Source organism: Caretta caretta, chromosome 11, assembly GCF_965140235.1.
Source record: "Caretta caretta isolate rCarCar2 chromosome 11, rCarCar1.hap1, whole genome shotgun sequence".
Classification (NCBI taxonomy): Eukaryota; Metazoa; Chordata; order Testudines; family Cheloniidae; genus Caretta; species Caretta caretta.
The window spans coordinates 54029377-54101465 of NC_134216.1; the positions used below are offsets into that span (position 1 = coordinate 54029377).

Below are 72089 nucleotides of genomic sequence, written 5' to 3' on the forward strand. Positions count from 1 at the left end.
AGCAGATTATCTGCATAATTCTGTTGGCTTCAATGGAGCTATGTGCATTTACACCAGCGAAGGATCTGGCCCTGTCTATCTTAGGCAGCGATGAGATATGTTTCACAATGTGAAATAGTTCCCTGGCAAATAAGCAGCCTGGAGATTCCAAGTTGTGTCATAATAATAATACAGGAGTAATTTCTGAGAGTTAATTACAGGAGGGCTCGGCTGTGGCAAGGAAGAGGTGATAAAGACCTTTCAGGACATGCATACTTGTCAACAGAAATGTCGACATTAATAACGGGAGCCTCCAATAAATTTCATTTTGAACTTAAAAATGTAGCCAGCTTTCATCTCCCAGACCCACCGCCTAAAGAAAATGGCAAGGCAAAGTGTATACAACTCTCACTTTTAACAACCTAATAAATTACTACAACATATCTTCCTTCCCCATTATGTCAGCTTTTAACTCAATCTTTAGAATGCCCTCCATTATCAATTTGTCATAAGAAGAATAAAGGCCTAAATACTGAACCCACAGCTGCATTTTCTACTCCATCACTGAGCTGTAAGAGACAATACTGGTACTGTACAGATTTTGTTCTCAGATTAATGCTGTTTGTTTTTGATGCAGAAAACTTGTATGAGATGACTTCACTTCTCATTCAACAACATCCTAGACCCCATCTGTTCAGATTGCGTGCTTGAAAAATGCTACTTAATACTAATGGTAGAAAGCACTTTGAAGGTAAAGCTGGAGAAAATTAATTCTTTTATTTATACCTCCCACTGGAGACTCAAGAATAAGGGTACCATTATTTTGAAATATCTTGGAAGACAAGATCTTTTCATAGGTGTATGAAAGAACTAAAGCTAGGAAGCTAGACCCGATTCTATATATAAATACTGTAAGATCTCTTCTGTGTCTCCTGGCAGATCCGGAGTGTCACATACCATGTTCTTGTTATAAGACCCTTGAAGCGCAGCTGAGTGGCAGCAGCATTCGGAAGACTATTGAGATGACACAGAAGAGATGCAGCAGAGATAGCAAGACGACTTATTGTTTAAAAAAGGAAATATTTCAAGTGTGAAATGGTGAATGCGGTTTGAAGAAAGGAAGCAGTAATTGGAAGAGAAGGTGTAATATCCTGAATGTTTATGATAGGCTCACTGAGCACACAAATATGCACTCAGCCTTAATGGACGGACAAAATCCATCAAAATTTCTGCCCCTCCCAACGCATCCTCCTTTCTAGGTGCTTCCCCTAACTCTTTTCTCTCCCCAGTCCAGCACAGAACGGCCCTCCCCAGACCACTGCTTTTTCCAGAGCTGGATTTAAGGTTCTGGGAGCCCCCCTTATCCCACTGACGTTATTCTTCCATCCCACATCCCCTCTGTCTGTTCTCCTTCTCTAACTCTTTCCCCATTTGGGGTGGACGGGCATCAGACTTTCCCTGCACTGTTGCCCTCATGCTATCATAAAGAGTAGGAGGGAGAAAGCCGGGTGGGCTGGGCCTTTCCCCAGAGTGAGCCGGAAGACTGCATACTCCTCTTTGCTCTGCCAGCTGTGCCTAAGAACAGTTAGTATATGCAGACAAGGTTAGGCCCAAGGCCCCATTTAATTGTCCTGCACATATGCCACAGTTCCACACACAGAACTGCACGAATCGCAGGTTCCAAAAGCTAGATATGCCCTTCTTCTGTCCAGCTTGCCTCTCACCTCAGCCAGAATTAAATCAAAGCTTCCATGGTATTGCAGGCACCTTGCCTTGCCTGGCTGGGGTCTGGGCTTCGGGGAAGGTGCTGCTTGGGTGAGGGTTTTCACAAATTATGATTATTTTCTCAGGTACTTATCTGAATACAAGTAGCTACCATGAACTCTTTCCTACTAATGGGGATTTACCAAGTAATCTCAAAGGAATTACATCATGATTTAACAATTAACAGCCCTGAACCTGCAGTGAGAACCCCAGACTGCATCCTGTGCAAAGTCCCTGTGGGGCTCCAAAGTGGGTGCAGAGATTCATCTACCCATGATTCCCATTGCAGGATCAGGGCCTGTGATACATCACTTATCCTATTTACAGAATTTCCTATAGCAAAAGATACACGACTGCCAAAATGCACCATTGTGAAAAGCAATAAAAGCCAGAGATACCCACTTTGTGCACCAGAGAAGAGTGAGAAATCACAGACTTTTGAACATAGAGGGACAACAGGTCATGCATTCAGGGCAAAGGGAAAAAACTAATTGCAGTTCTAATATTTTTTTTTCTTACTGCTGCAGACTTTCTGAAAGAGTATCAGAAATACTGTTTTTCTTATTCCAATTAAATGAGACTAATGTTCTATTCCAGTAATTTCTACCAGGGTGCACCTTTGGTTTCCTGTAACCTATATATTCATAAAAATGGGTCCACATAAACCACCATGAATAGGAATCATTTTCAGGATTTACATGTGCATGCCATTTTCAAAAGTTTCCTGCAGCAGGGCAGGTGTGCTGGCTGCAAGCAATTAGAAAACAAAATCTGACACACAGTATGGTGGAGAAAAGGAAACAAACATGTTGTAAAGAGAGGCAGTCTCCATATAACAGTCTATAGAAGAGAACCATAGATATGCATGTGTGATGCTGAAGAGGGTACAGTAACTCCTCACTTAAAGTCATCCCGGTTAACGTTGTTACGTTGCTGATCAATTAGGGAATGTGCTCATTTAAAGCTGTGCAATGCTTGTTTGTCAGCTGCCTGCTTTGTCCACTGCTTGCAGGAAGAGCACCCCGTTGCAGCTAGCTGGTGGGGGCTTAGAACCAGGGTGGACTGGTAGCCCCCTAGCAGCTCCCCATTCCCCTACGTTCCCTGTGCGGCAGCCACCCAGCAGACTAACAACTGCTGGCAGTTCAGCGGTCCCTCCCCCTACTGCCATGTGCTGCTCCTGCCCTCTGCCTTGGAGCTGCTCTCCAGAGCCTCCTGCTTGCTGTGCCGGAAGGTGGGGAGAAGAAGAGGGCTAATGTCAGGGTGTCCCCCTCCCCCCTGCTCCTGCACCCCATTTACCCCATCTTCTATAGAGCAGAGGGGACAGGACAGGGCTCAGGATGGAGGGAGCTTCCTGGCCGCAGCTGCATCTCAGCTTGCTGATCTACTTAAAAAGGCAGTGTACTTAAGAGTGGGGTCAGCGTTCTTAAAGGGGCAATGCGCATCTCTTTCTCACACACATGGTTGTCTCTGTCTGCCATACTGTCTCCCCTCTCTCTATTCATGCTGCCTTGTAGAGTATGAGGTTACATAAACAACGAGTTAACCCTTGAGGGATCAGCCAATTGCTAGTTCATCATTTAGCAGTAAGGCATCCCCCTGGAAATTTTATCCCTCCCTCTGACTTCACCACCTCAACCAAGCTGCACAATCATCATCGCTGTGTACCATTATTAAATTGTTTGTTTAAAACTTATACTGTGGTATATATATAATATAGTCTTTTGTCTGGTGAAAAAAAATTTCACTGGATCCTAGCCCTCCTCCCCCATTTACATTAATTCTAATGGGGAAATTGGATTTGCTTAACATCATTTTGCTTAAAGTCACACTTTTCAGGAACATAACTACAACGTTAAGCGAGGAGTTACTGTATATGTTTGCTTGGTATCTTAGAAACACCATGAAGAAAACTATCTATCCCTGTGATAATTTTCTCTGCGATACTGCCAAAGCCCATGTCAGTTTAGATCATCAACTGCACAAGTGCTGGGCATGCATGTTAAAGTTACAGATGCCCTATGCAGCTCTAGGTTCTTTCAGAACGTTTCTAAGTTGTGCTCATGAATCCTCAGTCCTTCCTCATTCCTGCTTTTATAACCATTCGAACACTCCACTTCCAGACCCTATGGAAAAAGTCTGTCAAACTGGAAATAACTGACTAATAATTATTTCAAGGACAATACGGGAAAATCAAGTGGCTTGAGATTTCCATTTAATCCACATTCCCATTTCTGTCTGATTTTCATGAGAGTAAATGGAGACTGTGGCTTTTCATTTGCATGCTAGGGCTATTTTAAATTCATTATTGTTGTTTTTGGAAATTGGAATCATGATCTCAAAGTGCCTTTAATTTTTTTTGAGGTAGGAGGAGACTTGGTTAAGTACTTTTTGTGTTTGACAAAAGTCAGTATAGGGCCTTATCACCATCTGATCCTTTCTTCTTTGTGGAAGGGAATTAAATAAATTTTGGCCCAAATCTGTCAAAGAGAAGGGGCTGACTTTCCCTCCAACATCACAGAGGCTCCTGTGTGTGAAGTCCATGAGGCTAGGTTTGTGTGAATCTGTATCTGTTGAGATTTTCCTCACGTAAATGAATTCTGACTCCATCCATACTAACTTTTGCAGGTCCCTGAATTGTGCCTGCAAACATACTTAGAGGGATGCGAGGGTTTAGGGCTTGGTACAGGAAGATCTGATTCTTTGAAACTTCTGAAATTCTGGAATTTTAATCTGACAGGCCTGGGGCCTCATCTCAACTATGCCTCAAAGGGCTGTCCAGCATATGGGGACAGCCTACATACAGCTGTCAAGCTCCACCCCAGACTGCCCTCTATGCTGGAGAAATTCTCAGCTGTCCATATCCAGACAGTTTCTAGCTCCTCTGCACTGCCTGCCCACATATTATCTTTTCTATAGAACTCTACTCCAAAGATCCTGGAAGCAGCCGGGAGCATCCTCGTAGCATGGCCCCAATCAAACCTGACAGCCATAGATCTGGGCTCTCATAATCATATTTTGTGAAAACCCTCAACTGCAGTTGCAGACCAACTGCAGATGCTGCATCTAATATCTTTTTGAGCTAGGACTCATAATCCACAAGTATTTGAATTTGAAATATTCTTCTCTGTGTGGGCTTCCCTTTCAAGCTGCAGATCTGTATCCCTAAACCACCAGCTGAGCCAAGATATTCCTCAATATTTTTATATGTAAAATACACTTTTCTTTTTTGCCCTCCCAAGTAGATTCCCACATCCTGCAGCCCTGCTGGACAAAATCATCTCTTTTGGGAAAAGAGGAAAAGCAGTCTCTTTTTGTAGGAATCATCAATCTTTTACACCAATTTAACTGAATATTTCAAAGATGGTTCAGATAGCTCTCCACCTGGGTGGGAATTTGCTGATGATGTCAAGCTGTCTCTGTTCCCCTCAAGCTGAAGCAATTAGATACCTTCAGTGGAGAGAGGCAAGATGGGACGGATGAGAGCCTAATGGGTGAAAAGTAGTGATGAAACAGCTTCAAAAGGATTGAATAAACATCCTAAAGTTTGGAAGCTCTTTGGTCTGGAGAAGGGGCTAGAAATCTAACAAGAAAATCCCTTTCTCAGTTTTCTGCAATATCATGACATAGCCATTTCCTGGTCAAAACCAGGAAGTGCAGAAAAATAGGTGAAGATTTTTTTTGAAAAAAATTGTGAGCTACTTCTTTCAAACTTTCAAAAGGTTTGGGTTCAAATTTTGCATGAAGGTTCAGGTCAATTCTTACTTGGTTTATTCATCCCCAAGTGAAAAGTTGTTGTAAAAAGATACAGATGCTTTGAGATCCTTGAATGAAAGGTGCTCTTGAAATGCAAAAGTATTTAATTATTATTACTATTTTTAATATGAGCCCTTAGAAAGCTGAAATGATAGACACATGACATTATAGCTTTAGGACTCAGTGCTCCTTTAGATGCATTAATATGGCTCAGAGTAGAATTTGACCCATAGTTCACAGAAATTTCCCATCCCGATATACATTACAAATGTTGTAAATTTATCATAAATATCAAAATTTGAGGCTTTTCCTAGGGGACGTAGCCTGGAAGCTCTAGAAACTTTGTCTTGATCCCTTGAAAAATATTATGGTGTAAGTTACATTAATACAAAGAAAATGGACGTTTATCTTCCCTTTTTAAATTTAGTTATCAGTTGAAGTATAACCCTAAATTTTGTTGATTGATCTTCCTAAGCATCTCACTTTTTTATTTGAATTGTTTCTATACAAGCAGTTTTAGGAGGTGCTTCTTTGTTTCTCTGAAAAGCAGGTTTTTGATGGAAAGATTGCAGGGAGAATGGCTGTCTGAATTTGAGAACTCGCTCTAGGCTGTTGCACATAAATTCTGAAACTAAATATTGGTGCATTTCAGCTCCAGAAGCAGCAGACCATAGACAAACACCATTAAAAGTTCTGTCATGTGAAAGTGCCTGACACTAACTGCAAGCCCACACCAAACAAAGAAGCCTTTTCTCAAAACAAGATAGCTGAGGAACGTTACTAAGACATCTTGATGGAAGAGGTTATTTTTGTTTCTTTAAATCTTCAGTTTGTTCTAGCTGGCAATGGTAATTTGAAGCTAATTGTTTCTATCTCTTAGCCAAAACAGAGTCCCCTGCAGTTTATTGATAACGCCTATCTTATGCCCATGCCTTAATCAATTTAGAGACTTTACTTCCCATCAGAATTAGTTGTTCATGCTTGACAAACATTCTCTTATCTCTATTTTCCTGGGGAAAACAATCATGTCCACAAAACTTCCAGCCTTTATATTCACAAATAAAGTTGAACAATTAATTTGCTTTTTTGGCATAAATGGGAGCAGACAAGACTTCTTTTTCTTTCAATTCCCCACCCTCAAAACTCCCCATTGTGGCATTTTGGATTTTGAGTCTGAATGTTCAGCTTAATTAATTGATTCTCAAGAATAATCTACTCTTGTTTGGAAAAAAAAAAAACCCTGGAAAAACTTCTGAAAAAATGTCTGTGTGCTTAATAATCATAGTGAGTTCTGGAACAGTAGCAAGTGCCCTGAGTGGAGACTGACTCTCATCATGGAACAGTGGCATTGACCTTTGGAAACCGTTACCATATTCAGTGACTGAGGCTTGGATTCGCTCTTCCCACACATCCTGTGTAGCCATTATGTCAACACAACTGGATTGTAAGAATCAGAATGGTAGGTAGTGTTTTACCTCCACCTTGCACTACTGGTAAAGGGCTGCACAAGATCAGGGCAACAGAGAATCAAGGCCAGTTTCTCTAACCAGCATGCTGTGTGTCACATACGTACTACAGGCACAAGAGCAATGTTTGCAATATGTCCTTAACAATTGCTTCTTCTAATAACTGTCTTTTGGTTAAGGTGCTGGACTGTGGCTTGGGAGATCTGGGTTAAATTCCTGGGTCTGCTATAGATTTCATGTACGGCCTTTGGCCAGGGCACTTAATGTATCTGGGCCTCCACTGCCCAGCTGTAAAAAGATGATAATAATGGTTTTATCTGTCTGTTTAGATGGTACAGTCTTTGGACAGTGTCTATCTGTGACTATGTGTTTTATGCAATCTAGCACAATAGGGCTTCAATCTTTGCTGGAGCCTTTTGGGCTACTATAATATTATTAATAATAAAATAAATTGACTAGTCAGATGACTTACATAGGTTTAAGTCAGTAAAATTGTTGGGGTTACTAGCTTCCACATCAGGGATCGGATTTATGGGCTGGCTTTAGGAAATGAACGTGACCATTCTGAAGCTAATATTTGATTAGTCTACTGTATAATGAAGTTATACTTTTTCCCCCTACGTAGATTATTATCGAAATAGGAAAAAATATCAAGTGTTGGAGTGGTGTGCATTGTTCAAATGACTTCACTGTACATTATTCAGTGTGTAATATGTGCATACAGTGAAGTTGTGAGTACTTATGCCAATGCAGAAGTGACCAAACTCAGCCTTCATGTAAGTATTGTCAAAGTTTGACTCAGACTCACAATTTATCAGACCACTCTATTTTATTAGCAAAGCTGCTCTGCTAATACATTTAGAAGTGAGCCCCCCGAGTGGGGCTTGTGTCTCTTAATTTATACAGCTTGCTGGAGAACAAGTTACAGAGAAGTTACAGACAAAAGAAGAAAAAGATTTTAGTCACCACCCTTCGAGATCCCTGAGACCAGTCACGTATCTTCAATTACCTGCCACCCTTAACAATCTCCTTTAACAGCTTCCAGTTAACTTAACTAATTGCCCTTCACACCTTCCATTCTGATGCCTGCTTCTTAGACGTGCTGGCTCTATCTTAATTGCTTCTCCATTCAGAAGCTAACTGTCCCTATGTGTGCTCCCTCAGATACTTTGTAACATGTTTTGGCATGCCCTCTCATATACAATGTATCCAGCATGTCCCCTTATACAACGTTATACTTATACAATGTTATACTTCCACAGTATGCATGAGTACCATTGACTGCATTTAGAATTTACTCCATTGTTGAATTTTGACCATCTGTTTAAAAATGATGGACTTAACTGAAAGTACCGTTTGGCACATGCAACCTTAATGACCTTAACATAGGCCTGATCTGGCACCAATTGAAGACAATGGGAATCGCTCCACTGATGTTGTTGGGTGGTGGATCAGGACCTAAGAGAAGAGTTTGGCCTACCACCGTTTATAGCCTCTCATATACTGCAAGCATGTAAGATTATTCAGGATTTTCTCTCCCTGTGTGATAGCCAAGTTTTAAATCTATTTTGTAACTTCTTTTCTTTCAACTAAATAGTCTGTTGGCAGAGTTATGACATGTTTTAAGGGTCAAATTCTAATAAAGGCCTGTTAAAATTCAGTTGTGACACAGTCATCCTTTAGTGCAGCAACAGATGAGGCTGTGACAAAGATAATGATTTTGTTTACTTTTGCTTCTGGACAAATGTTACCCTGTGTTATTTCAGTCCCACTGCATGGTGTGAGTCATGCCCTACATTCAGTTGAACTGGTGGAGCCCCATGTGACATGTAATGTTGTACTGCTGTATATCAGCTGAAAATGGGAAATATTTTTTGCTTAACAAAATCAGTAGCTGCTTATGGTGCTGAGAACAAGACTCCTGTTAGATCCAGTACCTTTAACACTGATTAACAAGCTAAGGAAAATCAAGAGAGAAGGGACTGATGGTTTATTACTCCACCTCCTTACAGAAGGATGGTCTATTAAAAACCTCAACCACTGAGTGAAGACTTGGGAACTAGTTTTATATGGGTGAGAGCTCAAGGCCCCCAACACCATGATAATTCCCCATAAAATGGCTGATCTTGCTACTTCTGAAGTCCATTGTTATTTGTAGATTGTTCAAAATGTCTTTTTGGCGAAACGATAGCCATCATGCATACTGGTGAAAGGATACTGCAGGATAATAGAGATCCAACAATAACAGGTCATGCAGAAGGCTACTGTAGTGTTATAAGATCCAACAGTAGCTGATAATGTGGCTTGCAATTTGAAAGACCCTTCATAACTCTATTCCAGTATGCTTCATTTTTCTACAGTTGGCTCTAAACTCGAAATTATCTCTGGTTCCACAACCCTCCCTCCTTCCCCTGCCCAGCCAAAATGGTCCATCCTTCATTTTTTCCCCTGGAGAGCCTTGCCATCTCAGTCCAAATCTGTGCCTCAATAATGATTGTCATCTAACTGACCTAGCTTAACCTAAAACCTAAAAGCTTTTGATACAGTCTCCCACAGTATTCTTGCCAGCAAGTTAAAGAAGTATGGACTATAAGGTTGATAGAAAGCTGGCTAGATTGTCGGGCTCAACAGGTAGTGATCAATGCTCCATGTCTAGTTGGCAGCCGGTATCAAGAGGAGTGCCCCAAGGGTTTTGTGGCTGGTTTTGTTCAACATCTTCATTAATGATCTGGAGGATGGTAAGGACTGCACTCTCAGCAAGTTTGCAGATGACATTAAACTTGGAGGTGTGGTAGATATGCTGGAGGGTAGGGATAGGATACAGAGGGACCTAGACAAATTAGAGGATTGGGCCAAAAGAAATCTGATGAGGTTCAACAAGGACAAGTGCAGAGTCCTGCACTTAGAAAGGAAGAATCCCATGCACTGCTACAGACTAGTGACTGACTGGCTAGGCAGCAGTTCTGCAGAAAAGGACCTAGGGGTTATGGTGGACGAGAAGCTGGACATGAGTCAATAGTGTGCCCTTGTTGCCAAGAAGGCTAATGGCATTTTGGGCTGTATAAGTAGGAGCATTGCCAGCAGATTGAGGGACATGATCATTCCCTTCTATTCGGCATCGGTGAGGCCTCACCTGGTGTACTGTGTCCAGTTTTGGGCTCCACACTACAAGAAGAATGTGGAAAAATTGAAAAGAGTCAAGTGGAGGGCAACAAAAATGATTAGGGGGCTGGAGCACATGCCTTATGAGGAGAGTCTGAGGGAACTGGGATTATTTAGTCTGCAGAAGAGAAGAATGAGGGGGGATTTGATAGCTGCTTTCAACTACCTAAAAGGGGGTTCCAAAGAGGATGGATCTAGACTGTTCTAAGTGGTAGAACAAGGAGTAATGGTCTCAAGTTGCAGTGGGGGAGGTTTAGGTTGGATATTAGGAAAAACTTTTTCACTAGGAGGGTGGTGAAGCACTGGAATGGGTTACCTAGGGAGGTGGTGGAATCTCCTTCCTGAGAGGTTTTTAAGGTCAGGCTTGACAAAGCCCTGGCTGGGATGATTTAGTTGGGGATTAGGTCCTGCTCTGAGCAGGGGGCTGGATTAGATACCTCCTGAGGTCCCTTCCAACTCTGATATTCTATGATTCTATGAGTGCACACACACAGCTACAGGTACACATAGTTTCAAGGTGCACTGTTGGCCCAAGAGGTTAGTAAGATGGTCTTGTGGTCAATGCTCTAATCGGGAACTCAGGAGCTGTGGGTTCAGTTCCTGGTTCTGCCACATATTTCCTGGGTGACCTTGGTCAAGTCGCTTAATCTCTTTGCAGCTCAGTTCCTCATGTGTAAAATGGATTAATAATGCTTCCTTTCTCCCACTTGTCAACTCTCTTGTCTATTTAGACTGTAAACTGTTTGAGACAGAGACTGTCTCAAACTATGTGTATGTAAATCATCTGCACAATGGGCCTGTAATATTGGTTCAGGTATTTAGGTGTTTATATAAACACAAACAACAAGAAAAACAGCGTGCAAGAATTCTGACATTCAGATGCAAACTAGTTACCACTTGTTATACAGGAAGTCTATTCACAAACAAGATTGCAAAGAGTAGTTTTCAAGGATGTGCTGGCTGATGTTTCACAAAGTAACGTGTCTCAGAAGGGGAAGGGAAAAGTCATACTGAGCACTGATGGAAGTTGTATATTACGTTTCTTTCAAATTGCAGACAGTGGCTCTATTTATGCCAGGCTCCTGGGTGCCTTGTGTTTAGGAATGCTAGAGAAAGAAGAAATTAATCTCAAGTATAACATCCGTATTACTGCCTCCAAATCTGATTTCATTCCTGAAAGTCTCTAAGGAGTTTTGCACCATTTTAATAAAAATAAAGGGAATATGCTGGAAGAAATATATATGTACATACTGTATACAGAGTGAAGCAGCCAGCTTATCGGTAGGAAAGCCAGACAATTTGCAAATATAAGGGGATTTGCAGGTAATAAAAATGCATTCAAAGGCATAATTTTAAATCACTTCACACTCCCTCTTCCAATCCCATCACCTTCACACCATTACCAAGAGATTTCAAAATGCTTGCATCTCAACTTGTTTTCTAAGGTACACTCGCTTTGTGACACTGAATATTTCACCACATGCATGTGAACCTTCAGTTGAAAAAACAAGTAAGTGCAATCACCATGTAATAACTCACCATGCAGAACATCGCACTGACATAAACTGACCTAGGTTGGTTCCTCCTGTCAGTCACAGGAGATGGTTAGTTCTAGATCACTCCATTTCTGGTTCTGGCTTCAAGGTTGGCCAGCATAGTGGCATTTTCAGGGCTGGATTATCACAAAGAATACACCAATAGGCCCTTCAATTTCTCATGCCCACCCCCCTATATATTTAGGGCATGGTTATCAGAGGTGCTGAGCCCTCACAACTCCATTCAACTGGCGCTTCAGATGATCGGCACCCTCTGAGTCCCAATGTATCACCTCAGGATCAGCGATGAAAGGGATGCAAAGCTCCCACTGAGTTACAACCCTTTCGAGTCCCAAAGCTTCTTGATTGGCTTTGCAGCTGTCTCCCCTAAGAAGGTCACCATGGCTGCAGCTGATATTTACATGTTAGCCAGGCAGCAGCTTCCTTTGGAAGCCCAGTGGCCTTCACTGAAGCTCATTCACTAGCTATTCACAATGCCAGCCTTGCTGCTTCTCCTTCTATAGCCACCTCTCCCCCTCCATTGTACCATGCTCCTCCTTCATGCCACAATACATCTGTTCCCCACAGCTCACAAAGGCTCCCCCATTTATCATTGATTTCTCCTTCAGCCCCAATCCCTGAATTTACAAAAGCATGGGACTGAAGAGTAGCATTTTTCCCATTCTTCTTATGCTAACAAACTCAAAACAAGCCAGGATCCCTTAAAATCATGCCCCTCCCCACAGCCTTGGTCTGTTATGGCCTTTTGTAACTTTTCTAGAGTGTACTTACTGTTCCTTCGCACTGTCACGCTAACCAGAAAAAAAAAAAAAGGTTTGTGCAGAAGCTAGAAATAAATAGAATTAATTATGCTCAGCCTCAGGGATAAGAGTCAGTAGCTTTATGCAAAACGTATGAAACGTGTGAAACATGGAGGGGTGTCTAGATTTGGGGTTTAAAGAGGGAAGGACCAGCTGCATTGTCTCTGCTCTGGAACTTGGTTCCCCGCTTTGCTCCTGATTGCTTACATACTGTAGTGTCCGCTGGCAGAAGTATTTGGAACAGAAGACGACTGGGGGTTAGGGGGACAGTTGAGGGGTTTTGTGATAATGACTGATTTCTGCAGAGGAATTTTTAGTAGGGGAAGACAGTCTGTTTTGACGTTGATTATAGTTGTTATTAAGAATGCTAATGTATTATAAAGCCATCTAGAGGATGATGGGGTACTTATAAAAATAAACTGGACATATCTTTCAAACAATTTGTGTGCTCTCTCTGTGTGAAAGGATTTTATCTTTTCCAGAAAGATTTCAAAACCCTGTTGCTGCTCAGCTGTCCAGTAGAGATGTATTGGATCTTCGAGGAACACATTCTTTCTATAACTGTCCCTGTCTGTGTGTGTATATTCAAACAAGGTAGATTTCTTGCCATATCTAATTTTCTCTCTCTTTTACCCCATCACACTTTCATTAAGTGACAGTTTGATTTATTATTATTTTTGTTAATGACAGTTTTTATAGTTCATCACTAGATCAAAGGCAGCGGCATCCAACAATTTACCTTTCAACTTAATCTCAATTCACAAGTGATTTTTCTTATAGAAAAGGCAAACTTCTTGGAGCAGTAGTCTATTGTTATGGCATATGGACCCATTAGTATTGTAAATTTATCTCTGTATATGGCATATAAGATGCTTTGCCATCCATTAAGATCAGGTATAACAGCCACCTTTGGGGAAGGTGTTAGAATGGGGGCAGGGAAGGGGTGGGAATAGGTGGGGCAGGGGCGGGGCCTCATGGAAGGGGTGGAGTGGGGGCGGGGGTGGGGCAGCGGGGGGGTGTCACTGATGTGACCCTCAGGCCAATGCATTAGTCCTCATGTGGCCCTCGTGGTCATTTGAGTTGAGACCCCTGATGTAGCTGGAGTTGACGTAGCTTAGGTCAACCTACCCTGGTGTCTTCACTGCACTGCGTCGATGGAAGATGCTCTCCAGTCGACTTCCCTTACTCTTCTCGGAGAGGTGGAGTACCGGGCTCAACTGGAGAGTGCTCTGCCATCGATTTAGCGGATCTTCACTAGACCCGCTAAATGGACACCCGCTACATCGATTGCAGCCTTGTCAATCTCCCTGTGGTGAAGACTCGCCCTCAGTCTTATCATGCTCCCATTGAAGTCCATGGGAGCTTTGCCAAATGGACATCAACAGGACTCAGCCATAATGTGGACTTTCTTGGCCTGAAGCAGTGATACTCAGACCTCAGTGGTTCAGGAGCCAAATTAGTGATCCACATTACCCAAAAGAGCCACAGTAGTGTGAATTCATTGTTTCATTTACTATAGCACTATATATTCATATTTAAACAGTATGATGGGAAATATTTAGTTTATATATATCCTTACAGCAAAATGGCTGACCAAGTATTATTTTAATCAACTACAATTGGTTAATAACATAATAAAAGCATCCGGACTGGTTAGTAATTTAGACTGGTTAATAATTAAATCCCAGTGTTCTAATATCATGTACTGCAAAGCGCTGTTGGATACACATTAAAGAGCCACTTGTGGCGTGCCATCCTCAGACTCATTGGTCTAAAGAGTGATTTAGTGCAATGGTAAGTCTTCCCCAAACTGTCAAATTAGTTCAAAAACTCAGGAGTTTTACTCAGTTGTACTAGCAAAGAAATCCCTATGTGAGTAAACCTGTTCACTTTCCATCAATTGCTTTGGAAATCATGCCACTATTTGTTAGCTTTTTTTGACCTTGGTTGGGCAGTAAATATGAGATTTAATGTCCCAGATTGCCAGAAGCAAAATGACTCAGAGGTGATGTGTATTGCTTCCTAATTGGAGTTGCTAAGCACTTTGTCCTTCTATCCACAGTCAGTCAACCAGTGGAATGGCACTGATGTCTGCTCCAGAGAAAACCATTTGTTTATGTGGCAGATCAGGTGCTGTAACATGGAGTTCAGGAATGAAAAAGGGGAAGTTCAAAGCTTTTAGAATGAGACAACATTCATGGACACCTGTTTGCTATCTTTCCAGCTTGGTGCAAGTGCTGGGCAATGGCATATGCAGTAGGAGATTTCAAAGGCACTAATTGCAGTTTGCATAAAAGTCAATGGGAATTAGGTGCCTAACTACAATTGGTGACTATTCTAGAGAATACCATGCTTTTGCTAAGGTTAGTATACACTGTATTGGCTGGCAGAGCATGCAAGTCCCAGTGTCAAATGGCTATATGAATAACAGCAGGACAAATTATTATTTTCAGAGTGTTATGCATGCTGGGAAACAAACACACACATAGGATACCAGAAAGCAATGGAGATAATAGAGACCGAAGGTAACTGGCAAACCTCAGTACAAATGAGCCTCTAGAAGAGATCAAGGTGGGTGGACTAACTTTTTCACTGAAAAAGTTTTTAAGCAAAAACTCTTGGGTCAAATCATTATCTGTTTGACACCCTACGCAACCGCAGTTACTTTTGGGGAGCACCACGAGGGCAGAACTTGGGCCCTCACTTATACTTGAAGGTTAGTTGTGTGATTGCCAGCTCCTGATACTGTTGCCATGAATTGTATAAAGATGGCTAAGATACATATTGTAGCAGCTATCCTTACTTGGGTTACTCAGGTTCAACCTGGGCTTTGCTTATACATGGAAAAAGATGTTGCATTGACATATGAAACTGCTCTGTTTATGTTTGCATGGGGTCTATAAAACAGGCACCCAATGGAACAAGCTAATTGCTCAGCCATATTTAGAAATTCTCTTTTGTGCCTGTAGATCCCATTGGGAAAAATAGGTCAGTCTTAGGGCATGTCTACACTTACTGGGGATTGACGCTGCTGCGATCGATGCACTGGGGGTCAATTTAGCGGGTCTAGTGAAGACCCGTTAAAATCGACTGCAGATCACTCTCCCGTCGACTCCGCCTCTCCACTGGAATGAGAAGTGTAAGGTAAGTCAATGGGAGAGCATCTCCCATCAATGCAGCGCAGTGTAGACGTCACAGTAAGTTGACCAAAGCTATATCGACTCCAGCTATGTCAACAACATAGCTGGAGTTGAATAACTTAGGCCAGCTTACCCCCGTAGTGTAGACAAGGCCTTGGTGACACCAATTTCAAGTTTGAACGACCTTACTAGTCCCATAAGAAATGTGGGGCTTAACAAGAGGAGCAAAACCAAACAACATCCTCTTTATACTGTTTGTATGACTTCCAAACATTTACTTGAGACTAGTTCTTTAAGGTCAGTTTGCAGATAGAATTACAATAGGATTTCTAAGCCATATTACCATGCACTGCCTGTCTTTTATGATTGGGTTTACATCTGTAAAGAAGTCCTCCCCAAAATTCTGAACTCTCTCTTCACAATCTATTTCAATTCGGAGAAATTTCTGAGTCACCAGACTGAATCAGAAGAAAATTTGATTTCTATTGTCCTACAGCCTGTTCAATATTCCACTTTTCTCAAAACAAAACAAACAAACAAAAAAACGAAACTCCAAAATCTACCAAAAAAAAAAAAAAAGCCAGGAAGAACTAAGATCCAACAAAATCCCCACCAGAGATTTTCTGTGTAGGATATGCTCCACAGAATGACCAGAGTAATGCAAAACCCTCCAAATTCTTTGCCACTATGCCCTGGGGGAAAATTCCTTGTGGACTTCAAAGCTGGGGATCGATTAAAATCTGTGTGATCAAGAAATATATATTTTAGTACCTCACAATGCCATTTGTGTCCAATTAAATGGAGGACACATGTAACCCTTCTGCCAGGCCAAGTTGATAGCAGCAAGGGCTGGGTTCAGTACACAGGGGTTCCCTCTCAGCAAAGCAAATGCAAAACTGGCTCGAGCCCCCACCCAGTGACCTGGGAAAATCTTACACACCCTCTGGGCGCCTCAAAGAGGCAATACTTCCCCTCTCGCAAGCACAGAGTCTTGGTGTAGCAGAGAATCTTTAATAACATGAGGTAAAGGACATCAGCATTAAATTGGGGAAACACCACAACTAGTGTTCATTAACCAAACCATGAGCAAAGACCCACCCCAGCAAATTGGGCCACATCCTTTCCCTCGGGTTCTTGAGTCCCAGAACCCAAACGTCTCTTGAGTCCAGCAATCCACAAATCACCCAAAGTCCAAAAAGTCCAGCCCCAGAGTTCAAAAGTTAATCTGCAGAGTGTTACTCCCCAGTCTGGCTAAAAATGTGCTCCGCCAGCCTATCCACGAACAGCACCACTGCACTCTAGATCTTCCGGCTCCCTACTGCTTGACACAATGCTCAGTGATTTCAGCTCATAGTAGTGGGAGCCTTCGTGCTGGTGCACCATAAGGCCAAAGTGAATTCAGCACAGTACCTGTAGCAAGACTCTTAATAGACCCAAAATTAGCTCTGACATTCCACAGTGGAGAGAGACAGGTGCAACTGGTGTTTCAGGCCCTCACAAAGGGGCCCACACCACCAGGTACTAATACCTGTCTCAAGCCTCTCTCAATTCACAGAGTTTTGGAACCCATGTCCCTTGCCTAGCGAGTGCTACTTAGTTGATGGTGAGTCCCTCCATCATAACAAAAGGCCAAGTATAGTTCCAAGCACAGTTCACATAATCAGGGTAATAACAATTTATTCTTCCTGCCCCAATAACAGAGACACTGGGGATCCCACAACAGTCAAAGTGACCATTTTGGGCAGCTATGGCCTCATTCTAGGCGGGGTGGGTGTGCCTATGCAAATGATATTGGCCCCTGAAGTTCTTTTCCACAACTTGCCACACCTCACCACCAGATGTCAGGGCGGAGCTCCTCCTGACTCTGCTTACACACAAATGGATTGAAGTGCATACGGATAGCCTCTACACTTAATGTGAGGGTAATACTCACATAGGCTTTTTGTATTACTGGCTTGAAATTTATATAAACCCACATTTTTGTCTGTTTGTGCTAATAGATGTTTCTGTCCCACAGTAAATCAGCATGTCAGTAGGCTGACTTGGCCACTTCATGGAATCGGCTATTAATCAATACAAAGTAATATGGTATACTACTTGGCATGCTTTAAGAAATACCTATTTTTATTGTAAAATATCTGTATATATTGACAATACATGCATTCTGGAACATTACCAGAACATCTGCTGCAACCCAAAACATAGCTTTCTTCCATTCCATGGCACTTCTAAGGTGTATTGTGAATATTTAGTATTACATTTAATTATTGGGAGACCTGGGTTCAAGTCCCTGCTCTTCCACGGACTTCCAATATGACCTTGGGAAAGTCACATAGGGCCAGATTTTTCAAGGTATTTAGGCACCTGAAAATGCACAGAAGTGCTTAGTGGGATTTTCAAAAGCACCTAGACACCTATTTCCCACTGACTTCCATTTGAAAAATCCACCACTCACCTATCTGTATCTTTACGTGTCTAAATACCTGTAAAATCCTGGTCCCTACCTCTTTTATCCTCATGGGAACTGAAGCACATAGAAATTCCCTACATTATAGAAGTGATGTGAAGACAAATATGTTAAAAACTGTGAATCACTCAGATATTATGATAATGGGGCACATATCGGTAGATAGATGGAAGTCCTGGTATGGGACTCGCTACAATGTCTTTATCTCACGGAAGTGAGCGATACCTACTGATGAGTGAGGTAACATGCATTATGCATTGGATGAATTTCCCCTGCACAGTCATGTTTGAGCCCCCCAGCAGCCTTACTGGCACCCCTCACTTTACTAGAGAGGCAGACCAGCATTCTGGGCAGATATTTTATTCCCAGAATTAGAATGTATACAATTAGCAAGCATGTGCTTTGCCAGGTAAGAAACAAAATTACTGTTTTGCTTCTTGCATGGGAAGGAATGGGTGAGAAGAGCACTTGACACATCTGATTGTTTATAGTGGTAAAATTGGTTAATGCTAACAATTTATGATTGTGTCCATCACAGTCAATTGCAGCAGGTAGTGTTTTCCTTTGTTTGGCCAAAAACAACTAACTATTGTAACAAGGATTGACCCTGTCAGCGCTGCTCAAGGCAGTTAAATATAAGATGTTATCAATGGAAACAAATAGCTAGCCTTTTATTTTTATAGATTGTGGGAGCAGCTTGTTACCATGGCAATGTTGCTTTTCTGTATTTTGAGGCCATAGCTGAGAGGGGCAGGTAACCTCTAAACTTTACCAATGACACTGTGGGGAGAAAATAAAAGACAAATATTAGCCTTTTTGTTGAACAGCATCTGCAGATTTTGGAAAATATCTTAGTGTATCATGTAGGTGGTTATGTGCATTGTTGCATGAATATAACTCAGCTCATTGCTGAGTAGGTAGGTGAGGCAAGGGGTGTGTTAATTATAAAAGCTCATTTCCAAAAATAGTAACTGGGCATAATTAGAAAGGCAGTTCATGAGAAATAATTCAAAAGTTCATTCATAGATATTTCAAATTGGTTTAAGAAAATATTTATACTGTAACATTATTTTTACTTGCAATTTTCTGAGAATGTTTCTTTTTAAATTTTAGATTTTAAAAGTGCAATTCTGCTCTGAAGAGTGACTATGTAAAAATGGAAACTGCTGTTGACTTCAGTGGGTTTACACCTGTGCTTAAATCACCCTTTTGGAACAAGGCTCATTTCCTGAATTGGGGCCTGACTACAGAAGATTTGGGAAGCGCTGTCATTCTTCCCAACCAAACAACTGGCCATCGGGCTGTGCAACAGGTTTTATTTAAAACGTGGATCTGCAAGATGTTGTAAATCCCACTTTCATTATCTGCTACACAAGTGAGAACATAAAGAATATGGATGGATGCCTGGGAACCCTGGAATTTAAATCCTTTTATAGGGGAAAACAAAGGTTCCATTGTAGGAAAAGTCCAATGGGTAAAGAGTTTGAAACTAGTATTCAAAAGGAGCAGGCTCCGCTCATATGATTTGGAACATAGAATTTGTCACATTAGGTAAGGCCAGTCATCCATTCAGTCCAGTATCTTGTTTCAGACCATGACCCATTCCAGTGAGGTCAAATGAAGAAATCCAGCAGCAGGCAGTTCTGAACCTGCCCCCAGGACAAGCTTCCTCACAACTCTCCACTAGTTAGACGTTAGTGTGACACTGCACCCTACATTCTTCATAGTGATATTATTATGATATGATTATGGCATAATTATGGTGCATTTTGTAAAAGAAGGGTCATGTAGGGTGTCATTGGAAAAGTTATGATTTGCTGAATATGGTTATCCTATTTGTATGCATGTATGATTTTTGTATCTGAAGTTATGAATATTGACTATGTATCTGTATTTCACATATAGTCACACCTGTGTGATAGATGGAAGCATCTTGCCTAGTGGGTAACTAGCTGATTGTGAAGAGCCCATTCAGGGTAACGGGCCATTAGGGAAAACAACAGGCCTTAGAAACAATGAGGAGTCTGGTGGCACCTCAAAGAAGTCTGAAGAAGTGGGTTTTTTACCCACGAAAGCTAATGACCAAATAAATCTGTTAGTCTTTAAGGTGCCATTGGACTCCTCATTGCTTTTGTGGATACAGACTAACACGGCTACCCCTCTGATAATAGGCCTTAGGAGAAGCTTATCCCCTACCTGGTGAACTTTCCTGTGGACTTTTAGGCCAGCCTGTAAGTAACGGCTGCTATGACTTTGCATGTGACCAGACCACATGTCTCTGGACTCCATTTGGGTACCTGCATTTTTTCACAAACTGGGCGGGGAACTGTTTTTGGATCAAAAGGTCCCTGCCCTATGCTAAAGCTATATAAGGTAGGGAGTGACATCATCTGTTGATCTTCACTCCCCCACAACTCAACATCTAAGAGAAGCTCCGAAAGAGAAGGACTTGAAATGGGGGTGGGGAGCCCAACCTGCAAAGCAAAAGCAGCTTGTCCTGTAAGAATCTGCAGCCTACTTGTATCATCAAATTAGCTCACCAGGGTGAGAAATTACTAATTCATATCCAATCTTTCTAGTATTTCAAGCTTAGTTTGCAGTTTTGTTTATTTACTAGGTAATCGGCTTTGATCTGTTAACTACAAAAGATAGAATACAAATGATAGTAAATAAACTTGTTTTGTATTTTAACCTAAACCAGCGTGCCTTTAAGTGAAGCATCTGGGGGAAAAAGCCTCAGCTTGGTTACCACAAGTGTGCGTATTCCTCTCCACATTGAGAGAGGGGCGGACATATTAATGAGCTTACACTGTACAAATCCCTGTGCAGTGCAAGACAGTATAATTCTGGGTTTATACTCCGGGTGGGGGCTGGAAGGCATGCGTGCCTGGGGAGCTGGGAAATGGGCTGGTGTCTGCTGTTTGCACTCGGGTAGCCCAGTTTGGGTGAGTGGCGCCACCTGCTGTCGTGCTGGGTGATAACAGGGCCTGGGTGAGACAGGCTCTGCCCCCAGCCCAGCTGTGTGTCTTAGAGGAGCACAGTGGTTCCCACAGCTCCCAGACTGCACCCCAAGGGTGACAACCCATCAAAGTTAGTTTATGCCCCAAAGCTTTATATTCCTTCTAAAGTGACTTTAAAATTAGGGTGACCAGATGTCCTGATAAAATCGGGACTATCCCGATTTTTAGGTCTTTGTCCCACGTCCCGACCGATGCACAGTCGGGACGTCATTTGTCCTGATATTGTGGCTTGGCTGCTCCGGGTTTTTTTTTTTTTTTTTTGCTTCAGCAACTCCGGCTGCTTTTTTTTCTTTTTTCTGGAATGGGAATAAAAACTTTCTGAAAAACAAGACAAGATTTTTTGCAGCCCAAGGAAGCTGGTCCAAGGCAAACAAGACTTCTTGTAACGTTGGCCATGAAAACCACTTAGATTGTGAATTACCCATCTGCAGGCCTGGAACAGGAACAATGCAGACCTCATATTTGGACTGATGTTACCATTTAATGTGCTTTCCAGCAAACCATTCATAAAATTCATGGCTGCAGCTGATCCCAGTTACTGTGCTGCTTTTAGCACATTTGTCTCGGAAAGGCTATTTCACAACTTTATGAAACTGTGCATGGAAAAATAATGCTTGACCTAAAGCAAACTAAGGACCTTATGTTCCCATCCTTAGCGGTATGTGGAGCAATGGTCAAATAGTCAATTACATGCCACTGACAGCATATTGGGCAGGTTTCCAATCTTTCCCTCTCTAAAACATGTAGCCCCAGCAAACAGACTGCTCTGTAGCATTAGATCTGCTCCCTTTGAAGTAAGTGGCAGTTATGCCACTGATTTCAATGGGAACAGGGTGAGACCCAAAATACAGAGCTGGATGAGCTCAGACACACCCTTATTTCAGTGAATTCTGATTTCTAGCTATTCCCCCAATCATTACTTGCTTCTCCCATTTACTATGTTTCCTCAGAGACATTGCGTGACTAGGGATTTAGGTACTTAGGCAAAATTCTCTCTCTAATAAAAGGAGGCTTGTTTTATTTTGGGTTAAAAACAAAATTGAATGGATTTTTATTGCTGATGGAAGGTGACTAATTGACAGCCCTAGAGGCTGCAATCCTCTCTATATCCATAGATCAAATACAGCAGAATCGACAGCAGTGCAAGCTTTCCCACAATGTCCTTCAAAGCAAGCAACTAGGGCAAAATCAGGGCATGGGGGAGGATGTTCTTGTGATTAAAACACAGGACTGGGAGTCACAAGATCTGGATTCTATTCCCTGCTCTGTCCCAGACTGTGTGAGACCACAGACAAGTCACTTCACTGTTCTGTGCTTCAGTTTTCTCATTTTTAAAAACTTACTCCCCCAGGACCATTTGGAAGCATACTTCATGTTTGCAAATTGCTTTCAGATCCTCAGAGAGAAGGCAATATGCAACTACAAAGTATGTTATACTTGTGTTTCCACATATATTTAGTATCGGACCTTTCTGCTAGGACTGGCAATAAGAGGGTCTTTATTGTGCAGCTATTTATCCTGAGGTGGACAGCTATCTACTAGAAACTGCATTGAGCCTAAAATAGGATTTTGAAAATGATTGCTCACCTGATGGTGTTGTGTTGTTAGAAGAGGCTGATCTCCCCCCACTCCTCCCCCGCAAGTCTCTGCCCTGGTTTCATTGCATTAAATAACACCATTTGTGTAGTAAAGGATGGTGTTTCTATCAACACATCATGCTTGTACACACAGCACTAATCTGAAGCAAAAATGGAAGTGCCATTGAAATTACACTGGTAGAAAACCTTATTTCTAAACTTCCCTTAGACTTGAATAAACGGGTAGTGTGAGGAATGTAGAAGGATAAATAGGTTATGGGAAGAAAAATGTGTTTGCAACGTTGCTTCATCCACTTTTCGAAGACAGATTTGCCACCACACTTCTACTGTAGAGAGACGGAGATAAAGGATGCTCTCATAAATAAAGTGCTAGAGGCCATGCCAGTGTCTTCTTACTTAGTGCACCTGCTTCTCCTCACACATCAAGTCAAGCACAAAAAAGTCTCCTGAGAACATCAGAAAATGCAAAATAGTCCCCGACCTAAAAACAACAGCCCCAATGACCACGCTAGGAGAACTAACAGCTACACCATGCGTAAAATTTCCATGTCATATGGAAAGCTCAGACCCAGTCTCATCCTCACAGAGTGGCAGGTGGATCCAAACTAATTCAGTTTGCCTCTATATTTGTGAAAGAATATTTTCATGATGAAAATTCAAACGTCAGGGAAAATTCTTGACTGTATTAGGAAATGAGACAGCTGCTATGGTGAGCTTTGGCAAGAAGCGATGTTCTGTAATTGAAATATCCAACCTCTAGCGTGTACCTACTCAAAACATGTCTTCAGCCCTGGTAAAATTGATACAGACAGAAGCTTCTTAGTTAGTAGAGCCAGCACTGGATGCCTTACTTTTCTATATATGGACAATTTCTGGCCTTCAAACATACAGTTCACAGAATTAGACCAACCAGGGAGACAGAAGAGACAACTGTGTTTATTCAGAATAAAAAGATGGATCTCATTCTCCTTTTGCTGAACTATTTAGAGGAAATATTCCTTCCAAATCTAGATTTTTGGCTGCATATCTTTATCAAATACACACTGCAATGCCTGTTTTGCAGGTACACACAGCTGTTTGAACTTTGTGAGTCTGTCATTTTTGTTTGCTTTGCATCTTCACGACCAGAAGCAGCTTTTAGTTACAATTCCAGTCCTGAAGAGCAACATTCCCAGTCTTTTAAAGTCTGAAATGTTAAATAGATTCTTCACTCTGAAAATGTGCCTATTACTCTTTGCCTGTTGAAAAAGAGTTTTTTTTGCTTGCACTGAAACATTGGAAATCTCTTTCAGTCCTTGCTAATCTGATAGATAATGTCTATTAAGATGTTAGGGGAAGAACAAAAACCAAAACCTCAAGCATTCAAGGCTTCCCCTGTACATTTCATAGACTGTAAACAAAGTTTCATCTGACTCAGGCAGGCAACTGTAATTGATCCCATTACAGTTCAACTCACTGTGAAAAACCCGAAGAAGCTTTTAGGTTTATGCTCCTTGTTTTCTAGATTACCTATGGCATTTGCCACTTGAAATAATATATTTTTTTCTTCCCTTTTACTTTGTTTTATTTATTGTAGATATCTGGGATGCCATGCGGCTTCCTGCTTAGGATCCTGGTTTGATTAGTCTGCAATTCCAAAACTACATGCAAGAAACCTGTAACCTCCCGCCCAGCAACAAATAACTAGAGTACATGGAGAAAGCTTAAAGCAAATAAGGATTATAGCAGCCATCAGTCTTTGTAAAAGCTAAATAAGAGACTTCAGTGCAAAAGACACAAACCTAAAAATAAAAAAAGTAATGTCATATTGCTCATGAACACAAAGGTTTGCACCTACACAATTCCCAGTTAAATAGTGCACATCATACAGAATACATTTGGCAGACTTCTGACTCATTGACACCCTGGACTAATTCCTAATTGTAGAAGTAAGGGATCAGATTAATCAGCAAAGACTTATAGAAGGCTTGTTCCTTGGTAGATTTGGTGTATCAATTTGCATTTCTAGCAAACTTTCTATCGTGTGACTAGTTGTAACTTTCTCTGATTTGCATGAAATAGAATAAGTTCTCTGTAACCAAAATGGGTTGCTTTGGATCAATTTCACCTCCAGAGGCATGAAGCAAGGGAGGAAGTTATTTTCCATAATAGACTTTTGGAACAAGATAGATTTTTATGGGCAAGTCACTTTTCACACACAGATTCACTTTTTCACCCTATGTAAAGAGTCCAACACTTGAATCAGATCATACTTTGTCATCGCTGACATTTCAATATCCTTTTATTTATCTCACATCTCTTTCCCTATTGCATTCACCTCAGGCAGACACACAAGCAGTGAAATGCTGTACAGAATTCTGAGAGTATTTATTTAAAGCTTTTGCTTTCCAGACAAATGAATAAGAATTGGTTACTAAGCATAAACTAAATGACAGAAATCTTGAAATTACAGAATCTGTGGCACCCGCTATCTTCTCTACTTGTGTATCTATTCCCACTTATTTAATTCTACTTCTTCCTCATTGAGAATGATCTCCAGTCATTTATACTTAATTTTACCATTTAATTCACACTTAATCACCCATCAATTTAGGATTAGTAATATTACCTACTAATAATACTTTATGTTTGTATAGCCCTGCTCATCTCAGAAACACAAAATGCTATAAAAACAAATTAAAGTCACATAACCCTCCTGTGATGGCTTATCCTGTTTTGCAGATGGAGAAACAGAGCCACAGAAGTGAGGCGACTTGCCCACATCACAAAATCAATCCATGGCTGAGCTGGGTAGAGAACTCAGGTCTAATTCCTGTCCAGCACTCACAGCTAGGAATTGCCTCTCAGCCTCACTTAAATTGTCACTCTTTGTCTTGCAGAGCACATGGACTCACTCAATTCACTCCCACACTCTGGCATTGGAAGAAAGCAAGTTAGCTTCCATGTTAAAGAAATACATAAAATACATGTAATTAAAAGTATTAATTAGGTATTTGGGGAATGCTCAGGCTTTATAGTTAGATGCTGTACTCTGTTAGGTCTGAAGGATTTAATTGCAGATGTTTCTCTCTGACCAAAGCCAGGGGAATTCTACAGCTGGAGCATCTAGCACCCCTGATTATTTAAGTTGCCTGACCTTTCCCTTTATAGGATCCAGTTTTCAGTTGCTTATAACTTATAAGGGCCTGAGACCTCCGGACCCTAGAGCCCAGCCTACAGCGTGAGCCCAGAAATCTACATTGCAATGAAATAGCCCCTTAGCCCGAGCACTGCAAGCCAGAGTCAGCTGGCACAGGCCAGTCAGGGCTGTTTCATTGCGGTGTAGATATGTCCATACAGCCTGGAAGAGAACTCAAGATTTCTGAGTCTTAGCATTCCTCTGCTGTCAGCAAGTACCTGTGAAACCCACTGGCAGAGCAAGGCAGAGGTTCTGTGGAAAAAATACAATGCAATCATGTAAATTAAAGACTGTATCATAATGCATACTGTGACAAAGTTCCTCCTCTACCTTGGTGGGTCTTGTGCTTATTGGCGGATTTGCTCGCCTCGGAGATTCACAGCAGCCCTCAGTTTGGCTGTTTTCATGAACCCACAGTCCAGCTCAACTGCTCCTGTGTCTGATCAGGAGTTGGGAGGAACCCGGGCCCGCCCTCTACTCCAGGTTCCAGCCCAGGGCCTGTGGAATGTAGCTGTCTAGAGTGCCTCCTGGAACAGCTGTGCAACAGCTACAACTCCCTGGGCTACTTCCCCATGGCCTCCTCCCAACACCTTCTTTATCCTCACCACAGGATCTTCCTCCTGGTGTCTTGTACTCCTCAGTCCTCCAACAGTCCGCGTTCCCACTCTCAGCTCCTAGTGCCTCTTGCTCCCAGCTCCTTACACACGCACCACAAACTGAAGTGAACTCCTTTTTAAACCCAGGTGCCCTGATTAGCCTGCCTTAATTGATTCTAGCAGCTTCTTGATTGGCTGCAGGTGTTCTAATCAGCCTGTCTGCCTTAATTGTTTCCAGAAAGTTCCTGATTGTTCTGGAAACTTCCCTGTTACCTAACCCAGGGAAAAGGGACCTACTTAACCTGGGGCTAATATATCTGCCTTCTAGCCATCTGGCTCGACTCTGTCACAGTATGTACAAGGAGGCTGAATTAACTTTGTGCAAGAAACCATAATACTGGTATTTCCTAACATTGAAGTACTTCACTTTGAACCTTACTGTTCTTTTCTGGAGGGGTTTTCGTTGTAGTTGTTTTTAGTGTAATTCACTGTGGGACAGCACAGTAGTTGCACATGCAGATCCCGATTCAGTTGTACTTTCCCAAGCTTGACAGAGAGAAATGGGGAACAAATGGCCTCTAAGTATAGCTAGGAAAAGGGAAGGTAGAACAGGCCAGAAACATTTCAACAAACCTTTTTCTCTGGTTTAAAAAAAATGCCACTTTGTCAAAACAAATACGTTTCTGTGAAACATTTCTGCATAGACAAAATGGCATTTTTCAACCAGAAAAATAGTTTGTCAATTTTTTTTCCAACCAATCAAATATAATATGCCTGGAACTGGTATCTCCACTGTCCTTTAGCATCCTCTTGGGAGTTCGATCGTGCTTGTTTTGCAAAGATCTGAGAAGAAAAGTAAGATGTAGGAACCCAGAGGCCGGTACGGACAACAGACTCTCTTCCTAAGCTCCCCAGCCCCTAAAGGATGCTGCTGCCCTACATGTGTCCAGCCCACTCTTCAGGACCTGGGGCATGGCCTTGCCTCTGCCTCACATCCTATGGGACAGCATGCTCCCCTGTGAATACATGTTGGGAGCAGTCTGTTTACTTAAACAGGGCCCATAGCCTCCTTCCCCAGAGCACCCCCCCCCCCCAAAAAAAAAAGCCAGTTAGTGGCTGGCCCCACATGTTTTCCAGTTCAATATCAGGTCCAGTCACTTGTAAATAATTCATTCTCCCATTTAGCTTTAACTTGTTAACTAATCACATTAATATCATTCTAGTGGGAGAAGTTTCTTCCTCACTCCAGGAGTTAGTGCCTGGCTTGTGTTCAGTCAAACTTCTTTCCACCTCACTGCTCATCCCTTTCTCCAGATCATTGATGAATGCATTAAATAACCATCTTAGCACATAACCTTGAGGAATGAATGACCTTATTAACCTCCTTCCACACGGACTACTGACCATTTCTAGTCTCTATGTCCAGTCTCTTAAAGAGTTTCTAAACCATTTTGCCTCTTACCTCGTGACTACCAGTTTCTTTAAGAGCCTCTTAGGAGAGACTTTATCAAAGACTTTTGCCTGTTTTCCCATATCCACTAAGAGGTTTGGTGACCCATCCATGTGAGGGGTTAGGATTTGGTGGGGAAATGACTAGTCCTCATGTCAAGGAGCAAAAGGAGTCAGACACAGTATCTTGAGCTAAGAGTCACATGACTAAAGGAAGCCACTGCAACAGCTTTCAGCTGGTTTCATTGCAGGGAAACCACTTCTTTAGCATTTGTACAGGATGTTCAACATGCCTTCTTTTGGACCCAGTTCCCTCCCTACCTAAGTAGGCACTAATGCAGTAATAGTGTGACGGGAAGGGGTAGAGAGGGCTAATGGAACTATTTTGTAAAGAGTTTCCAGCACTGAGTTAATTATACACACACAAAGACACTTGGTTCTTCTTTCCTGGTCCCAATAAAATGCTTGAAAGGCAAAAGGAAACCAGGGACTTGATCCTTACATGCTCAGTGCTAAAGTGACAGCTCTCTCTTTTCCCCAGTCCTAGCACTGGGGAAGACCACTCATATGCTAGGGCAGTCACAGGCTGCTCTAATGTCCACCACCTAATATGGTCAGCCCAGCCCAGCCTCTGTCATCCCAAAATATCTCCTATGCTGCGAGCTTTACACCACTGGCTGCCCCAATGTTAGGACACTTACTAGTTGCCCATTTAGGGCAGCTCTAAGTCCCCTTTCCACTACTGAGGTGGCCTATGGGAACTTAGTCTATGCCAGGAATCTGGCCTCTGGTTTCGCCCTTTGCCCCAGCTCAGATCTACTGCTGCCCACAAATAGGTTTAATTACTTTTGGTCATTGCAGCTCACTCTTCCTACATATTGTCTGAACATGTTTCCTTTTACATGTCACATTTCCTCTTCCTCCATGCTCTCTTGACTCCACTTATCCCTTTCTATTGTTTGTTTCCCCCCACAGCATCCAATCCCTCTTATTATTTAACATGTGTGTTATGTTGGTGTCTAAAGGCCTACCAAGAATGGAGCCCCATCGTGCTTGGCCAGAGTAGTAGATGGACCCTGCCCCAAAGAGCTTACAGTTTAAATAGACAAGATAGACAAAGAGTGGGGAAAGGGGAATGGCAAGCTGCTCTAATTTATGACATCTACTAGTGGCCTCAGATGGCCTGGTTGGGTCCTGGGATATTGCAAGGGCACAGTGAGGACCTACTCACATCACCTTTTTTCCCCTAGTCCAGAGGGTTGAGATGGAGGATCCTTTATGCAGACTATGTTCTATGTTGCTGTAGTCTTTTTGTGATCAGCTATGAAAGTTTTAGTGCCATGAAATGCAGGGGAGAATCTGAGGCAAAGTCTTTCTGGAACAAATCTAAAAGAGATTTTTTTCAGGCCTCCTATAATTGTGTATCAGGGACAAAAATACAACCAAAACAAAGAGCCAGGTTTAAAAGATGTACAGTTTATGACAGTTTGGAATCCAGTCCACACCACACGATCCATTGTCTACAGCCAAGCTCTACGATACAACCACATTTGCTCCAACCCCTCAGACAGAGACAAACACCTACAAGATCTCTATCAAGCATTCTTACAACTACAATACCCACCTGCGGAAGTGAAGAAACAGATTGACAGAGCCAGAAGAGTACCCAGAAGTCACCTACTACAGGACAGGCCCAACAAAGAAAATAACAGAACGCCACTATGTGGCGGTTCAGTGACAAGACAGAACACAGCTTTTAGCAAGCAAACGGCTGGTCTGCTAACAGGCTTCTCCCTGTCAGCTTTCCACCTTCCCCCTTTATTCTTTCTCTCCCCCCGCGCATTACATTCTCCAACAGATAAAAGGAATACACTGGCTTTGTTTAACATTCTTATTTACCAATTTCTATCTACCGCATTCCTTGCTCGCGGGCCTTGAGCCCAGTCCTGGGAGGCTTCCCACGGTTCATGACATCTGGGCGAGATTCTAAGGTTGATGCCCTTGAAAGGAGCTGTGTGTGCACAGGTCCAGCACAACACTCCGGGTGTGCCCTGAATGTTGCCAAGCACATAAACCTTGTGTGAATCCTACACCACTAGCCATCACCTTCAGCCCCCAACTAAAACCTCTCCTACGCATCATCAAGGATCTACAACCTATCCTGAAGGATGACCCATCACTCTCAAAGATCTTGGGAGACAGGCCAGTCCTTGCTTACAGACAGCCCCCCAACCTGAAGCAAATACTCACCACCAACCTCACACCACACAACAGAACCACTAACCCAGGAACCTATCCTTGCAAGAAAGCCCGTTGCCAACTGTGTCCACATATCTATTCAGGGGACACCATCATAGGGCCTAATCACATCAGTCACAATATCAGAGGCTCGTTCACCTGCACATCTACCAATGTGATATATGCCCTCATGTGCCAGCAATGCCCCTCTGCCATGTACCTTGGTCAAACTGGACAGTCTCTACGTAAAAGAATAAATGGACACAAATCAGACGTCAAGAATTATAACATTCAGAAACCAATTGGAGAGCACGTCAATCTCTCTGGTCACTCAATTACAGATGTAAAAGCTGCAATACTTCAACAAAAAGCTTCAAAACCAGACTCCAAAGAGAGACTGCTGAATTGGAATTAATTTGCAAACTGGATACAATTAACTTAGGCTTGGATAGAGACTGGGAGTGGATGGGTCATTACACAAAGTAAAACTATTTCCCCATGTTTATCCCCCTCCATCCCCCACTGTTCCTCAGACTTTCTTGTCAACTGCTGGAAATGGCCCACCTTGATTATCACTACAAAAGGTTTCCCCCCCTCCCCCCGCTCTCCTGCTGGTAATAGCTCACCTTAAGTGATCACTCTCCTTACAGTGTGTATGATAACACCCATCGTTTCATGATCTCTATGTATATAAATCTCCCCACTGTATTTTCCACTGAGTGCATCCGATGAAGTGAGCTGTAGCTCACGAAAGCTTATGCTCAAACAAATTTGTTAGTCTCGAAGGTGCCACAAGTCCTCCTTTTCTTTTTGCGAGTACAGACTAACATGGCTGCTACTCTGAAACCTGGAAAACACAGCTGCTGTCAAAAGTGGTAGTGACAGCTTGATCAGAAGACATTTTTAAATTTTTGATGGGCTCCATTTCTTTTTTCATGATGTAATGGGACATGATGCAGCAAGTCATTCAAAGTTAGCATCACTTCATAATGGATACACCAGAAAATATTCAAAGTTTCTGGAGTGGGAGAAATATATTAGAATCACTCTGTTCAAATTATTCCAAAAAAATCTCTTTAACAACTCCTTAAAACCTTAAAGGAATGGTACTTAGAGAAATTCTAACCCATTTGTACAAACTTCAGTATCTGAGGAGGGAAGTGAACTGAAACTATTGTAATGAATTCTGCAAATGAAATCCCAGCCGCAGTGAAGTCAATGGGAGTTTTGCCAGTGACTTCAGTGGGGCTAGCATTTTGTTCTGGAGACGTGTGTGTACATACGCACATGTGACAGATCTCTACTGGATGGAATCATACCAGCTAAAGATGTTTCTCTTCAAGCTCAAAAAGCTGGGTCCCATGTTTTTCAAAGCAAGAGGATTTAGTGTTCTAACTTTGCCTTGGCTCTAAAGTTTCAAGTGGACGTGCTGTGCTGCATAACGAACCACCATGAAATCCTTGGTGGCTGTATATGTTATTTTGTACATTCCATTTCACTATTAAGAGGAGGTTTTTAAAGGTGTGTGTGACAATTTAAAAAAAAAAAACTTTTTATTAAGAATGGAATATGAACTGGCCTGCTGCCACAGACAACTACAGGGAAAAATGTGCATGAAAACACTTCTGTTGCTGCACGGTTGGAGCAGATTCAGATGTGTAAACGGTCTGGACATGTTTTTATTGAAGTGGAAATTCATTTCTTTCAGTGGTGGAATCGCTTAACAGTCTACGGTCCTTACTGTAGCATGCAAAGAACGGGTTGTGGGGAAATTTCCTTTTCTATGCCTGCATGGTTTAACTAAGAACAAGTACTTTGAGTGCTTAGTCATTATTATCGATTGCATTGCTAGTTATTGAAATTAAGCATGTGCTTAAGTGCTCTGTTGAACTGGAGCCTTAAAGCACATGCTGAAGTTGATTGCTATTCAGCAAAGCACTTAAGATACTTAGTTTAAGCACCTGCTTAAGTGCTTTGCTGAATACAGGTGGCCTACCGAACCTGAGCTGTAATCACAGAATCATAGAAACATAGGACTAGAAGGGACCTTGAGAGTCATTCCCCCAGGCTGAGGCAGGATCAGCTATATCTAAACCATCTCTGACAGGTATTTGTCCAAGGTTTTCTTTAAAACCTCCAGTGATGGGGATTATACAACCTCTCTTGGTAACCTATTTCAGTGCCTAACTATTCTTATAGTTAGAAAGTTTTGCATATTATCTAACCTAAAACTCCCTTAGGACAAGAAGTAAGGGACTTAATCTGCAGTATCTTCAGTCGACGTGAAAAACAATTGACCACAGTCCTCTTTATAACAGCTCTTAACATATCTGAAGATTATCAGGTCACCCTTCTGTCTTCTTGTCTCAAGACTAAACATACCCAGTTTTTAAACCTTTCCTTATAGTCCTTCTATCATTTTTGTTGCTCTCCTCTGGACTCTCTTCAGTTTACCCACAGCTTTCTGAAAATGTGATGCCCATAACTGGACACACTACTTCAGCTGAGGCCTCACCAATAGTGAATAGAGCAAAAGAGTTACCTCTTGTGTCTTACATACTACACTCCTATTAAGAATATTTTCCTTTTCTGCAAGTCCATCACATTGTTGGCTCATATGCCCTTTGTGATCCACTATAACTCCCAGATCCTTTTCAGCGGTACTACCACCTAGACAGTTATTCCCCATTTTGTACCTGTGAATTTGATTTTTCCTTCCTCTGTGTAGTACTATGCCCTTGTCTTGAATGTCATCTTGTTGATTTCAGACCAAATCTCCAGATTTATCAAGGACATTTTGATATATAATCTTGTCTTCCAAAAGTGTTTGAAACCCCTCCCAGCTGGTTGTCATCCACAAATTTTATAAGCATACATGCTGCTCCATTATCCAAAACATTAATGAAAATACTCAATAGTACTAGACTTTGGACAGACCCTGTGGGATTTAGTGGATACATCCTCCCAGTCTGAGAGGGAACCATTTATAAAACTACTTTTTGACCATGATCTTTCAACCAGTTGTGCACCCACAGTAATTTTATCTAGGCCACAATTCCCCAGCTTGCTTATGAGAATGTCATGTCATGTGGGACCATGTTTACAACCTTCCTAAAATAAAGATATATATGTCTACTTATACCCTGATATCCATTAGACCAATAATGTATAAATTCTGCTGCCTAATGTAAATGTTCCCATATCAACTTTATTTAACAATTTTCCTGACTCTTGAAAGATAACTCTGTTTATCGCCAAAATCTTCCTTTAAATATGTATAGAAAAGAATTGAGTTAATTTGAATTATACATACATCTGCAGGAAACACTGGACTCCTACTCCTGCTTTAACAGATCACTGTCCCTTTTACAGTATGACTGGTGATTCATTTCAATACCGTACTACTGGTAAAAAGCAGTCTCCAGGGGTTTTCTTTGCTTTTTCCTTCTGAACAGTGTTTTTAGAAAAGTGTAAACATTCTTTCTAAATAACCAGTTATTCAAATAATCTGTGTTTCTAAACACAGAATTGAAACAAAGGTAGAATAGAGCAATATTAGGGCCTGAAAATGCAACTTAGATTGCCTCTATTTTGTAGTACCTGCTCCCTACCAGATTCCCACTAATTCCCAAGACAAATTTCAGCTTGGGGATTCCCATCCATCTCCCTGGATACAGCTTTTAATCTTCCTTCTTATTCTAAACTGGCCAGTCTGAGCTTTTCTTGGTCTATGACCCACAAAACGGTCAACAGTTCTATATATACACACCACAATCCTTTGTGGTCAAAGACCGAGCACTGTTCAAACACTTTGGCAAATACAAATGAACAAGTACATATAATTTGCAGAAATCAGGACCAGGCCAAGAACAGAAAAAAGGTCAAATTTGTCAGATAATTTATTTGTAATGAATAACTTTGACCAGGTCTAGTCACTGGCATTTCTCGAGGAGAACCGTATTTTGATTGATAACTTCTCCTATTCCCTGGGACTATCTGGTTGCAATCAATAGGATGACAGTTGATATTTTTGGGATGTGCTAGTCATGATGTGTGTGGAGAGCAGATAAATTACCATTGACTGCACCCATTTGTGTACCCTTTAACAATTATTCTTTTTGCCGAGCTCTTAGGCCTGGATATTTGGTGAGATATTTTTGTGAACCCAAATAAAAAAGTAGTCCTGCACTTGGCTTATATTACTGAGGGATAAGCAAACAATTCAGAGAAAATAAATTAACTTTAAATTTAGCCTGTTCTACATGCAGATCTATGGTGGGGGTGGGGGTGGGGAGGGAAGATGTAGTCATTATTTGAAATTACTCACATTTTAAGAAGAAACCTCACTCCCCCCACTTTGGAGGGATCAAGAACTGTTCACTACAAATATTTACCACTAGACATTCAGACTCAAGCTGTAAATGATTATAAGTCACATGCTATTGTTTTTATTACCTAATTGGATAAGTAAAACTCTTAACTCTTGTGTTGCAAATACCGTGGCTCAGATTGTTGTTTGCTCGCTTAACAGCCTTTGTTCCAGGGCTCTATTAAGGGGCTTCCTATGCGCCCATCTTACTTAAAAATGTACCACTTATGGTGTGAGTACTCCAGTGTGTCACTGAAAATTCACTGTACACAAGCTTTTAAAACTCTGATCACTTATGGAAAGTAAACACAAAAGGGCAAATTTGAATTCAGAAGCAAATTTGTTCGACATATGAGCAAATATGTAGGGATTTTTTTCCCTCAGCAGCAGTCATCCAGCCTTTATACTTATATTTTACGTCAATATGCACAAAGGTGACCCCTTCACACAAGTTTCTGGGTGCATTAACATCTTCAAAGATAATTAATATATAAGAAACAATCCTGCCATCAAGAGGCAGTACAGACTCCAGGAACTGAGTGAATACAGAGACTAAACTGCCATCTTAGGCCTACTGGGAGTTTGCCCTGAGAAAGGGCTTGCTGCTGTCCTGTGGGCGGATTGCTTCATTTTCCAGTACTGTTTCGAGCACCATTCCTTCTAGAGGCCACATCCTCAGCAGGCGTAAGTCACTAAAGCTCTGCTGAGTTGGATTTTCTAAGCAATTCCCAGCCCCACCCAGGAGGCAGAAAGGGGCTGGAGACTGGCTGCATTGGACAATGAAGAATTCTCCTGTTGAAAGTCCTCGCCCTGCTGGTGCAGATGTGCTGCTCCTCCAACCCTTCTCTCCTGTTGTAGGGCACATGTCAAGGGAGAAGGGGTGTGTGTGTGCGCACGCGTGTTAGAGTCAGGCATGAGGCTATACTTTGCATAGCAACCTGTCACGGGCATGCAGCCCATTAAAGATCTTAAACCTGCTGCATAATTTAAAATCCGTCTGTCAGCCGTTTAGAGTTGTGTCAGGCCTCAAGGAGAGACTCTAGCTCACTGATTTTAGTGGAGCTACTAGTTTGCATCTGGTGGGGATCTGGCTTTAAATTCTCCTTTAAAATTGAAAAGTGCCCACATTGAGAAATATGAATTTCTTCTGTATTACAAAGTAGTACCACCAGTGGGTTCAGTCCTTCAGTCCCGTACTGAGGTGACTAGTCCTTACTCACATGAGTCATCCCCATTGAAATCAATGGACTCCACACTTGAGTAAGGGTTTACAGTATCACATCCTTAGCTAGTAAAATTATAAAATTGTGTTTATTAATTTTTTAAAACCTTTGAAAGCCAGTAACAAAGATATTCATTTTCTCCTAGACAACCACTACAAACTATCCTATGTTTTCTAAAACAGTTCCACTATTCAGTGTTGTACTTTTTTTTTTTAAAAAAAAAACACTATTGTCTGTTGCTTAAGTCACTGAATATAATTTTCAAAAAATTGAAAATCTGTCACAGCAACTCACTCGGTGCTGGGGTCTTCTGAATTTCCAATTTACTATTTGTCTAAATAATGGAATTTCACCTCAGGAATCCAGATTCTGGAAACATTAATTAAAAAGAATTCCACAAACCCTCACAATATTATTTTATACTGTCCTCCTTCGACCCAAATTAATCTTCCTATAAAAATGGAAGATTTAAATCAACATCTTTCTACCATATCTTTGCACAGACCTGGTCTGATGTATAGACTGTTTCTAAAGAGCCTGAAGAAATTTGAATTTAAACTAGCTGGAAAAATTAAAAGGTACTAAATACTTCACTGCTTAGCCTTCATTCTTGTCTAAATCTGTGTGTTGTCATCTTCATTTTCAGCTGGGTCACTGGTTTCCAGAACAAATAATTCTCTCTCCTCTCAGATGAAATTATTTAAAATTGCTTTTATATTGAGCACTTCCAGAGATAATAAATTAAACACAAAGACCACTTCAGGTTTCAAGTTAGTTTTCCAGCCAATCATGGATACCTCAGGCAAATAAACATGAAACAAATCATTAAACACATAAGTGGATCATTCAGTTTTAATCCTGTGGGGCAAAAATCAGCTGTGCTACTGTCATCCTTACAATTCACCCAGGCTGAGGAATTTTATTATAGTATTTGAACATACGCTCCCCGTCACTGTGGTCCCAGCACCTCCCAGGGGGTTAGAAGCTGCGCAGTGGGAGATAATGCTACAATGAAAAGCATTAAGGATCTGATCCAAAAGTTCACTGAAGTCAGTGGAAAGATTCCCAGTGAATTCAAGGGGCTCTGGATCGTTCCCTAACGCCTTACAGAGATTTCCTGCTGAAAATACACTAAGTAGACAGGGCATCGTGCTTCACAGCATGCCTTCTTCGTGGGACCCCCAGAGCTCGGGGATATCTAGCTATGTTATGTTCTTGGGGGGTGAGGGGGCGGAGAGTAGGTCACAAAGCACACTGCACCTGCTTTCCTGCTCCTTTGCGTTGCAAGGCAGAGGGGAGCATCTGGCTCTAGGACAGCATGTGACATAACAGAAGTCTCATTCTTGTCTTTTTGGCAAGGGAATAAGATTAGGTGCTTCAACACCACATTAAGCAAGAAAAAGCGAAGCAGCAAGCAAGCAATTTCTAACAATATATGCCACCCGGGTGCTAGTCTCATACTAATTTAAACATCAAATAAAAACCAAAGTTATCACTAACTAAATTTATTAGCCATTTGCATTTCCGGCTTTTAAAAATAAAGCAGACAAATCATAATGCATGATGCCCCCAGTGATTTCTATTCCCTAATTACCCTGATAACTTGCTTGATTAGTGCTATGTTTTGTGTAGCAGTATTGGATGGAATGGAATGAGACTGTATTTACTTCAGAAGGGCACTGGATGTGATTAGCAGGAGTGCATAAACGTACATTAGCATACGTTAATGTGGCAACTAATCTAGGCTGTGGACAGAAACAATATATATTGTATTTTTCCAGTATGTTTCTATTGGAAAATTTCTTCTACAAGTGCCTCTGAGGTACTTATTTTAATTTTCCAGTTGCATTTTGTAATTACCATCAGATTGATATGTCTGTTATTGTAAATAAATTGCCTTACTGGCAAAAATATGCCCTCTTTGTAAGCAGATTATATTACTGCCATGTAGTACGCTATGAAGGAGGGCTTCATAACAAACTAGCAATTAACTCTTTGCCTCAGGTTTGCGATTTAATGTTTAAGGTGTTTTGTCGTCCTTAAGAAATTTGTATGGGGCCCTGATCCTGCAAATTTTGCATATGGGAGGCCTGCTCCTCCCATTGGAGCCCTGCTGAAGAGGCTGTGCACAAGCACAGGAGTCTGCCTTTACATAAAACATTGCAGAATTGGGGCCTAAGAAGTCAAACTTCAGCACAACAGAGCACCTGACATGGACTGGGGCCTTTAGGGGAGGAATCCTTCTTAGTCCAGGCTCTGGAGTGTCAGCATAACTGCTTCTCAGGGGATACGTAAGCCCTCATGGAATCTTTCTATACCGCTCACACCTTACATGGGTTGGTGGTTAGAAGAGGAGCACCTCCAAAGCCTTTGATGAGTCTCCCTCACATTGGAAAGGGGAATGATAGTATTATACCTCTACGGTGCAACCCTTTTATTTCCCTGTACAAAGAGAACCATCACACAAACCACAGAAAACTTACAATCTCAGATCCCAGTCTTGCAGTATGATCCAGTAAGATGAATAGTAGCAATTCACCCTTCTCAGAGCCTCGTTTCAAACTCAGGCAGACATTGTTTCATTGGTTTGGCCTGGCCTCATGTTTGGAAGATTTTCTTTGCAGCCACAAGAAGTGAAAGCTTGGATTCCAGAAGGGGTGAGGGTTGTGCTACTGTGGAATCAAAGCGTACATGGGGCCCTGACCACTTGTTGCTATCAGAACATAAGGATTTTGGAGAATTGATTCACTCATCTCTTTTTAAGCAGATGCTGGAGCAATATTTGATTTCTGAGGAAGTATGGCTTCGAATTGGCTTGTCTGTAGTAAATTCACATGCTTTTTACACATCTAGGAACCAAATCCTTAGCTGGTGTAAATCAGTGTAGCTCCATTCCTACCCTGAGGGGACAGATACATGCCTCTGACTCTGCCGTGGTCTTGGTGAGAAATCTTGAGAAGGCCAGCCATGGCCTCATTTTCAGAGGTGAGCTATGGAAGTTGTGGGTCCTCAGTATTTCCGAAAATCAGGTCACTAGTCTCTGCATTTCCTTATGTATATGGATAATATTACTTACCTCCCTTCCTGGCAGGGGTATTGCGAAGATCAATTTGCTAGTGTCTATGAAACGCTTTGAATATAGTATACTCTATAGAAGAGCCAAGTATGCTTATTAAACTTAATACCTAACTTCTTTTTTTGTGTTTCTACAGTCCTGAAGTGCCTGGCAATGCTATCTTGTAACTTGCTGATTTATATTTAGCACCGGGAGCATTCTTTCCTGTTCACCAGGGTTTCCATGTATAAAGTATGTCAGTTGAAAGAGTCTGATCTGAAAAGAAAACAGAACCTAAAACTCTGAAAAAATGAAAGATAAATCTTGACAAAATGACAAGATATACTGAAGTTTTACTGATTATACAGATCAGATTGACAAGTTCCTTTTTCCCGCCTTACCTCTGCGGTAATAGAACACACATTCTTCTCAATTTAGCTTTAGTGAGACATACTGTATTATGACTTCTCTGATTCATTCTCCTCGCCTCTTGTTAATCAGACTTCTTTCCTGGAAGCCAAATGGATGAGGCCCAGAATTTTGAGATCTGACGGGTTGCAAATCCCTCATTCCACTGAGAATTTGACCCTGTCAAGATGCTGCCTTGTTTATCCTTAACTGAGTAATTTCATGAAGGAATGCAACAATACCAGATCACAAGAAAGAATTATAAATGCTTTGTTTACTGTGAGAGTTGTATGTTATTTGGCTAAGGCAACATAAAGAAAGGATGCACATGACTGTGAAAGGGAAAAGGAAACACACACAAAAACCAAGACAGACTTGTCTTTAAACGGAACAGCTGGTCCTTTATATGCAAGATGTTCAAGATGTTATACACTTTATATTCCAAGGTACGTGCTCATCAAAAAAGCAAGAAATATTTGGCATTCCCTTTTATAGTAATAGGATTAAAACATCTCACCTGCTGTCTTTGGAGCTGGATAGTGGCACGAGAGAGAAAGTCATACAATTTCATACTGTCGGGGGCTGGTGCTCTACAGTATCTATCAGATAGCTTTTGATTTCTTTCCAAGAGTGAAATGTCAGTGGTTCCAGTCAAGTGTAACCATTTCCTTTAGCTTATAACAGTTCCTGAAATGTCTTATGATGATGATTACCAAATCCCATATTATTTCAGTGCCTTCCATCTAAAAGTATCCCAAAGCACTTTATAAATGTAAAAACTATGGGCCTGATCCAAAGCTCATTGACATCAGTGGAGTTAATGCGCTATTTTATTTTTTATATTACATATGTGGGAAGAAGTGCTTGTGCAGAGTTAAGGTTGAGCTGACTTTTGCACAGTTAAGGCACTCAAACAACCTTTACTTTGCCCTCTAGTGACACAACAGGGGGACGGGGGAATTAATGTCTCTACAAATCAGTTTAACCTAATATAGGATCACAAACACTTAAATGACTTAATCATAATCATATGATTATTGCATGGTGTCAACGCAGGCCAGAGTGAAGGTTGTTTGGGTGCTCTAACTGTGCATTTCCATTAGTGAATGTGTTTGGTTTTCATTTAAGTTTAACCTTTACTCTGAGTTTCTGGATTTAACACACTTGGTTTTGGGATAATTGCAACATCCCTATAATATATTTTACACTAAACCACTTAACTCAACATATATAATAAAGAGCTAGGTGGGAGAGTTACCTTTAAAAGTCCAGCATCCTCCCTATTCAAAGCCCAGAGTGTTATTCGTATTCTAGAGCTGGACGTTAACATGACAGATTTGTATAACAGATTAATGAGCAACTTCAAAGAATTCTTGGTGACAAAACGCAATCAGTCATTATGGCCTCTCTCTCTTTCCATGTTTTGTGTTCAGCAGCACTTTCTCCAGGTCAGAGTGAGAAGCTCTTGGCAGATCATGGGACCTGCCAGCACCTCTCCTGTGTGGGCTTGGTGTCTTTAGCAGCACACGCAGGCAGGTGAGACAGGGAAGAACTAAATTAGGAGTCAGGGTCCAATTGAAATTTAGGAAGTCAGGGAAAGAGCTATCTTAAGTTTGCCTCAGAATATAAAAAGATAGTACCATGGAATGTAGAAGTACCTTATGATCTGTAGGTAGTGCAGATACATTCTGCCCCATATTTACTCCTAAAGGGATTGTGCCCATAAAATGTAACTCTAATCTTTCTTCTAGTAACTACTATTAAAATGTACCTAAATTCATTTGGAAGATATTAAAGTGAATTGTAGTGCTTGTGAAATATGCTGGATTGGCAGACCAGGAGACTAAAGCCCTCTCCAGTATAGATCCACAGACACATGTAACATGGTCAGAGCAGGTGTAGGCTTAACTCAGTTCTGGAAAGACCTTCTCTCTGAGGCGTAAGGATAGTTCATTCTCCATGCTCATTCATTTCACAGCCTGTCTGCCAGCATGGGTTCCAATTAATGCCAAATGAGCTGGTGAAATCTGTCCAGTACTAATTGGATTTAGAACACCAACTTATTTCACAAAAAAATCTTATACAACACTAGAGACCTCTAGCCATTTCCAAGCTATCCTGAACTGTTGTCCTGAAGACGAGACCCTCTACTCAGTTCCACTCAATCTCAGTGAAAGTACAAACAGCCATTTAGTTTTGACTGAATACTGGGGCCTGGGAGTGGTTTCCTCATTCAGAAAACTCCTTTTCACACAAACCTGGAAGGTAGTTGGAGAACCTTCACACTTCTGTTTGGTTTTTTTTTGCCAGGGGCACTTTCTAATTTGCCTCATGAACTGTGTGATCTTACTCCTGTTATCATCCACTACCCTCCCCAGTTCCTTCTTATTGTTTATTTATATTCTCTTGGAGAATCTGGGCTTAAATTAGGCCCAGATTTGGCAAAGATTTATACGCATGCTTCACTTCACACACTGGGGATGTCTTCAGTGAGAGGGAGGGTAAAATTAAGCATGTTAAGTCTTCGCAGGAGCAGGGCCTTGGACTCTAAGACGTTTGGGGGCAGCAACAGCATCCGTTAATTTCTAATGTCAATCTTACAAGTAACTGAAGAGCTCAGAGTGACACCAGAAGAATAGAGGTAGTATTTAAACTCCCAAACAATATCCGAAGATAGGCATGTTCCCACAGATCACTTTAAGTATTCTCATGGACAAAAACACGGAAGAATGGCTTCAGGAAATGGATGGGACTAATGAAATAAAACAGCCTTGATGTTTCAGACTATTATTTTTCCAGTGATGATAAAAGCACCCCATGGGACTGAGGGTTAAGAAAGACAGCTGGGAGTGGAGAGAGGAAGGGCTTGATGGAGAAAAGTGACAGATTTTAAACTCTCCCCAAACACTTCCAATTCCCAGACTGCTGTGTGGTGGCTCGTTCCACCCCTCTAAACTCATTTTCTAGTGGAAAAGATTAAATAGGAGCTGTTCAATAGCCCACATTCGACGTCTATAAAAGAAAAGGTGTTAAAATTGGGTGCTGGTCAACAAATCACTGAGATTTGAGATTTCTGAGATTAGGAGTTGAGAGTAAGCGGTCTGTGTCTAAATCTGGCTAACCTTAAAAAATAATTATGTAAGTTTTAACCCTTATAGCCTTCCCCCTATTTTACTAGGAACTACATCTCAAATGAAATATAAAATGAGCGAGCTAGTCTAATGCCAACAAGCCACTTTGGGATGTGCATTATGGTATGCAATTTGTGCAGTTCTCAAGGCATGTACCAGTAGCCTTCTCATGAGGTGGCTCATTGCTGTATTTTAAGTCTTTAAAAAACCCTATTTGATAACAACAGCATGTTCTAGTGTAAGTGTACTTATTGCACTACCATATATGCGCGCACACAATCAGAGATACATATTCCCAAAGACACTTCTTCCGAGTACTGTGAGGATAGAATTTTGCCTTCTACCTCACAATGCACCCGTAAGCATATAGATATTGCCAAATGAACATACATTTTTTGCTGTTTAAAGGCTAAACATGGTAGTGTTTACAGCAGGAGCATAGCAGGATTAACATTTTCCTCTCCCTCCCTTGCCCCCGCCTTGTGGTGTTCTAGAGGCCAGAGATTCAGAAGCAGAAGTACCGACTTGGCCTTCTTACTCTAGACTGGGCGGGATTGCAGACATATGGTGCCCAGCTAGTTGTGCTGCCGTTTGCTTGTATCTTGCCTAGGGTGTTCGAGTCACAACTAGGCCAAAAGCAAAAACAAACTAACTAACTAAATAAAAATGCTTTGCTTTTCATACCTGATGATTGTTTGTAATATGCACCTTGAAGAGAATACTTGCAATTGATGTCGATTTTTAAGAACCCTGAAGATCAAGGAGTGGTTAGAAGCATGAGATCCTTGCTATTTGGCTCAATTCCAATCCTGAGTCATTGTCTGTTGAGAAGTACGGCCATTTATTTTTTCCTCCATCATGATGGATAAAATACCATCATCGTATTCCAACTGCCACCCTTCCCAGTGTATTATTTTAATGCAGCTTTGCCTATATTATTGCTCTTATGATGTTACGCTTATTAGATCATACTTCACCACCTATAGAACAAAGTCTACTCCCTGAAGGAGTCACAGTTCTTTTACAAAAAGGAAAGGAGGACTTGTGGCACCTTAGAGATTAACAAACTCTCAGGTGCCACAAGTCCTCATTTTCTTCTTACGGACACAGACTAACACGGCTGCTACTCTGAAACAGTCCTTTTATGTAAACGTTTAGAGTGAATAATGACTTTACAGTTATCCACAGTTACCTTCTTTGTTCCATTACAACTTCATCATATGACTAAAGAGCATGCCTCCAATTTTCAGCTAATTAGAACAACTAGGTGTAAAAGCTTTTTAGAAAATGACTGTGCATTGCAGAGTATTACTTCATAGTGCAGAGGCGGTCTTTATTTAAAGAAGGTAGGCTGCAATATTGTTTTCCTGGTTAACTTTTCCAAGTAACACCTTTATTCTCTGCCTAATGTAACAAATATATTACTAATGTGTACAGAACACATAGCAAGGTAACAATTGACTAAAACAAGATGTCCCCCTTCAGATAATCTTAGATTACATGGGAGAAGGTCCATTTGTCAAAATAAAAAAAAACAAAAACCCAACCCCCCCCAAACAATAAAACCTGACCTTATTTATAGTTGTCCAAAGAAGAAGAATTAGTTATTAAAAAATCAAAAACCTATCAAACCATACATACAAGAGCTACGTCAGAAAATTACAGAAGCTAGAGGAACACTAACCTTACACTGTCTTCACATTATTATACTTTAATAGAAATCCAAGCATTAACAAGTCTGCAGATGAACAGTAAAGAGATCTATATTTGTCATGGTGTTTTCCCCAAAATGAGTACCAAAATTTTAAATAAGGTAAACATATAAGGTGCATAGAAAATAAATCCTGCTGCAACAGATCTAGTGAGGCTCTCCTCTTCCAGACTTTTATCCCAAACCGAGCTTAAGTGCTCTGCTGAATTAGGGCCAGAGTGCTTAGCACCTGGCAGGATGAAGCCCACAAAATATACCATAGCAACTTGGTATTGAAGATCAGAGAGCACCTCTTTTTAAAGTGTGGTCTGAGTTATTCCCACCATCCCGCAGGGGACTGCTTGGAAGTGTGAAGGGCTGAGTTGGCTCTGCCTGAATGAAAACATATGGTTCTAGAATGTCTTGATACTGAAAGCTTGATGTTCTCATCCGTACAGTTCCTAATAAACTTCCGGTTTACCATATACCGTGTCAAGGGCAGAAAATATCACATGAAACTTGAGAACAGCAAAAAGAGATGAAAGATAAAAGAATAAGCAGAATTTGTTTGGACATATCCCCATTGTAATGCAAACTTGGAATGATACAGCAGGTGTTTTCCTTTGCACTAAATGCTTGCAAGTAGTGCAGTCAATTAACTTACAATTTATCTCATTACCAGATATGGTAAATAATTTCTTGAAATTAAATTAAATGGTGATTAATTAGAAGTGCTGGCCAGAATAAGTGAAGCAAAATGGGTGCCCTCCTCTATCAAAAATTTGCCCAAGTCAAGTTCCCAAAGCTTTTGTGAAACTGGAATAATTTTACTAGTTGTTTTTGAGTGTTAGGCTTGTATTCAGAGGTGAAAGTAAGCCGGTACGCCGCAGTATGGTGTATCGGCAAGAGCCGGTGCACCGTACTGGGGCAGCCCGGCTGCCCCAGGGGGCAATTTAAAGGGCCTGGGGCTCCCAGCAGTGGCTGGAGCCCCAGGCCCTTTAAATTGCCTCCAGAGCCCCGCTGCTGGAGCCCCCGGAGCCCCGAGCTGCTGCTGCTGCTACCCAGGTTGGGGGGGCACTTACCTTACAGGGTGGGCTGGGGCTGGCTCTGACCCCCTCAACCCCGCCCCTTCCGCCCTAGGCCCCGCCCCTTCCAGGGGCCAGAGCTGGCCCCAGAGTAGCGGTAAGTCACTCGACTTACTTTCACCCCTGCTTGTATGATTAACCAGGCATTAAAATTCTACCCCAGTGCATAGCTTCTATGATAGGATTGCTTGACATGCAAAGACGTGTTTCAGAATAGCACTTAAATGTGTCCTTAGCTTTAAGCATTTGCTTAAATGTTTTTCTGAATAGGAATGGACTTAACCACATTTCCACAAAGTGCTTTCCTGATTTAGGGGCTAAATTAGGAAAAATAGTCTTTTTAAATATTTACATATTTATTAGGAATTGTTAGCAAATCAAAATGCAGAAAAAATTAAATATATCAATAGATTACTCACTGAAACTCTATTATTATGAAACAGTATCAGGGTGAAAAGAAAAGGAGTACTTGTGGCACCTTAGAGACTAACCAATTTATTTGAGCATGAGCTTTCGTGAGCTACAGCTCACTTCATCAGGGTGATGTCTCTTGACAGCTACTAATTACATTGAAACTTCCCTGGGTTATACAAATGTATTAACTGTCACCCATGGCACTTGGAGAAGCAAGATTATCCAGTATTGCAATAGATATAAAAAAGATGAAAACAAGATAATCAAAATCCTAAAAATAAGGCTACTAGGAAAGAAGAGTCAAATAGGATCGTTTAACAATGTATTCATAAGGGAGGGAAAAGAATGGCCAAGCATTATAAATCATTGCAAGCAACCGTAACACCAGGGCCGGAGACAATTTAGAAATAATCCATCAACTGATCAGGAAGTTTGTTTGCTTCCTAGACAAAATATTCCCTACAGTACATGAAATCCAACCAAAAATTACATATAGAGTGCTATAAATAAATTTGTAAAGTTGGTGTTATTTTTCAATGCAATGTAACAAACTCTTTTCAGATCATTCAAGATAAAACTAACGTATCTCAGTTCAAACTATGTTTTAATTAAAAAGAAAAGGAGTACTTGTGGCACCTTAGAGACTAACCAATTTATTTGAGCATAAGCTTTCGTGAGCTACAGCTCACTTCATCGGATGCATACTGTGGAAACTGCAGAAGATCCAATGAAGTGAGCTGTAGCTCACGAAAGCTTATGCTCAAATAAATTGGTTAGTCTCTAAGGTGCCACAAGTACTCCTTTTCTTTTTGCGAATACAGACTAACACGGCTGTTACTCTGAAACCTATGTTTTAATTGTCTTTATCCGCTGTGAAAAGGAAACGAATTACATTAGCAATGTTTTGAACATACAGAGATACTACTGTTGGACGTACAAGTAGGTCCTCTAAACGATTATGTGATATGTCCAAAGAAAACTCTCGCTCTTGTTTCATCATGATGACACCAGTCTGATGCTTTGCCCAAAAGTTTTCCTTTGTGATCTGTGATTGTTGGCCGCCAATGCTATATTTGATATAAAGTAGAAGTGTTGTTGAGAGAAACACAGAATTATCTTTTAGATCTCAGAAGCAAAACAAAAAGTGAACCTTCTGTTAAGTTAATACCTTTGAGGAAGGAAAGTAAACCTTTGAAGGGAGGTTAGTTAGCACTCCAAAAGAAAAGTCTTTTTACAACAGTGAATAACCTAGATGATAGGGGTGCAAATACAGGCAACTAGCTATAGTTTCAAAAGAACTTTTTAGTTTGTGACTGGGGTGGGGAAGGTGGCGGTGGAAGACAACCAACAAGAGCAAAACTCTTTGTCCAAAGCAAGGCATACACTGCTGATAGGGAAATTTACAATCAACATTTCAAAAGGGATTGTGATAATCTCGTCAGAGAGGACATCTGTGTACATAAATGTACATGAGGATGCTTGATATGTACAGGCTAACAACTTAAGTTCAAAATGACTACAGGCATGAGGACACTAGACCCTTAAGGGTGATCTGCAAAGGGGAAAAGTTGCCCTGTGCATTGGTTGAATCTTTATGATTTATAAAAAATAAATAAAATCACAAAATATACATTTGTTCTTCACATTAGAAATTCAGGTCTTGTCTGCTCTGGAACCCTATGACAACTGAAGAACTAGGAAAATGATGACATCTCAAAAGTCAAGAAAATGAAAAATGAACAATTGAGAGCAATAAATCTTTAGTTAGATCATTGACCACTTTTTTTTTCTAGTTAACATTTATATAGTTATAGTTTAGATAAAGGATATACAGTATTTGATAAAGATTCAACATTCCTTTCCCTTGCTTTAGGTATGACACACACATCCTGTGAGACCCTAAAGAAGTTCTACGGCAACACTAGGAAAGACCAGAGATGATGTTCCTGCTATCTGCAAGGTTAAAAACCACCTGAAGAAGAGCTCTGTGTATACTCGAAAGCTTGCTTCTCTCACCAATAGAACTTGGTCCAATAAAAGATACTACCTCACCTGCCTTGTGTCTCAGGTTAAAAACTAAGCAGAATTAAACACACCCTTTCAGGCCTTCTTTTATACATCATAAAGAAACAGAAGAGACACAAACTTAATTCTTGCAGGCAATCTTTGAAGTGGGAATAGGAAGGACCTATCCAAGAAAGCAGAGGCTGTGTCTCTGGTATACTCTCTGCCAAGAGGACAGAAAATCACAGGAAATCTGTGGAAGAGAGAACGTGCTTTCAATAAACATGCAAGTTTGTTTCTTTACTACAACTAATCCAAAGTAGACCTATCAAGCTTACCTTACCTATTCTTATACTCCCCAAAAGTTATGCTACACAGTGTTTTAGCAATGTTGTCATAGCAGTATTGGACCCAGGATATTAGAGAGATCAAATGGATGAGGGAATATTTTTTATTGGACCAACTTCTGTTGGTGAGAGAGACAAGCTTTCGAGCTGACACAGAGCTCTTCTTCAGGTCTGGGATTTTGTTTCATTTAGAGTAAAGTGTTTAAAAGTGGGAAAGGGCCAGAGTTCAATAGGCATTTAGGTGCCTACAAATGCAGATAGGTGCCTAGTGAGATTTTCAATAGGAGTTAGGCACCTGGGTGCTTTTGAAAATCTCACAATTTTCAATTTTTTTAGGTGGCTAAATACCATTAAAACTCTGGCCCTAAGTCACTGGGGCATTTTCAAAAATTTCACCCTTTGTCTAATTTTCCCTCCATTCTAAATACATGTTTTTTAATTAAAAAAAAAAACCAAACTGATACCATTTGACTCCTGGATTGTTTTAAGGTCCAGTCACTGCAGTTTTTCTTTGAACTGAAGTCAACTATCTGACTTCTTGAGAGAAGTAGTTGGAGAGAAAACAATATCTATCCTGGATCAGCATGTGGTTCAGGAAATACCCTACAAGCCACCCCAATCCTGGCTATGAGTAGTAGGGCAATGGGGAAAGACATCTGGCCATAAGGAGTTTCAGGAATAGGAGGTGGAAGGTTACAAGACCCACAATTTTAAATCCTACAGGAATATGTACTGTACAACAAATGGAACAAATAAAATTTTCCACTCAACTATCTAGATCACCAGAATGACAATGAAAATGGGTAATCTAAATATTTATTTTGGCTAGTCTAGGGCTGAATCTGGTCAAATTGTATGTGGCTGTATTGGTTTAGGGAGGCAAGTATCTAAGATTAAAACAAACTGTGACATCTGACCGTTAATACCTCCTAGAGGAGGAGCAGGTCTTGTAGCTGCATATTGTGGTAGGCTTGAAAAACCTCTGCAGTCTGGCAGAAATGGCTTCCATTTGGCCCTGGATAGAGTCCCTAGAGAAAACATCTAAAACGTCAAACTCATAACCCAGCAGAATGGATTCCACAGTCCCTTAGAGGACTATTTAAGTGCCATCTTGATTTCAAAGAAAGAGCAGATAAGAGCAAGCAAAGATCACACAAGGGTTAGTCCAGACTGGTGGAAGAACTGTTGTGATCTAGAATGAAAGCTAGGTTTTAATGCAAGTCATGCAAACCAAACCCTGACCCCAACCAGCTCAGTACACACATATTATGGCAGGTCTCCTGGGATTTCCTTCTACACTTACTGCTGACTTTAATACAAAAGCAGACTGTCCGTAGAAACATTTTATTATGAAGTACATTTGCCATTGTGCAATGAATCAACTGTCCAAATCTGTCAAGTACAGAACTGCTGGAGTCTATTTATGTTACACAGAGGAACCCAAGGAAAAAACAAGTTTATCTACTCCATCAAAATGGCTGGATAATATAATCCTGAGGAGACTTCATAACAGTGTTTCAAGCAATTAAAAGTCCATTTACATCCATTACCAGTATTGCCATATTAGGAGTCAAAACTGCATCTCTACAGCCACTGAATGAGGTGTTGTAAATTATCCAAGTGACCAGGTAAACAGCTCAAACTTAAAATCTCCCAACCTCTTTAGATTCAGTCCCTTTAACAACTTTGCAAGAAAAATTGCAGCTCCCTTTCCCAGATACAGTAAATCATCCCCTCAGGCAGGATATCCTACTGCAAGTAGGTATGGAAGAAACTAAACCCTCCGGAGGCAGTTCTGAACAATGACTTAGAGGGTCTGATGATTATATTTTAGGAGAACTTTTTTCACTTAAAAATTCCATCAGGTTTTTAAAGTTAAGCCCAGAGATAAATAGGGCACTTGGAGTTTTTAGAGGCTTTGTCAATAGATGATCTAAATGCTGTACTACCTTTCATGTTATTCTAGAGGCTAGTTAAGCTCACTGTTTCAAGTCCAAATGCTTTTGGAGATTGATGTATTGCGCAAACTTAAATCTTTAAACACATTTCAAAGAAAGATTCATTTAGAGAGCCAAACAGATTTAGCAACCACTTCCCCCCCACCCCAACAACTTACTTGCAAAGACCAATCTAAAATAAATGGCTTTATTATACCAATGAAAACCATTTCAAGAAATTCCTAACATGTCTGCCAGTTGTATCGGCTAAATCAGCTATTTCTAGTTTATCCTCAGTATAATTTGAAATGATACTAAGCTACTTGGATGTTAGGTAAAGAGCACTGTGGTAAGTTTATTGACTTAGAATTCAAGTAATTAACTGAATACTCTTATGTTTAGATTCTTCACCAACAACTAGATTGCTTAGTTGTTTAAGTAAATCATTGAGGAATCACCTCTCAAAAAGACAAAGTTTCTATCTTTAAAAGGCAATATTATCTATAATGATTTCCTGTTTTAATTAACAAGCATAGCTGGGTCCTTTAAAAGTTTTGGTCCAGATCTTTAGGTATGTCAGAGCTCTGCCCAGTGTATGTGAAAAGTTTATGCCGTCATGTATTCTCTCAGTTCCCAGGGCTGCTGGGTCCAGATTCAGCCCCTAGAGTAAGTTGGTGCAACTTTGAGACTGCTCTAATTCATGCTGGCTTGTAATGGATCCCCTGTGGATCACTGTGAAGGTAGAGACCATAGGAATGTTCTATGCACTCCAGACATTGCCTCACATCTCCTAGGACTGGACTCTTGTGCAGCTAGTCACTCAAGAAGAGTTCAAAGCAATCTGTATTCTAAATAATCACAATTAAATATAGAATAAAGAAAGTGGAATATATTCAAAAGAGGTTCCTAGAAATCAAGAGCCCAGCTCCCATAAAGTTCTATCATTTATCGCACGGTACCTCTAAGGTGTCAGCAGCAGATGCTCTGGTTGGAGAGGGAGAAGACGACTTTTAACCCACTCATTGTCACCCATGGGTGTAGGGCCTCTGGTTAGGGCCCTTAGGAGGTAGCAGCACAAACACCAAGATATGAAAAATGATGTCAATAAGATCCTACAGTCCCGACATGGGAAACACCTATTGGCTCCAATCAATGCATAGGAACTGCATGGCCAGGCTCTATAGTTTTAAAGATATGGAATCCATTGATTCAGTATCATGGAAACAATAGTAAGCGTGATATGATGGAATCAAATGATACAATGGGCCAAAGCCTGTGATGCTTGGGCACTTGTCTTAATTGAGGCTTGCATAATTTAGCCCAGCTTAATTTATATAGGGTCAGATACACAGCTGGTGTAAAGCAGCATCGCTTCCTTGAAATCAATGCTTACTGGCTCCAGAGGAATATATGGTCCTTAGTGTCCATGCTACAGACAGCATCACACAGTGGTTTGCAAAAGACAAGGAAAAATTATTTTTTGCTGTATGGTACTGAATGACAGGACTTGTTTTACACAGGGAGGTGAGTGCAATTTGTTTTCATGACTCTTGCTTTCCCCTTGCAATTATTTGGGAAATTCACTCAAATACAACTATCAACACAGACACGTGACCTTTGTCAATTGCTAGGAGCAGAAAATTAAACCCTACAAACATGTTGTCTCTCTGGTGTGCTCAGGCCAACGAAGAAACAAAACAGACTTTGGAAGGATCAACCATTGCTGTGGTTCCAGATGACACCAACTTTCTCAATAACTTTACCTACAGAGAGGTGGGGCAATGATTGTCCAGATCACCAGCATCAAGAGGTGTCAGAGGCCATGAATTTGCAACAAGCTCTGCATAATCAGCTCTCTGTGCCCATGTTAAGCTCATGGCAGGATCAGAGCATTAAATAAGCCAGGGCTCAACCACCAGTCTTTGGAGAGTAGTTGGCAAACATTGGAAGCAGAAACCAACCAAACAAGGATACCATGATGGTCTAATTAAAAACACATAAGGAAGAGCATTTTGGTGCCACGTCTTTGGACACCCAGAGACATATTGTAAATTCAGTAAAACATCTTCTGTGGCATTTGTGTGAAAATGCCATTAGTGCTCAGTGCAGTTTAAATGCCTGCGAGTATAAGAGAATGGGATTTATTTTTATGTTTTTTAATCATCTCCTCAATGTATTAAAGTCAAAATGAGAGCCTTTCCTTATATGCTGGCAAGCCAATGTATAATGAATTAATTCTCAATGTTTTTATGTTAGTCTTTCTGCTTACAGTTTTTCAGTTACTAAGACCAAAATACACTCCTCTTTAATTAAAGACACAAACCTTTTTATTTAGTGTTGTAATAAGTTGGTATTATGATAAGATGGAATATAATGGAGTTTTATGGAGCAACAGGCTAAGATAATGTATCCTTGCAACAGTGTTATAACAGGGAAACATAAAATGAATGGAGCATGGCAGGAGAAAAAGATTAGGGATGAAATGAAGGACTTCACAATAAGAACTTTTCCAACTTGGAATTCAACAGTGATCTCCAATACAGTAGCTGAGGTCAGAAATTAGTACTACAATAACCAACGTACTTGTCTCTACCATGCTTTTAAAAATAGTTGCTACTCACTTAAGTTATGTTTAGAAGAAAAGTATCAAACTTTGACATCTCAAATGTCCTCGCTATCATTTTGTAGAGTTCAGCAATCCAACTGAGCGCGTCCTGTTTGATTCAGAAGTACCTCTATTGTTATGGAGCAGGTTACGTTTAATAGCCTGCAAGATTACTTGAAAGATAGGCAAAGACACGGCATAAGATCCTCCATTTGCTGCAGAATGGCACCTTGTGGGGGTGTCCATAGGCAGAGTCACATGGTGCACGTGGGACCTCTGCAGCCCTTGGAGAAATACGTGCTGGCTCCACACATGCTGGCATGGAGGAGGACTTCTGGAGCCATAGCCCTGAAGGTCTATTGGCCAGAGAGGGGCAGCAGCCACTATTCTAGCCCGTAAGATGAAGCAGTGGTTAGGGCCCCAGTGTAGGATTTGAGAGACCTGGGTTCAATTCCCTGCCATACCATAGGGCAAGTCATGTAGTACATCTCTATCTGACAGGTGTGTTGTGAAGCTAAGTACACTACTGTAATATCTGAGCACGTCACAGTCTTTGGGGAAGGGGGAAATATGACTTAGGCAGAGGGCTGTGGAGGGGATGCAATGCAGCTCCACAGCCTACCCCATGGTGGAGAAAGAGATTTTGTCTCCCCAGTCTCCACAGAGGGTATCTGCTTCAGTCTAATCATTTGTCCTACTCAAAATAATGTCCTGTGAATGGCTAAGAGTGCTGTTGTACACGGAAAAGCGACTGTGAAAATGGCTCCTACTTATTTATGAGATCTAATTGTTATGTGTATTCAGTCTCATACCAGGGGACTCTAGTGACAAAAATAATTTTCTATTCTTTAATCCTATTAGCCCCGCAGAGTCAACACGGCTAAGCCTGAGCTAGATTCAATTCTTTCTTGTCATAATCAAGAGAATTGTTGACTAAGTTCTGTTCAGTTACACCTGTGCAACCTCACAGAAACAAAAAATCAGAGGCCATAATTTGGCTTGCTGCTGCTGATGCATGAGAAGGAAAAAACCCAGCTTGATTCAGAGTCTTATTTGAATTTGCAAGTCTGCCAGTCAGAAAAAGAAAAACATGTTTTACTTCTGAACTGAGCACATTTGATCTGCAAATCACTGAAATACGATAAACATGGAACCCCATGATGCCATTTTTACAGTCACTTTTCAGAAACGAACTGCAATTGATGTAATGAGCATACATTAAACCCTCATTTAAAAAAAGTTAATTAAGAAAATGAAAACTGTTCTTTACTCAGAATAACTGTTTCCGTATTTTGAAGAGTACAGTATGTACAGTAAATCTAGCTTGGAAGGAAAAGTTTAGTGTTGCTTTGGTTAAATGAACGACAGAGTTCTGTTCAAGTAGCACTTAAAACAGATTTCAATACTCAATAAAAGAAAATATGAAATAAAACGCAAAAAAGTATATAAAGCACTGGTAGGTCAATAAAAGCAGGTATACAGATGTGGAGGAATGGCACAAAATTCACAAAATTGAGTCAGATACTTGCTATTAATATAAGTAACTTACCAGGAATGTTGCCAGGAGTAAAGTACTATACAATTTCTTTCATAAGTAACTGAAACGTTTGAAAAGAATAAAAGACTTCCTCTATGCCTGCATAGATTGAGATGTTTTAAACCACAGCTTCAAATGCAAACTTTCCAGTAACCATAGTTCCCCATTTTTCTCTTTGACTCATCCAAGGAAGAAATAATGATGGTACCTTCAGGAAGGGAGTCAGTAAATAAGGGTAGCAAAGAGGGAACAATAAAGAAGAATACTGAAGAAGCGTTCAACAGATAAAACTGTACATATGCATGCCTGCATCATAAACTATATGGAAGGAAAGTTAAAAGAGTCTGTTTGTCACAAGCAGATGAACATACAAGGAAGAAGCAATCAAAGAGACAGATCTACTTGTATCATGAAGTAAGGAGAAAGAGAAACTTCTAAAATATATAAAGAAACAGCCTTTGTGGAGGTTCATAATTGCAGGAAAGAGGTAGCTGCTTTTGCCAAAGCAAACAGGAAAAAAAGCAAAGGGGTGGGGGTCAGAGACTTACTGCAGTAAGTCTACGGAAACATAGTTTAATGCATTATTAAATATACTACAGCTATTACAAGAATAACATTCATATTAATTTTTTAGTCTTATCAGCCAGTACTTCCCCACTAACTAAGAAGGAGCAGGAAAAGGGGTTGTTTTGTGGGACTTCAACCTCACTAGATCTTTCAGTGGAGAGGAAGGAGGTGAGGAGAAGGTTGTCACATAGCATCTGGATGGCTCCTGAGTGCCATTTGGAGTTATTCACTATCTATCCCAAGAGCTGGCTAGACACTCACAACACCTTGATCCCCCTCCAGGCAGCACTTGAAAGCTTGCTGTGCAGCAGGAGGAACATGTCTTAAAACATGGCTGCTGCACACCTCACTATCATGCCCTCAGGAGTAGCTCCTCACAAATACCCTCTTCTCAACTGGGAAGCACAATCTGCCATGATCTGTAGCCTCTTTGATGGCTGTGGGTTGGGATTCCCTTGAATAGCTTGGTGCCATCCTTCAGGGCAGGGGTTAAATTGGGTTTTGGAAACAGTTTGTATCCCATGCTGAAAGGCAGATATGGGGTACGTCAGTGTAGACATACCCTTAGACTTGGCAGGAACCAGTAGATGGTGTACCTAAGAAAGTGAAGTCCTGCAGGTAACCATGTAGAATACAGTGACTTGCCGAGCAGAGGCAGAAGCCTCAGTCTCCCACAGGCTATTCAATATGTTTGTTCACTGCATCTATCTGAGAAGTGGCACCCTGGAGCCTGGTTACAGACATCCCCTCTCAGCTGAGGAACCAAAATAAACCTAATGTATTTGGCCATGTAGAGTTTATACACTTTGTGACTGGGTGGGTTATGCCCAGGCAATTCTATTCTGAATTTATCATCTTTCCTTGCAAATCGGAGACTGGAAGAAAACTCTCCTTGGAGAACTCCTCATTTTGAAGGTACCCGTGGGAAGGAACTACAGCCAAATTCTGAAAACTGGACCTTTTACCATCTTGGCCTGATCAACTGTCTCCCTTCATCCAAGTTGGAACAGAGAATGAGGAGGAAGTTATGCTTTCCTGAGAGGCTGGAGACCTAGGATTTCTTGGACTCACGACATTACTTGGATTATATATACTTTTCTTGGCTTTGTAGTTGGGAGAATGGGCACCCTGCACAAGTGTATTCTCCAGGAAAATAGTTATGGACTAAGGCAACATGGGAGACAACAGGGGCTCTTGAGGTCTGAGTTGCCTAAGTGGGAAGGTAAGAGCCCCATTTTACCCCTCTTCATGAGATTGGACTCTAAGATCATTCTCTGCACAAGAAAGACCTACAGTTGTAACTGGCAGCTCTGAACAGGACATGGATAGTGTATAAAAATACTTACCTTTCCCTCTTCACTCTAAATCACTGGGCAATATTCCTCCTCCATGTAACTGAGTGGGGTAGCATGGCTAAGGCTGGGAAGAGAAATCAGCATCTCCCGTTGAATGGGGAGCCTTAATTTGATTTTTTTCTTTCTTGTTAGCCCCCTGAAAGGGGGTGGTGGGGAGAATAACAGCTGTTGCCTTACTTTCCAGCTTGACCCAAAGGGAAAGAGAATGAATCTGTCAGCTCCTTCCTGCTAATTGCCTGCCATTAGGCCCTAGCCAGCCCACCTGTGGCTAATCTAAGGCAAGGGTTGCGGCAATAAGGAATCAGCAGGAGGTGAGGCAGTGTGGGTAATTCTGCTGTCAACAGCAAAGGCCTGCTGGCAGAAGTTTGATATTTATTTCAGGCAGCGTGGGGACAATAAGTCTCCTGTATTTTTTAAAAAGAAAATACCAATCCCCCCATCCTTCAGCAGTAGGCCTCAGAGAATCTGGATGCAATCTGAGAAAATATAGCCCTAGTCATTTTGTTTTTCCCTGTTACTAATATTTTTGTTCATGCATTTTATCTTCACTTGCTCATCTTTTAATCCCCCTCTCTCATTCACTCAGCCAGTGAAAGATCAGCATTTACATAACTTGTATTTCCTAGAGGGAACTATTCCTTCAAGATTGGGTTGAAAGCATATTAGCAGGACATTACTTTCGAGCTCAGTGAACAATGAACAATTTATTGTGCTAAGTGGACTCTATTTGAGAGTCAGCGGTGTTTACCAAGGTGTTTGCTATTTGCAATTGTTGGGTGAACGTTTTGTGTAAGCAAATGGGCTGCTTATGAACTACTCAGTACAATGACTAGAGCAGGGGTTCTCAGGACAAATTATCTGGTGGCCTCACTTTTCTCAAAAATACTTAATTAGCTTTAGGAAAAACAAATAAGTATGCACATGGACATGTCCAAATCATTGTAATTTATTTATTGCTAGCTAGTAAGTCTGTTGTGAAGTGATATTAACAAACATAGAAGTATCACATTTCATAGCAGACTTACTGAGCCCTGCCAAGGCGGGGGACAAATTAAGCCCTGGATTGGGGGGGGGGGGGATGATGGGGGTGGAGGGGTGGCCAGGGGAGGCAGTAAGGGGCTGCAGCCTAATGCGTAGCAGCTGGTGGCCAGAGCCCGAAGCCCGGTGGCCAGAGCCTGTCACTCTGCCACCCCAAGGCTGAAGCCCAAAGCCTGAGCCCTATTGCCCCAGGAGGGTGGGGAACTCACTGGCAACCTGCTCCTCCAGCATTGTGGCCCAGGTGTGTGTGTGATTGCGGGGAGCAAGGCCCAACCCTGCTGGCAGCCCCAGCAACCAACACCAAGGCAGCACATCCAGGAGTGCCAAGGATGGGGAGGGGCCACTGCATTGCCCCCGCTCCCCCCCATAACAGCCCAGAGGCTGTGACCTCAAGAAAAGCCCCTGGTAGCTGCATGTGGCCATGGTGGCTGCATTTGGGAAACAGTGTACTAGACAGAGTATGTGATCCTCACAAGCCATAGGAGTGTAACCCTTCTGCCTGTCAGAGTTGGCAGCAACAAGGGCTGGGTTCAGCATCTAGGGGTTCCATTCCAATAACACAATGCAAAACCGGCTCGAGCCCCCACCCAGTGACCTGGGACAAATATATACCACCCCCGCTGGGTGCCTCCAAGAGGCGATACTTCCCCTCTCGCAAGCACATAGTCTGAGTGTAGCAAAAAGCCTTTTAATAACAGAGAGAAACAATGTGGCATTATGTTGGGGAAACACCACCAACAGGATTCATAACACAACCCATGAGCAAAAAACCCACTCCAAGCAAATTGGGGCATGCCCTTTCCCTTTGGTTCTTGAGTCCAGCAACCCAAAATCACCCAAAGTCCCAAAAGTCCAACGACCCAAAAGTCTCTGTCCCTGGTCAGGGCAGCCCCAGAGTTCAAAAGTTTATCTGCAGAGTTTTACCTCCCAACCTGGGTGGAGATGGGGGAGGGGGGTTAAGGGGCACCTTACATGGTCCAAAGCTGATGGCCCCACCTCTCCATGGGGCTCCGCTCTGCCAGCCGCCCCATGAGCTTCTCTAGGCATCCAACAAACTGCTCTGCTCCACCAGCCGCTCTGCTCACCATCCCGCAAACTGCTCTGCTCCACCAGCCGCTCTGCTCACCGTCCCGCAAACTGCTCCCCCATATATCTTCAGGCTCCCCCACTACTTAACACAACGCTCAGTGATTTCAGCTCTTAGTAAGTTTAGCTCTTTTGTGATTTCAGCTTGTAGTAGGGGAGCCTCAGTGCTGGTGCACCACTAGCCCAAAGTGAATTCAGCTCATCAGCCTGTAGCTAGACTCCTAATAGAATCAAAATTAGCTCTGATATTCCACAGTGGAGAGAGGAGGAAGTGCAATGAGCATGTAAGGCCCTCACCAAGGGGCCCATGCCACCAAACATTAATACCCATTCCCAACCTCTCTCAAGTCACAGAGTTTTGGAACCCATGTCCCTTGCCTAGCGAGTGCTACTTAGTTGATGGTGAGTCCCTCCATCATAACAAAAGGACAAGTACAGTTCCACTGTCCTTGATTCCCATAATCAGGGTAATAACAATTTATTCTTCCTGCCCCAATAACAGAGACACTGTGGATCCCACAGCAGCCAAGGTGACCATTTGGGCAGCTATGGCCTCATTCTAGGTGGGGTGGGTGTGCCTATGCAAATGAGATCGGCCCCTAAGTTCTTTTCCACAACTTGCCACACCTCACCACCAGATGTCAGGGTGGAGCTCATCCTGACTCTGCTTACAGGAGCATAGGAATTGCCATACAGGATCAGACTAATGGTTGGCCTAGTCCAGTATCCAGTGTCCAACCGTCAGCAGTATCAGGTATTTTAGAGGACGAAGCCCTGTGATAGGCAGTTATGAAATAACCTGTCCCTATGGAAAGTTTTCTTCTAACCCCCAATAGTTAGAAGTTGGCTTATGCCAAATCAGACTGAGTTGTCTGGCTGAGTACTCAGTTGATGGGTGTAGCTTGTTTCCTGACTGTTATGCTGGTAGTTCTAGGGCACTCATCACCATAGTAAGGAAGGGATGCATACCCACACAGGGATTCAAGGATGGCCACATGAGCATTTCTGGTGCAAGGACTCCTACAAATATGTACTCATTTGAGTTTCTGTTCCACTTTCTCTTTCAGCAAACACTCCGGCCAGTAAAATGTTGCACGTACAAAGTGTTCATGGAAAGCAAACAGAAGTCACAAATGCTACAAATGTGAATTCACTGTTTTTATTCAGAAAAAAATATGTAACAACAACAAAGTATTGTTCTAGCACTCTTACATTTTCCATAGCTGCTTCTCATGCCATACTTGCTTGAGGGATAAAGGCTGAGTTCACACCTCTGTGGAGGGCCCGCAGAAAGCCTCTGCACATTGGTCTGGACCTAAGTTCCCCGTAAGCTGCATGGCTAGGCAGAAGCCTATTAAGTGCCGTGCAGGTGCTCAGGGAACCCAGCACCGGCGTACCTGCTGCGGCTGGGGGCAGAGGCACCCCTCCTCTGGCCTGAGCCTAGCCCGGCCCCCTACCTGCTGCGGCTGGGGGACAGGTGCCCCTCCGCAGGCCCAGCCTGGACCTGCCGCGGCCATGGGAGAGGTGCCGATCCTGCGGTCCCAGCCCCAGAGTTGCCACAGACGGGGGACATGAGCCCCTCCCCCGACCCCCACCTAGCTCAGCCCCTGACCTGAAGAGGCGCCCCTCCCCCGGCCCGAACCCAGGCCTGGCCTGGACCTGTCGTGGCTAGGGGAGAGGCACCTATTCCCCGGACCTGCTGCATTCAGGGGACAGGTTCCCCAGCCCCAACCTGGCCAGAGGAGAGGCGCCTATCCCACGGCCGCAGCCCAGGTGCTGCTGTGGGGAGAGAGAGCTGGGGGGAGTCCTCTCTCTCCACCATAGCCCCGGGGCAGCCTGCACCCCAAACCCTTCATCCCAGGCCCCACCCTAGAGCCCGCACCCGCAGCTGGCCCACACCCCAACCCTCTGCCTCTGCCCTGAGCCCCCTCCCACACTCCGAACCCCTTGGCCCCACCCCCACCACATGAATTTTGTTATGTGCACCAATATGAAAGCGATGTGTCACACATCACCTCTATGTTGGTGCACATAACAAAATTCATTCCACACATGTGTAGGAAAAAGTAGAGGGAACACCGGATCCACAAAGGGGCAAACTTTTAAGTGCCTAGGAAATCACAGGAACAACACCATGCTCAACAATGCCTGAGTTAGGCACTTAGACTACCTATACAAAAAATGGGGAGTGACAGCAGCCTAAGAATGCAATCCACAAAACCCAGCGTGGTAGGTGGGGAGCTGCGTAAACTCATCAGTGGGAGATGCTGACCAGAGGGTTGTATTGGAAGCCCTGCTCCTGTCATGGAGCTAATTGTCTAACCCTGGGCTGCAGCGTCTCTGCTAGTGATCCATGCACTGGGGGAAGATAGATGTTCTTCCACCTAACTCACGTGCAGTGCCTGTTCCAGGAGACAGGATCGGAGGCTACCTAATGCCACACAAAACAACTGGGGTGGGGGAGGAGAAGGAGCAGCTCCCTTATAACTTTCAGGGTACCCGCCTGAGATGTGGGATACAACTCAGAACAAGTACCTCCTCTGCCCAGGAATCTGCCATCTCTCAGGTGAGTGCTCGACCCACTGGGCAACAGGGTGCTTCTAACTCTCTCTCTGGCTCAATTAATATTTAATTAAAGTGGAACAACTTTAAGAGGACAGCATAAGGAAGACTCACATCAGACTCTCCTGATAGGTGGCAGATACCTGTTTGAATCCCTTCTCTTTAGGGAGGGTCAGGGGGGGGAACTTGAACCAGGGATCTTATACATCCCAGGCAAGTACGCTAAGCTCTGGGCTGCAAGTTAGGCAAAGGAACACCTATCGTCCCATGGTTGGTGGATCACTCTGGGGCACAGAAAGAAGATAGACACCGACGGTGAGGTGCATGCACTGAGGCAGGGACATAGGTGCCTATGGAACTTTTACTGCAAAAACTGAATTTAGGCAGCCAGAAAGGTAGTCAGCAGCCACGTGGGGTTTCTGTGGATTGTTGTGACACCTGAAAACAGGATTTAGGCACCTAAATCTGGGGGTTAAGTGTTTTAAATTTGTGGAGCTGGGCCTTAGAGCTTATTTCGAGAGCTTAAGTTGTTGTCAGATGTTCAGCTGTGTGTGTGTTCTCCCTGCGTGCTGTCCCAGCTCTGCGCAGACAGCTGGCACAGCAGACCCTGCGGGAACCACCCAATGACCACAAAATCTGTTAAGGTGCGAAGGCGCCCGGCCAGGTTTATTGTCGATGAAGCACGGTAATAGCACCTGGCAGACTCTACAAGGATACTAAGACACGTACGCCAGTTACAATGGATGCAGCTTAGTCAGTGGAGGGACTTTCCACTGCTCCTGAGGCTGGCCAAAGACACTCCCTCTGAGATACATCTTTATACACCAATACAAACAAGTTATGTATCTCCCCCGACGTATCAGGGTGCCACCCATTGCCTTGTACCTGTAGGTTTGATTAAAACATCTCTATTCATCATGCGGTATCCAGACTTTATCCTTAAATAGGTCAGTGTGTTCCTGTTATCTCTGAGGAAAGTGCTGGTATCGCAGAGTTTTGGTACCACCCTTCTGGAATGTGCTTGTGTGAGTGTTTTGTGCCTAGCACCCCTGAGGAATGTGTGTTTTTGCAACATCAGCCCTATGCTTGCCAAACGCTGTGAGCAGGGCCTGCCTCTTGCTCACAACTTAACTTTGCTTTATATCAGCAAAGTTTTGACTATTTTAGCCCAGGCCTCAGACCTCATACCAGGCCTCTGATACACAGGCTTATGTTTCAGGCCCTCTTCCTACTACAGTAGTAAAGTGGTGCATGAGGCTTGTGTTGCTCCTTTACTCAGGGGTGAATTTAGCTCATAAAGAGAAGCATATGGAACCTTTATCCTACACTCTGCCCCAGTGACTTGAGCCCAACTGAGAACTTAATGGATTCTCATGCATCCTCTCAGACGTTTTTTCTTTTTGTTACTGAGATTGCAATTGTGCTGGCAATTGTCTCATTCAGTGCATTAAAATGCATATTACATTAAAAATAAATAAAGGAAACTTCAGCATCCACAGCTGTCAATCTGGCACCTTTCGCCTCTAACTGACATTAACGCGAGTCTCACAGCCCTAGGGAGCTGAATATCGGAGTTGAGATCTGCCATGTGGATCTAAAAGGGGAATTTTTCCTTTAGTCACAGCAAGTGCGTAAGCAAATAGAGAAACATTTCTCTTCAGTTTGTTCTCTGGGATTCTGAAGACAAGCAGCCTTAGTCTCAACAAGAAACTCACCATGTGCTGAGTGGAAAAAATAATTGGGAATAATTAAAAGAAAACATCTATTGTCCAAACTTTTGATAGAAGCATCTTTGATAAATAATTCATACAAGAAATCTATGAGAGATGGCAAATTTGATGCCCCTCTTGAGAAAGCTACTTTCTAGACCAAGAGCACAGATAATAGCCTGGTGGGTGCGTGGTTAAGATGAGAATTTTAAGGTAGAAGAAAATTCAGAAAGGAAGCTACAAGTTGTTGGTCTGTGCCATCATCATTAAGTATTTGCATACTTGATTGACGCCACTATTATTCAACGTGCCAAGTACCATACTGCTTTACATAATGGACGTGGGGAAAAAGTCACACACCAAAAGAGATGGAACACATTAATAAGAGTTTTTACAGTACAGTGGGTGTCCTTCATGCAGCATGTGGTGACAAATATCCATACAGTTACAAACTATATGACATTACATTGCTTAGTCTTTAGAGATCATCTCTCCAATTTTCTGTCTATCATTTATTTTGAGAATTGGTGTGTGTGCCCTTAACAGAAGGTCACAGCCAGTGAAGTCTCCTTACTGAACAATCACCTGTCTTGGATTTTGAGGGGTTTGCTTTTAAAGGTTTTATTGTACCTCATTCAGTCGCTATTCCAGTGAGATTCAGAAAGGGTTCTAGGATCCAGATATTCCATTACAGTTTTTGTTCTGCTTGTTCCTATAGCTCTTCTCTGCTTGTATTTCTATTTATGTTGACTGGGATTTTTGCAGTTACAATTTGTTGTCTTTAACCTTATCTCATGTTGCTTTTAAGGTCCTGGAGCTCTCCTGATCTCTATGCTAGAGGATACCAGTTACAAACTGATGGGTATATAAGTGCTATTATACTATCCCTTCTTCTAGACTTAATAAGTAACAATGTTCTTTTATTTATTATTTTTGTAATAGAAAGTCAGTTGAGTGATATTTTAGCAGAACACAACTCTTTATCAATCACAGCACTTAAGTGATGTGGAAAGTAATGGATAAAAATGTTTAATCCGTCTTCTTTTCTCTAGCATATTTGCTATCCTGAAGCTGGTTTACCCTGCCTGAATAAATTTAGCATAGGGAAAAAATAAAACGAAAGGACATTGTTGCTTATTTAGATGTAGTTATGTATTGGCACCAATATGGAATGACATGGTATTTAAAAAGGAGTATATTAGTTATGCAATTGGCAATGCATGTAAGCTGTAGTATGGCAAGTGAAAGTGGACATATGTGCTATGAGGTAGGGCTTCCATAAGGCCAGGTTTTGATACGTTAAACAACAACAGAACCTCCCATGAAGATGATACTTTGCGTGAGCCAAGGTGCCAGAATCTGGCCCATTGCGAAAAACAAAAACCCTTGGTAGTATGCTAATCCCTGAGAAATAATGTTGGCATCTTTTGTTTTTCCTTTTGTGTACAGTCTGGTTAATCACACTGAACTTTGGGCCTCTCTCCATTTCATTGCCAGTGGTGATTTACTTATAAATATTGATTCCGTTGTTCCAGTGCATCAGGGTGTAAGTGCTAGACTATTCACCTATATAGGTGACTCCTCTACAAAAAAAAGTCAATCAACATACCCACTTCAAGGAGTTGGGGGAGGGAAATATTTCTGCTACTACTGTTTTCATCACTTTCATCACATCCATTGTTAACAACGGAGACTCAAACAGAAGACGTGCCATGATTACTCATTATGTCTATCTGTGCCACAAAAATGCGGGTCAGGGTTGCCGAAGGTTACAAGATTTCATTAGAGCACATTGTGGCTTATTTAATTGGTTGATGAGAGAGAGAGGAAAGAAGCAAACTACTCAGATTAACAGGGAAGAGGATGTGCATGTATGCTTAGGGTGAAATCTCTAAGGACTTGTCTAGTCTAGGAAAATAGGTGATGCTATGTTTTAAAATACCATTTAGCACAGAATGTGTTAGCCTGTCATGGTCAGCCTTATGCTCTTCCCTCATTATTTAGAATGACAAAACTCATGCAAGTTTTTGACATCACAGGAGCAACTCTTTAGTCTGAATGCCAAGGCCTTATATGCTAAATAGATTATTCCTAGTAAACTGTGAGAATAGCAAAGTTCTGGAAGTTGGTTTCCAGTACATCCACTCTTGTCTCCCTTCACTAACTTTCTATGAATCTTGGTTAAATTAATTTTTGAGATTCTTGAAGTGTTCCTATACAGTAACCTATATTTTACTGTTATAATCTCCTCTTGGATTGCATGCGCTGCTCCTTATCATTAGAAGTCGAAATCAAATGGTGTATTTTGCTGTATTAAAAGACCACAATCCAATTTTCATTTCCTTTACTTTTTGGGTGAACCAGTCAATCACTAAGGTTGCATTACACAAAGATCAAAGCCTGCTGAGCCCCCTGCTGAATAACTGCATCATTACACACAGTCAAAAATCACAATTAAGGTCGAGGAAAAATCAGGCCATATAAAAGTTCCAGTAATAAAAAAAGATTTTCACCTCATAATTTATATCAATTGGATGGTAATCTTTTATTACGATTTTAGCGAATATACTAGGATGTGTAAAATAGAAAAAATGTCCATATTCTTATTTTCATTAGGCACCATTTAGTCTTTCTGCCACTTGTATTTATAAGTAGGGATGGCAAACTGATCTGGATGAAATGCAAACCCATCTGACATTCACCTACAAGTCAGGCTGCAGCAGAACCAAACACAATGTAGTTACATTTTAAGAAATAACATAACACTGATTCTACTCGTATCGCCAGGAGGCTGTTAAACAGCAGCTGCTAAAGTTAGACATTTTTTAAAATCAGCAGGTCCAGATAACTTGCATCCAAGAGTTTTGAAAGAGGTGGCTCAGGAGCTAGCTGAACTGTGAATGTTGATTTTCAGTAAGTCCTAACACACTAGAGAAGTTCCAGAAGACTGGAAGAAAGCTAACATTGTGACAATTTTTAAACAGGTAAATGGGATGACCTGGGTAATTAGAGGCCTGTAAATCAATATCAATCCTGGGCAAAATAATGGAGTGGTTGATATAGGCCTCTAATAAAGATTAAAGGATGGTAATATAATTAATGCCAATCAATATGGAAAATAGATCCTGGCAAATTAACTTGATACCTATTTTGATGAGCTTACAAGTTTGGTTGATAAAGGTAATATGATTGATGTGCTTTACTTTGACTTCTGTAAGGTGTTTGATTTTGTACCTCCTGACGTTTTGATTAAAAAACTAGAACAATGTCAAATTAATGTGGCACACATTACATGGATTAAAGGCTGGCTAAATGATAGGTCTCAAAATGTAATTGTAAATGGAAATCATCATCAAATGGGTATGTTTCTCGCAAGGCTCACAGGGATTGGCACTTGGCTCTATGCTGTTTAACATTTTTATCAGTGACCTGAAGGAAAACATAAAATCATCAATTTGCAGATGACATAAAAATTGGGAGAGCAGTAAATAATGAAGAGGACAGGTCACTGATTCAGAGCAATCTTGGTAAATTGGGTGCAAGCAAACAATATGCATTTTAATATAGCTAAATATAAATGTCCACATCTAGAAACAAATGATGTAGGCTATACTTACAGGATGGGGGACTCTCTCCTAGGTAGCAGTGAAAAAGATTTTGGGGTAGTGATGGATGATCAGCTGAACATGAGGTCCCAGTGTGATGCTGTAGCCAAAAGAACTAATGTGATCCTTGAATGCATAAAAGGGAATCTTGAGTAGGAATAGAGAGGTTATTTTACCTCTATTTGGCCTTGGCATGACTGCTGATACAGAATACTGTGTCCAGGTCTGGTGTCCACAATTCAAGAAAGATGCTAATAAAGTGGAGAGGGTTCAGAGAAGAGCCATGAGAACGATTAAAAGATTAGAAAAAAAATGCCTTATAGGGATCGACTCTAGGAGCTCAATCTATTTAATCTGATAAAGAGAAGCTTAAGGGGAGATTTGATCACAGTCTATAAGTACCTACATGGGAAACAAATACTTGATAATGGGCTCCTCAATCTAACAGAGAAGGCATAACACAATCCAATGCCTGGAGGTTGAAGCTAGACAAATTCAGGCTCGAAATAAAGGCATACGTTTTTAACAGTGAGGATAATTAACCATTGGAACAACTTACCAAGTGTTGTGGATTCTCCATCACTAGCAATTTTTAGATCAAGATTGGATGTTTATCTAAAAGAATCATAGAGTCATAGAAATGTAGGGCAGAAGCGACCTTGAGACATCACCCAGTCCAGCCCCTTGCCCTGTGGCAGGACAGAGTTACCCCAGACCATCCCTGTCAGGGATTTGTCCAACTTGTATTTAAAAGCTTCCAGTGATGGGGACGTCATGACCTCCTTTGGAAGTCTGTTCCATAGCTTCACTACCCTTGTATTTAAAAAGTTTTTCCTAATGTCTAACCTAACTCTCCTCTGCTGCAGATTAAGCTCATTACTATTTCTATGATCTAGAAATTATTTTGAGGAAGTTCTATGGCCTGTGTTATACAGGAGGTCAGCCTGGATGATCACTATGGTCCCTTCCAGCTTTGGACTCGAGGAATCTGTAAGTTGATAAAGGTAATATGATTGATGTGCTTTACTTTGACTTCTGTAAGGTGTTTGATTTTGTACCTCCTGACGTTTTGATTAAAAAACTAGAACAATGTCAAATTAATGTGGCACACATTACATGGATTAAAGGCTGGCTAAATGATAGGTCTCGAAATGTAATTGTAAATGGAAATCATCATCAAATGGGTATGTTTCTCGCAAGGCTCACAGGGATTGGCACTTGGCTCTATGCTGTTTAACATTTTTATCAGTGACCTGTAAGTGTGTGCGACCACAGTCACCCACTCCCCCACTTTCATGAAACAAAAACAACTGCTGCAGTGCATGTTCTTTCAGCCCTGGGTGGAATATGTGTTTCCGAAAGAAAGCTGTCCAATTTATTTAGGCATTTCAAAGAGAAGCAGGAAACACTATATTTGTTTAAAATGAATTAAATGAGAAAAGTCTGTATTCCTTATGATCATTGTGGGAATGCTGTCATGCGTTTTTAAACAGCAGGCAGCTTTGGAGGAAATTGGAATTCTGAATGGAAATTAAACAATTCTACCAAGAAATGCTCTCTTCTGCCCTTGCAAGGGCAGCCCGTAAACTGAAGAGCAGGATATTATGGAAGTTATTGTGCAAATAATTGCTAGCTCCAGTAGTTACCATTTTATTACTCCTGCACAATGCGATACAATTTAATTCTATAGCGCATCCTTCATACAAATAGCTCACTATACACAGAACTTATGTTATACCAATGGATTACGTTGTAAAACGTTACAATAGGAAGAAGGAAGCATAAACAGAGACAGATGATTAAGTGATTAAGGCAGAAGGGTTGCTATGTTAATGGTGAGTGGTGGGCTAAAGGGCCCAACTGGCAGCTACTAGTCATAGACAGTATAGGAGTAAAGGGAGATTTTAATGTTTGAGAGATATATTTAAATCGGATGGTGAGTCAGTGAGCCGGACAGACTGTCTATGGGGGAGACTGTTGAAGATAACTGGAGGAGTGGCAGCAAAGAATAAACTTCGAACAGAAGAATAAGGAGCAGTGGACTGAAAGGAGGTTACAGTTTCCAGAGTAGAAGATCCAAACAGGGGATTCAGGGAGAAATGAAGCCATGACAGTAGGCAGAGAGTGAGTCTGAAGAGCCTTGTCCATTAAGCGAGTGATTTCTATAGTGGAAAGTAGATTGTAAACATGGGAGAAAGGGTGTGACAACATGTGTCTTTCAAGATCAAGGTCATGCGATAACATTTGCTGCAGTGTTCTCAAGAGCCCCAAGCTTGGATATAAGTGACTTCAGGAGGCCACAGAGGAAAGGCAAAGGAGTTGCAGTAACCAAGGCATGAAATGAAAAATAGATGAATGAATAATTCAAAAAAGGCAGTGATCTTGACGGACATTCACAAATCCTCAAAATCGCTTTGGGGCAATTGCATTGCAACACTGCATTGTGCCAGCAAGGTCCCGGATGATTGGAAATATAGTGCCTATCTTTAAAAAAGGGAAGAAGGAGAACCCGGGAAACTACAGACCAGTCAGCCTCACCTCAGTCCCTGGAAAAATCATTGAGCAGGTCCTCAAGGAAACCGTTTTGAAGCACTTGGAGGAGGGGAAGGTGATCAGGAACAGTCAACATAGATTCACCAAGGGCAAGTCATGCCTGACCAACCTGATTGCCTTCTATGATGAGATAACTAGCTCCGTGGATATGGGGAAAGCAGTGGATGTGATATATCTTGACTTTAGCAAAGCTTTTGATACGGTCTCCCACAGTATTCTTGCCAGCAAGTTAAAAAAGTATGGATTGGATGAATGGACTATGAGGTGGATAGAAAGCTGGCTAGACTGTTGGGCTCAACAGGTAGTGATCAATGGCTCAATGTCTAGTTGGCAGCAGGTATCAAGCGGAGTGCCTCCAGGGGTTGGTCCTGGGGCCGGTTTTGTTCAACATCTTTATTAATGATCTAGATGATGGGATAGATTTCACCCTTAGGAAGTTTGCGGATGACACTAAGTTGGGGGGAGAGGTAGATATGCTGGAGGGTAGGGATAGGGTCCAGAGTGACCTAGACAAATTGGAGGATTGGGCCAAAAGAAATCTGATGAGGTTCAACAAGGACAAGTGCAGAGTCCTGCACTTAGGACAGAAGAATCCTATGTACTACTACAGGCTGGGGGCTGACTGGCTAAGCAGCAGTTCTGCAGAAAAGGACCTGGGGATTACAGTGGATGAGAAGCTGGATATGAATCAGCAGTGTGCCCTTGTTGCTAAGAAGGATAATGGAATATTGGGGTGCATTAGTAGGAGCATTGCCAGCAGATCAAGGGAAGTGATTATTCCCCTCTATTTGGCACTGGTGAGGCCACATCTGGAGTATTGCATCCAGTTTTGGGCCCCCCACAACAGATAAATTGGAGAGAGTCCAGCAGAGGGCAACAAAAATGATTTAGGGGGCTGGGGCACATGACTTATGAGGAGAGGCTGAGGGAACGGGGCTTGTTTAGTCTGCAGAAGAGAAGAGTGAGGGGGGATTTGATAGCAGCCTTCAACTACCTGAAGCGGGGTTTCAAACAGGATGGAGCTCAGCTGTTCTCAGTGGTGGCAGACGACAGAACAAGGAGCAATGGTCTCAAGTTGCAACGCGGGAGGTCTAGGTTGGATATTAGGAAACACTATTTCACTAGGAGAGTGGTGAAGCACTGGAATGGGTTACCTAGGAAGGTGGTGAAATCTCCATCCGTAGAGCTTTTTAAGGCCTGGCTTGAGAAAGCCCTGGCTGGGATGATTTAGTTGGTGTTGGCCCTGCTTTGAACAGGGGGTTGGACTAAATGACCTTCTGAGGCCTCTTCCAACCCCAATCTTCTATGAGTCTGATACCACTTTGATGCAATACCCTGAAACACGGGTACGATACGCACATTCATCCCTCTGCTACTTTCTGCATTTGACCCAGTCTCAGTTGAAATGATGGGAAGAGAGTGTAGTGTTATGAGAGGTGAAAATGTCATTTGTGGTGGAAGAGGACTCCAAGATTAGGGACCTAATATGTGAGAGGGAGATCAGTATTGACAAGGGGTTACATGAGCCAGACACATCGTTGCAAGCTCCTCTCTTCAACTACACAACAGTTGAATGAAACATTTGGCCCATTTTTCAGGCTGGTCCATGATATAAAAGATTTTCAAAAGTGACTATTGATTTTTGGGTGCTGAGGACCCACCCTCTGAAAAATCAGGCTCCTTCAGGGCATGCAAAGCAGGACACTTAAAAACCAGAGATATCCAATATCACTAGACACATTTGAAAATCTTGGCCTGTGTGTCTCACTGCATGGGGAACAAGAATATTCAGGATGATAAAAGTAGAACATATTAACATCGATAACAATGCAGTGTCCTTACTTGGGCAAAACTTCTATTTACTTCAGCTGCAGTTTTGCCAGACTAAGGACTGAGAAATTTGACCTAAGACAAATATGTGAAGATCAAAATTCATTCTTTCCCCTCGTATTTCTTTGAAAAACTGAAAAGTACACTTTGTATATTAGTTTGTACCTTTTCTTTAAGAAGTTGCATCCATCTGGTTTCCAAATTCCAAATGATGTGACAGTTGCTGTGGCAACACCACTTTCCCCTTTCAAAAGCAAAATGAATAAGAGCATAATATCCACATACAGTAAAGTGTCAGTGTGTAAGTTACTGTTGTCCTGGGGCCGAAGTAATTTACGAAGTCTCTGTTCTCAAAAGTTTCTTATTTATATTTCATACATTACTTTAAGGTACATCTGAAGTGTAAATTTCTGGCTGTCCTTTTGGCAGGCTTTGTTCTTTTATAGTATTATTGATCCCTGTTGGTGAATAAATGAAGAGTAATTACTGACCACTTCAATGAAGGTGAAGGGCGGCAAAAAGAAATGAGTAATAAGGAACATTCTCAAAGCAAATCTGACTGAATGCTTATTGGAATATAAAGATAATTTTAGATGCATTAAGTTGAGCCCATTACTAGTAACAGAGATTGAAGATTGTAAATACATTTAGAATTTTGCAAAACCTTTAAAAAGCATTTCTCCTCTCCTCTCCCTAAAGAGAACAGAGCCATGAGAATTCTAGAAGGCTCCAGATGATTGGATTTTAACAGCAGCTCATGTTTAAAGCAGCTAGAAATCTTCACTGACTAAAAACATATTGACTGTTAAGTTTTCTCTGCTCTTTGCAAAGTGACTCAAAAATCATCTAGTGGGAAAGAAAAAAAAGAGAATGGTAACTGTATTTATTCTATTTCCATAAGTGTAATCTCACTCCACAGCAGATGTGACAATTTACTGCCAAAGTAAGTTCATCACACAATTAGCAGTGCGACTGGAAAGACTATTGTCTGCCATAATGGTTTTCTCACTATTAACAGTCAATAATTAGTGACATCCGCTATTCATATGGCCAGACACTGTACAAGGATGACTCCATGCAAATCTCCCCCAGCCTGCAAAGAAACAGCTCTGCACAGCACTACGGAATCCAAATGGAATAAGAACAATGAGCTGTACTGCAAAGAGGAAGCATTTTGTAATGAATTCTGATCAAAGTTATTTTTTCATGTGTCTCAGACAGACTGAGGGCCAGTTCCTCAGGTGGGAGAAATCATCATAGTTACATGGACTCCAGCGCATATATCCATCAGCTGAAAATCTCCCCCAGAATGTCTGCATTTTGGTTACTAGTATTTTTATGAAAGCAGTTGCTTTATTGTTGCAGTAATGACTTTACTATAATTTTTGTATTGCCCCCTGTAATACAATTTCATAAATATTACTTGCACAATGCTTCTTAGTAAATTCAAGATATTCTATCCCCACCCCATAAAGCAATGGCAGAAAATCTCCAAATGTCCCTTAAAATGACAAAATATAGTTTCAAATAATTCTCATTCTAGCAACAACCACTTGCCGTTTGTAACCTGGGGATACCATTATTTCCTGTGACAGTCACACACACTATCCAGTAGACATTTTTCTCTCTAAAGCTGTCTTTACGCAATACATTTAGACAGGGTCCAGCTAGAGCTTTTTTTGAGGCGGGGGGTGAGGGGGAGGGGGGGCAGGCATTGCTAATCATGGAGAGAGTTGCTTTCTTGTGACACCAAACAAGGAACTTGATCATCCCTGTATGTACCCGCACCACCCCCCCACCCCCACCCCGCCGG

The 72089-nt window shown here is 41.7% G+C and overlaps 2 long non-coding RNA genes across 2 annotated transcripts; both read left to right on the forward strand.

Annotated features, from left to right (window-relative positions):
- The first annotated feature begins 923 nt into the window (after positions 1 to 923).
- Positions 924 to 13046, forward strand: LOC142068567 (uncharacterized). The gene is made up of 3 exons (XR_012664423.1): positions 924 to 1238; positions 6782 to 6955; positions 12963 to 13046. It is a non-coding gene; the product is annotated as an uncharacterized LOC142068567 (long non-coding RNA).
- Positions 13047 to 14549: 1503 nt separating this feature from the next.
- LOC142068461 (uncharacterized) lies at positions 14550 to 20733 on the forward strand. The gene is made up of 3 exons (XR_012664292.1): positions 14550 to 14843; positions 14934 to 15051; positions 19201 to 20733. It is a non-coding gene; the product is annotated as an uncharacterized LOC142068461 (long non-coding RNA).
- Positions 20734 to 72089: the final 51356 nt, after the last annotated feature.